The 55,349-nt window shown below is 42.2% G+C and overlaps 3 protein-coding genes across 5 annotated transcripts; 1 reads left to right on the forward strand and 2 right to left on the reverse strand.

Annotated features, from left to right (window-relative positions):
* Positions 1–3,327: 3,327 nt before the first annotated feature.
* PSMB1 (proteasome subunit beta 1) lies at positions 3,328–21,064 on the reverse strand. 2 transcript variants are annotated; one of them, XM_027552122.1, is made up of 6 exons: positions 20,895–21,064; positions 17,988–18,095; positions 14,032–14,113; positions 10,139–10,268; positions 4,281–4,387; positions 3,328–3,615 (listed from the first exon to the last, which is right to left on the reverse strand). In XM_027552122.1, exons 1-6 carry the CDS (start codon positions 21,005–21,007, stop codon positions 3,430–3,432), a joined length of 726 nt encoding a protein of 241 aa, XP_027407923.1. In that variant the 5' UTR covers positions 21,008–21,064; the 3' UTR covers positions 3,328–3,429. The 2 variants fall into 2 exon arrangements, with proteins under 2 accessions (XP_027407923.1, XP_027407924.1); XM_027552123.1 differs by lacking the exon at positions 17,988–18,095 and having other exon boundaries at positions 20,895–21,059.
* A 5,004-nt stretch (positions 21,065–26,068) lies between these two features.
* Positions 26,069–39,206, forward strand: TBP (TATA-box binding protein). 2 transcript variants are annotated; one of them, XM_027552126.1, is made up of 8 exons: positions 26,069–26,359; positions 29,485–29,688; positions 31,456–31,835; positions 33,855–33,942; positions 35,320–35,411; positions 36,088–36,255; positions 37,755–37,849; positions 38,528–39,200. In XM_027552126.1, exons 2-8 carry the CDS (start codon positions 29,635–29,637, stop codon positions 38,605–38,607), a joined length of 957 nt encoding a protein of 318 aa, XP_027407927.1. In that variant the 5' UTR covers positions 26,069–26,359; positions 29,485–29,634; the 3' UTR covers positions 38,608–39,200. The 2 variants fall into 2 exon arrangements, with proteins under 2 accessions (XP_027407927.1, XP_027407926.1); XM_027552125.1 differs by having other exon boundaries at positions 26,173–26,359; positions 29,488–29,688; positions 38,528–39,206.
* Positions 39,207–41,565: 2,359 nt separating this feature from the next.
* PDCD2 (programmed cell death 2) lies at positions 41,566–49,740 on the reverse strand. The gene is made up of 6 exons (XM_027552124.1): positions 49,379–49,740; positions 48,596–48,838; positions 48,102–48,233; positions 46,707–46,810; positions 45,245–45,358; positions 41,566–44,051 (listed from the first exon to the last, which is right to left on the reverse strand). Exons 1-6 carry the CDS (start codon positions 49,659–49,661, stop codon positions 43,893–43,895), a joined length of 1,035 nt encoding a protein of 344 aa, XP_027407925.1. The 5' UTR covers positions 49,662–49,740; the 3' UTR covers positions 41,566–43,892.
* Positions 49,741–55,349: the final 5,609 nt, after the last annotated feature.

Genomic DNA, 55,349 nt, shown 5'->3' on the forward strand with positions numbered 1-55,349 from the left:
GGCAGTGCTGTCTTCCTTCTGTGCCCCTTTGATGGACGTGGTGGTGCCTTCAGCTCTGCCAGACCCTCTCCAGCTGCTCCTAGCTGCTGTGCTGGGTGTAGGGAACTCAGCCCCTTGCAGCCATCACTTAAGAGAGATCTGGAGGTGGTGAGGCTGGTAGGAATGCCCTCACAGCCGTTTGTAGCTTCCAATCTGGCTGAGTTCCCTTTACACCCATTGTTACTTCCCAGGAGCATTTGCTGCACTCGGACTTCAGGCTCCAGCACCAAACACTCACGGGTCATCTAACTAGCCCCTCTTAACTGCACAAGGTCAAACCTCTAGACAGTCCCTCATTAAAAGTCTCCTAGGGCTTCCCTTGTAGCTCAGTTGGTAAAAAATCTGCCTGCAATGCAGGAGACCCAGGTTCAATTCCTGGGTTTTCAAACTGTGTTATGTGTCACCTGGGTAAGTTTTCTAACGCATATTTTCACGTCCCAGTCCAAAAACTAGGCCAGTATGTCTAGGGTGGGCTCAGGAATTAATTATTAACAAGTGCTCTATGTAATTCTAATATGTTGTTGTTGATCAGTTGCTGAGTCACATCCAACTCTTTGGGATCCCATGGACTACAGCACACCAGGCTTCCCTGTCCTTCACTATCTGAGTTTGCTCAAACTCATGCAGTGAGTCGAAGATTCCATCCAACCATCTCGTTGCCCCTTTCTCCTCCTGCCCTCAATCTTTCCCAGCATCAAGGTCTTTTCCAGTGAGTCAGCTCCAATATATGGAAGCATTAGCCACATCTTGAAACTCACAGAGGGAATGGGGAATCCTGGAGTCAGAAGAGTTCTCCTAAATAACAGGTACAGAAAAACAGCTGGAAAACCCTTCAGGGAAATGACGGAGACATTTTAGAAATAAAGACCATTTTCCTCCAAGTAATTCATATTCCTCACACGTAGGCTTGCATGGTCACTGTCTCAGCCTGCTGCCTTCACAATTACAGCAGGAAATGTGGCCCCTGCTCGTCACAGGTTCAGCTTAGTCAGCGTCACCCCACTGGGCAACCCCGTTGAGCAGACTGCAAAAAAGCATCTCTGCTCTGACAATCAAAGAAAAAATAAACGTGTACGCAACATTCCAATTCAGTGTATGTAAATCAAGCCATGGCCGATGCCTCCAGAGTAAGTGCTGTTTCCCCCCAACAATTTCTAATATTATCAGATTCTTTCAATTCTGTGCTGCAGGCAGGAATGTAACTCATCGATAAAGTCAAGTCTCAACATAACTGAGCTTTCTCACTGGAATCTTGCATGCATGCTAAATTACTGTTGTGTCTGACTCTTTGCAACCCCATGGACTGTAGCCCACCAGGCTCCTCTGTCCATGGGATTCTCCAGCCAAGAATACTGGAGTGGGTTGCTGTTTCCTCCTCCAGGGATCTTCCCGACCCAGGGGTTGAATCCGCACCACTTATGTCTCCGGCACTGGCAGGTGTGTTCTTTACTAGGGTCACCTGGCACTGGAATCTTAAGAGTCTGGCTAACTGTAAAAGCAAGTTACTCCTCCAATCTTTTAAAGGCTAAAAGGCTGCCTTTTTCAGGTGAGCACGTGTAACTGAATAAAATATAAAAGCCACTCAAACAACTGGAGTCAGAGGTAGCTCTAGGTTTCACATCTAGCACATTCTGGACAAGGCCTTCAGGGAAACCACGTTTAGTCTAGAGGAATATTAGGCTAAAAGACTTTGCACCTGATGGTTGGGGGAAAATGGTCCTAGAAACCTTGGGAGGTTTTCTATTAGAAAAGTTTAGGCACAAATTTATGTAAGTAGTGAAAAATTACATCTCAAATCAACAGAAAATCCTTTGAAACAAAAAATAAAATATACCTATAGCTGACAATTTTAATGGCTAATTTTATGTCAACTTGGCTGATGACAGGAGTCCCAGATATCTTGCTAAGTATTATTTCTGGGTGTCTGTGAGGGTTTCTGGATGAGATTAGCATTTGAATTGGATGAGTAAAAGGTTGCCATCCCCAATTTGGGTGGGCATCACCCACTAGTTTTCTCTTCATGTTGAGCTGGGACCACAGTCTTCTCTTGTCCTTGGGGACAGGGTCTCACACCCATCAATTCTCCTGGTCTCAGGCCTTTAGACTTGGACTGGAATTCATACCCACATCCCCTGGGTCTTGAGGCTGCAGACAATGGGTAATGGGAACTTCTCAGCCTCCAGTACCATGTGAGCCAGTTACTAATAATAAATCCATATTCTAATTCTTCTGCTTCTCTGAATAACTGATATAATAAAGATGACAAATACATTTTGAATGGGAGCGTCTGGTTTTCAGTTGTGATGTGAGAGAAACGAATGAGATGGCACCAATGCACTCTGCTGCTGAGGATGAGATTCAACAAGTGTTTCTTGAACAAAATTTCAAATATGCATCCACTAGGGGTTTTCGATCATTTAAATTAACGGAAAGTCAACAGTAAAATTCCATTTTTCTTAGCCCAGAAAGCAAATCACACCCTCTACCATAATAAATAATTTGTTTAACATCAAAAAAATTACTCCAACATTATATGTAATAGAGTTAAAATGTACTTAATAGTTCTAAAGCAAAACCTTTAGCTCTATCCAAGTTTAGCTCTCAATTTTAACATTTCTTAATTGTTTATAACAATTATTACAGATTGCTGGCGAAAGTCCATATAAAGGGCTATTTGCTTTTACAATTTTCTTCTGTTTTGGTTGACTTGAAGATTTTCCTCCAAAACAGCCATTCCAGGGATGATAGATCTTAGCATACTCTACTTATATTAACTAACATCTCAATGAAACTGAGACAGTTAAAGGTAATCTGTCCATCAAGGCAAGCTAGGCTGCTGCTGCGTCACTTCAGTCTTTCCGACTCTGTGCGACCCCACAGACGGCAGCCTACCAGCCTCCCCCATCCCTGGGATTCTCCAGGCAAGAACACTGGAGTGGGTTGCCATTTCCTTCTCCAATTCATGAAAGAGAAAAGTGAAGGTGAAGCCGCTGTCGTGTCTGACTCTAAGCGACCCCATGGACTGTAGCCCACCAGGCTCCTCCCATGGGATTCTCCAGGCAAGGGTACTGGAGTGGGTTGCCATTGCTTTCTAGTGGCAAGCTAGGTGGACTAAACACATTCTAAACATGTTTTTTGTAAGACGGGCTGACTATCGTAAGATGATAAACTGACCAAAAGAGTCCGCTTAGCTTTGGATGACAAAAAAATACAAGAATGAAGAAAATGAAAGGAAAAAGAAATTCTATGTTCTAGTTCTGTCCTGGAAGAAGACAAGTTATAACAAAATAAGTGCTTGGGGTTTTATTTTTTAATAAAACAAGTTACTTCAACAGTTTCAAGGTACAAACTTGGCCAGTTTTGAGCTGATCGGTGACAAGCGCGCAGAAGTCAGTCCTTCCGCAGAGGAACAGTCTCCTCCCTGATGCCCTCCTTGGTCACGATGCAGACCTTGAGTGCATCCCCGGTGTACACATCTCTCTCAGCAGCAGAAATGAAGACATCTTTCACAAGCCGCATGGCCCTGTCCAAGGACAGTGGGACATGCTCCACATTCTGCATGTTCTTAAAACCAACCTAGTGGGACAGGAGACTTGGATGAGGCATCTTGTGATCATGCAAAGGAGGTCCAGTCTCCCCCAAAGCTTTCACAGGTCTCAGGAGTCAAAATGAATACATCACACAAACTTAAAATGTCCCCCAAGTGAAATGTTTCTAGACCTGGCCGAATTACCCACCTGACACCTGACAAGCATCCACTAAGACAACGTCCCCACTCCTGAGAAGCGCACAGTAGAGGGCTAGACACATGAAAGCCAAGCATGGTTACAGAATGTGCTGAAACTGAATGCAGCCAGCAGTAACCGAAAAGGGGAACAATTAAAAATATACATGGAAGTTAGAATACAAAATGAGGTGACAGAAATGGAGAGACTGGGGGAGAAATGCATTTTCATGATCTCCACATAAAAATGGCAAAAGGAGAAGTGAAAACATGGGCTAACCACTATAGACACAAGCACCCCGAAGTCACGAGAACAAGGAAGAAGCTGGAGCCGTGGAAGTGAGTGGCCACAGGGGAACCAGCAGAACAGACAAGAAGGTGGGCGAGGCCAATCAGCCAAGAGAGCTCAGCAGTAAATTACAAAAGCCTTGATTTCTCGGCTCCCCTAGCTAACGAAGAGAAGGCAAAGGAAGGCACTTTGGGTTCACCTATCACCTCCTGGATGCAGTCTCCTTACCTGGTTGTCAAGCAGGGGCTGCAGCATGGCACTGGCTGAGCCTCCAGCCTTGAACGAGTCTCTCTGGTAGGACCCTACCGGGTCAAAGCTGTACACGGCTCCCTTTCCTTAGAGAAGAAAAGTCTCCGTAAAAGTGAGTCCTGACAACATTCCCAAATTATGGTAAAATAAACCCAATCAAAGTATGACACAATATGGACTATCAACTTGGCTAAAATTTAAGAAGTGCGGTCTGCTCCTCCCCTCCCCTCAGAACACAACTGGAGGCCCTCCTGCCCACTCCTGTCCACAACAGCATTTGCCACAAGGAGCTTCATACTCTTCAAGCTGCTGTCACCGACTACCGCAATGGGGCTCCCTGTGCCCAAGGCGTGCTAGCAGTCACAGCTGCTCTAAGTTCTGCACCAAACTCCTCACAACATTCCTAGAAAACTAACTGGTGCAACTGCAGTGAGGAAACGCATTTAAAATTTCTCCTAGTGCTAAATATAAGCAGAAGCACAAAAAACTTATTATGTGTTTTTAGATTAATGGTAAGCACACTCTTTACCATCAGTACCATTAAAAAAATCAATTTAATAAAGAAGAAATTCCAGAACAACACAAGTGTCACATGTAAAAGGCTAGATTTGCCTAAAATGTAATCACTTGCCTTATACTAGCAGTATGAAACACTAGTATTTTTGGGGGGATAAGAAAAACCAGAATCTGAGTACAGAGATTCTTATCATGACAGTTACAGAGACCTGTCGGGGGGTAGGTAAATGGGTTCTCAGGCTCTCCTGAAGTAAGTATAAACTGTCATGCCACTGGAGTCAGAATCCACTGAACTATAAAAGTACATACCCTATGATCCAGCAATAATTTCACTTACAGAATTAAAATTTACCTACAAATAATGCTTATATAAACACACAAAGCAGTATGTACAGGATCATTTATTTATCTCTGAAAGAGCAAAAACTTACAAGCAACCTAAAATCCATTAGCAGAAACTGTTATGTCCACACAGCAACGTCAGCCTAGGAAGAAGCTGGGACATATCCACAGGACGTGTCACAGAGGAGCTCTGCAGTGTGTGTGGCACAGTTTCATTTTCATTTAAAGGCATTAAGTAAACAGCACACACATTTATACAGGCACACAGAAATGTACAGAAAGATTAATGAACTGTACTTATTCATCTTTGTGGGATTACAGATGAGGAAAGGGAATCACTTTATAAGCTTTGGTATTGACTTTATTACAAAGAACATGTGTCACTGTAATTTTTAAAAGAACTTTTAAAAACAACTGTGTTCTGAGTGTGAGAACTCATGAGTCATTTATAAAGCATGACTTAAAAACTAATAGATTCATGCAGAATTCTGCAGAATTACACAGACATACCCCTAAGCCTAACAACCCCACCAAGAAGGCAGCATCTGAGAAAAGAAGTGTTTTGCTAGACGTAAGCTTGGAACAAGAACCCAGATTGCAGCAAGCAAGCTCACCAACTTCGACACATAAGCAAAGGGCTATGAAGGACAAAATCAAAGGATAAAGGATAAAAAGACAAAGGATAAAACCAAACCTCGTGTTATCTTTCATGAGGCCAACAGGCCACAAGTAAAACAAGGCCCCAGAAATTTACCCAAGGGTAGGGGGCTTCCTAGGTGGCTCAGTGTAAAGAATCCACCTGCCAATGAAGGAGACACAGGTTTGACCTCTGGGCCGGGAGGATCCCATATGCTGTGGAGCAACCAGGCCCGAGGGCCACAACTACTGAACCTGTGCCATAGAGCCCAGGAGCCCATGTACCCCGGGGCCTGTGCTCCACGCAAGAGAAGCCACCGCAATGAGAAGGCTGAGCACCGCAACAAAGGGCAGCCTGCACTCGCCACAACCAGAGACGAGCCCACACAGCAGCAAGGACCCAGCAGAGCCGAAACTACATATAAACATAAATAAAATTATATATATGTAAAAAGATTTACCCAAGGGAAGCCAACCTCAGAAAACCACACACAACAGCTTTGAGGAAAACGAAAAGAGTAGAATATGTCCAAGACCACGGCTTCCAAGACCCCTTAGAAGAAGCAAGAAACATTTGTGACGTAAGCTGAAAACAGCCGTGACAAATCAGCAAGAAAAAGACTCACCTGTGCATAAAGAACAAGCAATGACTAGCACATGGGTCAGTCTCCAAACGAGAAATGAAAAGGGCAATAAACATGAAGACACCCAAACTCAATAAAAACAAAGCATATGTATAAATTATAACAACATATTTACTAGGCAAGGCCTTCAAAATGTGTTAAAATTCTGATACTGGTTAGAACGTCAAAGCAAAACAACAAAACCCCAAAACAAAAAGATAAAAATGGTACTCTCACCGCTGCTGGTGAGTGCAGGACCCTTTCTGATGGGCAAGCATGTGGTATCAGCAGAACGGAAAACACAGATATTCTCTGACCTAGAAACTCAACTTCCAAGAATATTTTCCAGGGAGATAAGAATAGGAGAAGTACACAAAAGTTCAGGTAAGGGGAGGCATAGTATTGTTTCTATTAAGGAAACTGGAAACAATGTAAATGACTCTCAGAGGATTAGCGGGGAAATTCTGATGCAGCTCTACCCCACGGGTTGGCCATAAAATCATCACCCACGTCTTTATCCACCAGCACAAATCTACCCCATGATAATACATCCACGGTACAGTCAAGGAGAAACATGCGAACTGCAGCCTACGTACACAGTGCACAGGCATACATGCATACCAAGACGTTTAACAGTGATTACCTCTAGGCGCAGGCTTTGGGGATTCCCACTTTTATCTTTGTATCTTCCAATACTATTTGACTACTTCTATAAGCATTATTGTTTTCATTATAGAAAAACCAAAGTCTTCGTTAACTTGGGGGAAGATTCTTTTAAAGGGGTCATGATCGCAACTGGAGAAGTGAAGGCGCAGAAGTCAAGCAGCAGCTGCCGGCTGTGCTCAGTCAGCTGTCGCCCAGCGTCCTGAGGGTCTCCATCAGGAACACAGCCCACCTCCAACACAAAAGACAGGAAACAATCTCAAGACTCAACAGAGGCTCTGGACTTGGGAGCACAAGGCTTAGGCACAGACAGAGTAAATTCAAGAACAGAAGTGTTAAATGGAGAGCTGATGAGCCACTCCACCAAATGCTTTTATGACCAAATTTTGATTATCACTCTTCATTACAAATGGACAGCCAAAATCAAAAGAAATTTGAAGGAAGCCTCCAACATAGAAGACCACAGCCAAAATAAACAAGACCAAAAAAGCAATCTGATAAAATGCAGAGAACCTTTCAAAGGAAGTACCCCCAAAATCTAGCAGTAACAGCATACTCAAAAAAAATAAAGGAGCTAGAAAGTAAGAAAAAGCTCTTGGAAATTAATGATGGAGGAAACAGAGAGAGTTCAGTGAAGAATGAGGCACTGAAGTTGAGAAAATCTTCAGAGCAGAACAAAAAAAACCCCTAACAGCTAGACAACCCTAACCCTAATAGCAAAAAACAGTAGGATGGAGAAAAGACTCTAAAAGCAGAGACTCAAAAAGGTCTCCTGATACCTTTCTTCAGAAATTTCTCTATCAACGCACTCCACTAAACAAGGAAATAAACCAAGAAAGAGGAAAGGATGGGAGTGAAAGCGCTCAAGACTGTCCTGGGAAACAGGAAAAGAAGGCAAAGGACTATTTCACTACACATAGAAATTCCTCTTAGGAATAAAGATCAAATTAAACCAGACAAGACTAGGAGAAAGAAAAAGGTTAGAAAAGCCTGAGAATACCACCAAAGCAAGCTAGAATGTTGGCACGTGGAAATCAAAGCCTAGGGCTCTGAAGTCAAACAGATCCAAACCTGAGCTCTGCCAGTCAGTATACACGAGGTTTCTCAAATCAGTGACACTGAAAACTTCCAAGACACTGTCTGGCCTGCTGAAATTCAATAGCAGCTATTATTCATGTTGGTAAAATCTGAATTTATTAGCCTGACATTCAAGTCAGACATAACTGAAGTTAAAAAAGGCTCCAGAGGAGATCGTGCATGTTCAGGGAGAGTAACAGAAACACACATTACCATACGTAAAATAGACAGCTAATGGGAATTTGCTGTATGACGCAGGGAACTCAAACCCAGGCTCAGCAACAGCCTAGAAGGGTGGGAGGGATGTTCAAATGGGAGGGTAATGGGTAAATGTTGATGTTTGGTAGAAACCAATGCAATGCTGTAAAGCAATTATCCTTTGACTAAAAATCAGTCAAAAAAAAAAAAAAGGCACCAGAAGCATGCTGGGTGTTAGGCAAGCTAACCTGCGGCTAGAATCACTCAGGTTAAGGGTAACTAATTTCTATTCACCATTTCTATGCTTTATATTTTCTCTGTTTTTACGTATGAAAGCCTAAAAACGCTGTGTCAACCTAAAGTGATCCTAACACTCTCATATGTCACATAAGGGGTGGGGTTGAGAGAGAAAGGGAGAACAAAGAAAAACACCTGTGAACGGGGATGGACAGGAGTAAAAACTAGAGAGAGAACATGAAAAGAACCTGACTCCTTCTGACCCAGAAACCTTCCCTCTAAGAAAGACAGACTTGGGTTTCCCTGGTGGCTCAATGGTAAAGAATCCGCCTGCCAACGCGTGGGTTCAACCCCTGATCCGGGAAGATTCCACACATCCCAGAGTAACTAAGCTCACGTGCCCAAAGCTACTGAGCCTGTGCTTCAGAGCCTGGGAGCCGCAACTCCCGAAGCCCGCACACCCTAGAGCCGGCGCTCCGCAATAAGAGAACCCACTGCGATGAGAAGCCTGTGCACCACAGCGCAGAGCAGGCTCCACTCACTGCAACTACAGAAAAGCCTGCACAGCAAAAAGGGCCTGGCACAACCAAATACAAATAAAATTTTTTTATAAAAAGAAAGACATAGATATTTCAACCATACTCTCCACAGACATTTCTGTCCCTTCTTTTCACAATCTCTGTGCTTGTGCTTAGTCTTTCAGTCGTGTCTGACTCTTTGCAACCCTGTGGACTGTGGCCCACCAGGCTCCTCTGTCCATGGGACTCTCCAGGCAAGAACACTGGAGTGGGTTGCCATGCCCTCCTCCAGGGGATCTTCCCAACCCAGGGATCGAATCTAGGTCTCCCACATAGTAGGCGGATTCTTTACCATCTGAGCCACCAGGAAAGCCCTTTTCACAATGGACTACTCTAAACTACTCCCAGGACACAGATCTGTCCTGGGAGACTGTATTTGATTTTTAGAAGCAACTAAAAGTTCACTCAAATCAGATCTGGTGAAAAACACTGTTGCCTTTTCTGGGTAACACAGCTTTAGATCAAAATGAGCATGAAAATGGCAAGTAACAACGCTGATTTTCCCTGGCCCTCCTGGTCCAACTCTGACAGAAATTTAAAGAGGTGTTTCAAAAATGATCCAAGAACACTGGTGGAAAAGCATTTCTTTTACAAATTACTTTCAAAACAATGTTTTGAAATCAAATATGCTTGTTACTGAAGTGTCATTTCTTAAAATTATATTTAGGTCAAGCTTCTCCAAGTTTCTTTCTGAGATTAAAATGCTAAATATCTACTACTGAACTCATGCAAGGTCTTGAGAAAATACCTGTAAAAGAACTGAATGCCCAACATTTATTTAACACACGACTTGCTGTGTCTCGCTGGATAATCCTTTACTTTCCTTTTTAGCTTCCATTTCTTCACTGCCTTAATTACGAGAAAATAAAGTTGCTGGGCAAGATGGTATCCAGATTTTATCAGCTCTGGATGGAAACACACGTAAGAAATGCTACCCACTCCATCACCCACAAAGGGAACACCCTACCTTCTTCATCAAGCCCCCCGATGATGTTGTACACATAGTAGGGGAAGAAGCGCCTGGAGTACAGGATTGTGGACAGCATCGCAGCGATTGCCCCAGTGGTCATGGCCTTATTGTTGGAATGCTTGTACATCTGCAATTATTAACAAAACCAACAGGCATGTAGAGGCAGAATATACTAAAGACTAGAACAATGAACAGCAAATGGAAAAGAATGAAAGCATTTCCTGGTGAAATGGGAAAGGACGCCTGTTCCTTTCATGATTAAACACCACAGTAATACAAAACAAAATAGTATTTTATTATGTCCTATCGTTGTGGGGGCTACAGACATTTCTCAGGGAGAGAACGCCAAGTTGCCCTCAGCTCTCCAGTTTGGAGGCTCCTTTCCATGCCAGCCTCATCTCAGGCCCTCTTAACTCAAGAGCAAATACACACAAACAGATCACATGAGGCAACCTGGAGAGGATATTCCAAACTCAGCTCTCCACTCTGCAAACTGATAGTGGTCAGGGAAATAAAGCCCATGGGCCAAATCCAGCCCACCACTTGTTTCAGTCAAGTTTCAAGGGAACACAGTCTTGTTCATTCATGAGATATTGTTAGTGTCTGTTTTTGCACAGTTCAGTCCAGTCGCTCAGTTGTGTCCGACTCTTTGTAACCCCATAAACTGCAGCACGCCAGGCCTCCCTGTCCATCACCAATTCCCGGAATCCACCCAAACCCATGTTCACTGAGTCGGTGATGCCATGCAACCATCTCATCCTCTGTTGTCCCCTTTTCCTCCTGCCCTCAATCTTTCCCAGCATGAAGGTCTTTTCAAATGAGTCAGCTCTTTGCATCAGGTGGCCAATGTATTGGAGTTTCAGCTTCAACATCAGTCCTTCCAATGAACACCTAGGACTGATCTTTAGGATAGACTGGTTGGATCTCCTTGCAGTCGAAGGGACTCTCAAGAGTCTTCTCCAATACCACAGTTCAAAAGCATCAATCCTTCGGTGCTCACCTTTCTTTATAGTCCAACTCTCACATCCACACGACTATTGGAAAAACCATAGCCTTGACTAGACAGATCTTTGTTGACAAAGTAATGTCTCTGCTTTTTAATATGCTGTCTAGGTTGGTCATAACTTTCCTACCAAGGAGTAAGCGTCTTTTAATCTAATGGCTGCAATCACCATCTGCAGTGATTTTGGAGTTCAAAAAAATAAGTCAGCCACTATTTCCCCATCTATCTGCCATGAAGTGATGGGATTGGATGCCATGATCTTAGTTTTCTGAATATTGAGCTTTAAGCCAACTTTTTCACTCTCCTCTTTCACTTTCATCAAGAGGCTGTTTAGTTCTTCACTTTCTGCCATAAGGGTGGTGTCATCTGCGTATCTGAGGTTATTGATATTTCTCCCAGCAATCTTGACTCCAGCTTGTGCTTCTTCCAGCCCAGCGTTTCTCATGATGTACTCTGCATATAAGTTAAATAAGCAGGGTGACAATATACAGCCTTGACGTACTCCTTTTCCTATTTGGAACCAGTCTGTTGTTCCATGTCCAGTTCTAACTGTTACTTCCTGACCTGCATACAGGTTTCTCAAGAGGCAGGTCAGGTGGTCTGGTATTCCCATCTCCTTCAGAATTTTCCACCGTTTATTGCTATCCACACAGTCAAAGGCTTTGGCATAGTCAATAAAGCAGAAATAGATGCTTTTCTGGAACTCTCTTGCTTTTTCGATGATCATGTAGATGTTGGCAATTTGATCTCTGGTTCCTCTGCCTTTTCTAAAATCAGCTTGAACATCTGGAAGTTTACCGTTCACATATCACTGAAGCCTGGCTTGGAGAATTTTGAGCATGACTTTACTAGCGTGTGAGATGAGTGCAATTGTGCGGTAGTTTGAGCATTCTTTGGCATTGCCTTTCTTTGGGATTGGAAAGAAAACTGACCTTTTCCAGTCCTGGTTTAGGGCAGATTAAACAGTTGCCACAGAAACCAAATGGCTGACTCCTGATTAGACTCAGACAAGCCTCTCTCTTTTCAGAGAGGGTATCTGTGAGAGACGGGGGCAGCTCTACTTTGTATGAACCCAGCAGAGGGCAGGGTCTTAATCCTTAGAGCATCTACCACGAAGAACGGAGTATCCAAAACGGCACCTGACACGGTGATTTCTGATCCAAGATTTACTACGTCCTGACAATTCTAAATTATCCAATAAAGTAAATGTAAGTTAACCGATTTGTCAGCCACAGCCAATATCTCTAAAGAGAAACCTAAGAACTGCTATAAAATCTAACAATGACAAGAGTATAAAGAAAATTCTTCATTTCACTTCAAAACCAAGCGCCAATATTTATTCACCTCACCATTTACATAACAGTATGTGAAAGAATTTTCAAGTACTGTGCACTGAGTTGAACTCACTGTACCTTTTTGCAATTTTATTAACAAAATACTACTTTCCATGTCAGGTTTATTTTTGTCCTCTAAATGCCTTTTACAAACTGCATTCGGAATCATATAAATGTCAATATATGTCACTACAGCTTTCAATATCAATAGATTTTAAACAAATGTTAACAACTGGTAAATACTCAATGAAATCATTCCTGCACATTTAAAAAGGTAAGTGTCAGTTAAATTCATTACATGACTCCAGTAACCTTACTCGTAATCTTAAGGGCTATCCACAAGCAGGCAAAACAGAACATCAACCCTGCTAACCTTTTCATGTACCAGCTACACTTACCAACTACTATACTAAATATTACAATATATAGCCTAGAAAATTAAATATTAAAACTAAGAAGATATAATACTGATACTGTTAATATGATCAATAGGAATTTAAAAACGTCACCAAGCTATATAACTAAGAAACAGAGCTACACTTCTGAGTATTGACATACGGTGACTGAGAATCCTACCCTAAGCCTGTACTTTACGAACTAAGAAGAGAGTCGTTACTAAAAAATCTATATGAGTGCAGCCCAAATTACTCCTATCCTATTTTCCCTGAAATGATCTGAAGCAAACGCTGCTAATACACACAGGGCAGAATCAACATCTAGACCTGCCTCTGCTTCTGTCAAGTCAGCTCCCTTGCTTCAACACCCCTGCTGCCAGAGACACGCAGGTGGGGCAGCGTCAGCCCCTCTAAGACTGCACTGCAGGTCAGTTATCTTATTCTCTTCCTCCTCCCTCACCCCACCCGCTCTCTTCCACTCCCACCCACCTTGTGTCAGATCTCCTTCCTCAGCTGGCTGTCAACTAAAGACTGGTGGGGTCAGCTGAGAATGACTGTGCCTCTAGTCCAAACAGCTGGCTTGTCCTTCTGCTCATGCTAAGAGCACATGCTGTCAGGAGAGCGTGATGTGTTGGCTAATGGTGTTTCACACCAAGCTCCGGTCTAAAAGCCCGCCTCCTCTGCAGAAACTGATCTGTTTCATTTCTGAGAAAACTATCTTCAGAAGAAACCCCTTCCAGTCTACCTTAAAAAGGAGAGATAATCCTTCGCTTCATATTGTACGTGTATTTTAACAGAAAGGAACTTGCCGTCATTTACATTATGCTCCTCTGATGATGGCTGTATTAACAAGAGCGTGTCATTTGTAGTGTGGGTTAAAGTTTCACCTGCTAAACTAGTTCTTCTCCAGCTAGCAGTAGCCATGGTGGATGCTTAGTATTAGTATTAGTCGCTCAGTCGTGCCTGACTCTCTGCGACCCCATGGGCTGCAGCCCACCAGGCTAAACTGTCATGAGATTTTCCAGGCAAGGATACGGGAGTGGGTTGCCATTTCCTTCTCCAGGGGATCTTCCCAACCCAGGGTATGTATGCTTAAAATAATCTAAAGAACTTTTGTTATTAGCTTTCAACAGTGTAAACATGTACAAAAGCATCTACCTTTAGTCTTGCTTCAATAATTTTGGTCAGGGTAAGACAATCTCCATGAAAACCGCTACATCCAATGACTGTTTTGTCTGTTCTGTTAAAAAAAAAACACACCACATTTCAGGAAACAGTTGGTTTAACAGTAAGGCAAAACATGTCTTGATTAATTTTAAATTTAAAACTCAAATATGATTGAATTTTTTAAATAAGGTTAGGTTGAGGGCAGCCAATTTACATATAATACAACCCAATGCCCACACAGAAAGTTTCATAGATTTGACTGCATAAAAAAATGAAAACTTCTATAAAAATATGATGAATTAAAAAATATATATACACGACCAAAGTCTACTTTTAATTTCCTTATTCTACAAACAGTTCCTAAAAATACAAAATGCATTAATAGCATAATAGCTCTTGGGGATAATGTGCATAGTTAATAACATCATACTGTATATTTCAGTTGCTAAGAGTAGAGCCTGTAAGTCCTCATCACAAGAAAAAAAATGTTATAACTTGTGTGGTGACAGATATTAACCAGACTAATTGTGATCATTCTGTAATATACACAAATATGGGATCATTATGCTATATACCTGAAAGTATTAAAATGTTATATGTCGATTATGTATGCGTGTGCTCAGTTGCTTAGTCATGTCCAACTCTTTGCAACCCCATGGACTGTAGCCTGCCAGGTTCCTCGGTCCATGAAATTTTCCAAGCAAGAATACTGAAGCAGGTTGCCATTTCCTACTGTAGGGGATTTTCCTGACCCAGGGATCAAACCTGCATCTCTTGCACCCCCTGCACTGGCAAGTGTGTTCTTTACCGCTGCACCACCTGGGAAGCCCCCAAATGCCAATTCTACCTCAACACAAAAGACACCCTGTGATGGGAAGGTAGGTGACTTACACCAAAGTGAAACTTTCAGTGCTCAGTTGTGTTCAACTCTTTGCGAACCCATAGACTGTCGCCCACCAGGCTCCTCTGTCCATAGAATTCTCCGGGCAAGAATACTAGAGTGGGTGGCCATTCCCTTCTCCAGAGGATCTTCCTGATCCTGGGATCAAACCCAGTCTCCTGAAGATTCTTTACTGTCTGAGCCTCTAGCTGCTGCTGCTGCTAAATCACTTCAGTTGTGTCCGACTCTTTGTGACCCCAGAGACGGCAGTCCACCGTCTCTGGGATTCTCCAGGCAAGAACACTGGAGTGGGTTGCCATTTCCTTCTCCAGTGCATGAAAGTAAAAAGTGAAAGTGAAGTTGCTCAGTCGTGTCTGACTCCTAGCGACCCCATGGACTGCAGCCCACCAGGCTCCTCTGTCCATGGGATTTGCCAGGCAAGAATACTGGAGTGGGTTGCATTTGAGCCACTAGGGAAGCCCCTAAATTATATGAAAGTCATATAAAAAGAAACACAAGTCACCATAAACATATAAAAGAGTCTCCATGCCACTCATAAATTAAAATCTTAAAAAGAGACCATTTCAGCCTAGTAGAATAATAATGCTTAATGCTAGTGAGGTTGTGAAAATCAGGTACTCTCAGAAACTGGGAAGGAGTGTACACCGATCCAGCTCTTTAGAAAGGTTGTTTGACAGCATCTACTAAAAACTTAAATGCACATTACTTTCACTCAAAAATTCCACTGCTACAAATATACTCATGCAAGTTTGCAAAGATAAGCTCTAGGTTCACGTGTAAGTATACATATTATTTTAATGACTCTCCAAAACAAAACAAATACAACCCAAATGCCCACCAGAGAGTACTTAATAAAATTTTTGTGTATCTTTGCCGACAAAGGTCCGTCTAGTCAAAGCTATGGTTTTTCCAGTAGTCACGTACAGATGTGAGTTGGACTGTAAAGAAAGCTGAACGCCAAAGAACTGATACTTTTGAACTGTGGTGTTGGATAAGACTCTGAGAGTCCCTTGGACTGCAAGGAGATCCAACCAGTCAGTCCTAAAGAAAATCAGTCCTGAATATTCACTGGAAGGACTGATGCTGAAGCTGAAGCTCCATTACTTTGGTCACCTGATGTGAAGAAGAACTGACTCAGTGAAAAATATCCTGATGCTGGGAAAGACTGAAGGCAGGAAGAGAAGGGGACGACAAGATGAGATGGTTGGATGGCATCACCGACTCAATGGACATTAGTTTGGGCAAGCTCTGGGAGTTGGTGATGGACAGAGAGACCTGACATGTTGCAGTCCATGGGGTCGCAAAGAGTTGGACACAACTGAGCAACTAAACTGAACTGACGCCTCAAAAGTTAATTCCTAAGTCTTGATACTTATAAGGAAACCTAAACCCATCTCATCAAGAAATGATCAGCAGAGGCCCTTTCTTTCAGAAATAAAACATACTTGTCCAGCTGGGGAGACCACTGACACTTCTAGGGTCATCACCAGCATTTCTTGATCTCTCTATAACCAACCTCACTGCTCTGAGCCAAACCCCAATATACCTTAAGGCTTCACTGCCTGTACTACCAAGAATGGCTGATAGTATCAGGAAGGTAAGACAAAATCTGAGCTTCAGAATGCTTTTGCCAAATATCCAGGTACCTAAATGAAGAAGAGTTTTTCTGCAAAGAATAAAGAGTAAATATAAGTTTCAAACAAGTGGGGGAAGAGATAGGTTAGACTCTAGGTCAGCCCCAAAGGGCATGGGATCAGGAGCATGCAAGCAATTCATGTGTGACCCAGTGCCTGTAATGCATGACAGCAACACAGAAGTAACACTGTTCTCTCTATATATACCTGAAGTATTTCATTAAAAAAAAAAGAGAGAGAGTATTCACTCAGGAGGCATACAAGCTAAAACAGAACGTTACAAAGATGAGCAGAATCTCGTACAAGGACAGTATCTATAGCATTATTTAAGTTTTATTCATGATATTTACTACTTTCACTTTATAAAAGTTACATCTTAAAAGACAAAAATTGTTGCATGGGTATGCTACAAGGGCTTCCTTGATAGCTCAGTAGGTAAATCCTGCAGGAAACCTGCGTTTGATTCCTGGGTCAGGAAGACCCCCCTGGAGAAGGAAATGGCAACCCACTCCAGTATTCTTGCCTGGAGAATCCCACCGACAGAGGAGCCAGGCAGGCTACAGTCCATGGGGTCACAAGAGTCAGACATGACTTAACAACTAACTCACCACCATGCTACAAATCAGAGAAGAGAAAAGGGTATCAAAAGATGGACGTGGACAGAAAGGGAACTGGGAAGATGAAGACAAGCTTACTGCTCTTTAGGCTGCGGTGTAGGCTGGGCCACGCCCTGCAGCACAAGGCCCACCCAAAGGACGTGAGCCTCATCAGCCCACTCCTGACAGAATTCAGGATTAAGAAGTGTCTGTGTAGTAACCTAAGAGTAACCACCATTTCCAACTGTGTCCAAAAATGTTAAATACAAACCGCTGTTAACATGTAAGGTACATTTAGTTAGTAATTTATGCAGATTCCCCCCACCCCAGTACACATGACTTTATTTTCTTATGTTTTAGAAAAAACATAGCCACCCATTAAAACTGTGAGCCATGGATATAACTGCTTAAGATATGGGTAAATTGAATGTTTTAGGTTTTTTTTTAAAGGTGCAGATTAAAAAAGAATCCAAAGTACATATGATAAAGTAGTAACAATGCTGATAAGACCTAAATGATAGTATATGAGCACTGACTACAGAATTATCCTACCTTTGTTGTATATGTGATATTTTTTATAAGATGCTGAGTAAAGAATATTTAAGTTACCAAAAACACTGTTGGTACCTAAATATGACAAATATTATGAAGACTACATACTGAATTATTAGAAAATAATTTTCTAACAAAAATACAAGCTAAGCTCCAAACAGGCAATCTAAAAATTCATGAAACACATCATTTAAAACCTGAATCTCTCGCAGCATTAAATCATCACAAGGTACTGAAAACATGTCCTTAGAAATATTTACTTACAATTTGTAACATTTGGGGCTGTCCCGTGTGTGAATTGAAAACCCTTCACTTAATCTAGTGTCAGAAGCAACAATTGAAAAATCTTCTCCAGCAATTGCCAATACAGTACTGAGGGGGAAAGAAGGAAAAACAAAATTAATAAATTCTTCTGGACATTAATAACACCTTTCCCAATATGAGAATGCTCCACAGCACATACTGAGATAAAATCTACTAGATATAATCAAGTGCAGGATTCAGGTGGAAGAGGAAACGATCAGGGGAAAGGATCCCTGGCTACAAGTCATCTGGGAAAAAAAAAAAATTAAGAACTTCCTTAAAAACACAAGTCAAATCAGACCAAAGGTTCCTTAGCAGAAGACTACAGGAACATCTGGCTTCCCTTGTGGCTCAACTGGTAAAGAATCTGCCTGCAATGCGGGAGACCTAGGTTCCATCTCTGGGTTGGGAAGATCCCCTGGAGGGCATGGCAACCCAGTCCAGTATTCTTGCCTGGAGAATCCCCATGGTTAGAGCCTGATGGGCTACAGTCTAAGGGATTGCTAAAGAGTTGGACACAACTGAACGACTAAGCACAAACATCACTAAATTATCACCATCATCAAAAATTTAAACATTATTGATTAATATGTATCATTAAACAATTACTGATACTATAAAATGGCCAAAGGCCATGGCCTTGCCTGCTGGGGGAGGTGTAGACAGGGATACAACACAAGATATCTGAGCTCAAGAAAGAAGGGCTTAATGTGGTTTTATCATTTTTTATTTTTTGATCACGCCACACAGCATGTGAAATCTGTTTCCCCATCAGGGATCAAACCTGTGTCTCATGCTTTGCAAGGGCAGTCTTAACCACTGGACCACAAGGGGAGTCCCGGGGCTTAATGTTTTTAATTTCTTTATATCCAAGTCCTTATAAAATTGTCTTGCTCTCAGGAGACACCCAAGCATCTTTTGGAAAATGGACCAACAAAGAACAACCTTTTCCCTCTGTGGCTCTGTTCAGTGGAGGCGGAGAGGATGAGCTCTAAAAGCAGACTGTGTGGGTTCAAAGTCTGGTTCTCCTGCTTAGAAGATACGAGATAGTCAACTGCTTAACTTCTCAAGGCCTCAATGTCCTCAAACACGTATCAGGGATGACAACAGTAGCTACTTTATTTGGGTGTTACAAGCATTAAACGGACTAAATTGTTAAGCCTTATTCCTGTGCCTGAAACATAACTGGTCCTCCAGTTAAGTGTTAGCTATGATCCCCCTGGCGTAAGTATGATCACCGAGAACTTGGACTCTGAAGTTACCCGAAACCTGTCCATGCCATAACAGCTCTGTGACCTTGGACAAATTATCAAGTTGATATTAGCAGTTCCTGTGTTAAAGGTTGACTGAGTTAAACTGCATAATCTTAAAGTACTCAGTGACAAATGCACAGGCTAATCACTTGGGAGTTTAACCACATTCAGTCAGACTAGAAAGACACAGGACTAAGTCTTATTTTGTAGAAGCAAAGGCTGCCCAAGAGCCAGCAATAAATGTTAAAGGAAAAGAACACAGATTAAGAAAAGGTAATTTAATATCAGAAAGCCATAAGCACTAACTTTAGAGCAGTAATTGGATTACAAAGGTTAGAAGGTAAACACCGAATACCTTACAAGTCTCAAGCAGAATCTGCAACTGTCTCATGAAATAGGTCTAATAACTCATTTTGTGATCCCACCACTTCATTAGTTGTCACAGGAAATATTTAAAAGTGCAATGATAAAAGCATTCATAAACTTCATAGCAACACAGATATGGATTCAAGTCCTGGGGTTCAACTTCACACCAGCGCTATGACTAACAAAATTTAACTTCTAAGAGCCCAAGTTCATTTGTAAAACTGAGGTATATATCATCTAACAGTCAGTCATCATGAGGATAAAAAAGATACCTGCTTTCAATCTACAAAATGCTTCTCTTTTGATTCTTCTCTCAAACTATGACTAGCTAAGGAAGATAAGGAAATCTGGGTTCAAGAAGCTGAGAGGTAGGTACCAAAGACCACACTCCTCTTTAGTGTGAGACAAGGCTAAAATCACAGACTTCCAATCTCTTTGCAAATACCCTGAAAATCTACACTAAAATTTCAAACCCATAAGGACCTGAGTAATTAATCTGGTCACTGGATGGTCCTTAAAGATTACCAGATTAATAAATTGGGTGTGTACGTTTCAAAGTACAAAATTTGGCCCGCAAACTATAAACGATGCTTAAATACACAGCTCTTCGCAGTTAGGAGTCCTAAAGAGAGTGTCTTTCCACAACCCTAGTTCTTTTAGTGCGCTATCAAGGAAAAGTATTAAGACAAAGCTGGTAAGTTAAAAAAAAAAAAAGAAAAGCATAAAACATGCAAGAATCACATATTCAAAGGCCCCCCTTCTGAGTATTTTTTTCCCTGAACTTATGCCAACCCTTAAAAATAAACACTGATCAATGAAACTAAGTCTGCGCAAGTAATCCTACCTGCTATTTAAAACAACTCAAAATGGTGATTTGATTAGATCTTTTAGCTAGACAACTACATCTAATCACATGGCCAATCAACCATCAACTTTAAAATCAGATGCTCAACCTGCCCCGTGCCTGCTGGCTCGAGAAACACGTTCAGACAGACAGGAAACGTTAGGTCCATTTGTAAAGCTCTTCCAGAGCGGAGGTCAGGTGTCAATTTCTATCTGCTGTCTACGTAAAGCTGGCCGTCCACATCGAGATCCAGTAACCGGCCTATAACGTGAAGCCCTGAAGAACAAGACCTAGCCGAGCACCCTCGGAGAGGGAGGCCTGAGACTGGAGGGGCAGCGCCGGGCACACAGGCTTAAGCAGGGATATGGAGGAAGAAAGAGAAGGCGGCGGCTCTGCGGGTTTTACCCTCCGTTGAAAGCGTAGGGCGAAAAGCGCAGCTGCAAAGGGCCCACGGAGCTGTGAGGTTCCATGGCCAGGTCTCGGCCGGCGCCTGAGTACGCAGCAACGGAGGACAACATTCCGTGGCTCCGCTCCTGCTGTCTCACGGCAAGATGGCTGCCTCGACCGGAAATTGTGCCGCTTCCGGTTTCCGCGGCGCTGCCTCCGGCCGCTCTATCTCACGCCAGTCGTTGCTCCTGGAGGCCAGAGCCGTCGCCTTCCAGTCGGTAGCCATTGCCGGTTCCTCGTAGAGACCTGGCAGTGAGGTACAGGCTTTCTTTTCCAGGCAAACATTCGAAATCACTCGTGATGGATAGAAATTTTAAAGTCTGAGTTTACAAAGACATTGGAAAAACTATGGAGCAACGGAAACTCGAAGACTCTCTTGGAGTGTAAATTGCTACTGCTGCTAAGTCGCTTCAGTCGTGTCCAACTCTGTGCGACCCCATAAACGGCAGCGCACCAGGCTCCCCGTCTCTGGGATTCTCCAGGCAAGAACACTAGAGTGGGTTGCCATTTCCTTCTCCAATGCACGAATTAGAAAAGTGAAAGTGAAGTACCTCAGTCGTGTCCGACTCTTAGCGACCCCATGGACTGCAGCCTACCAGGCTCCTCTGTCCGTGGGATTTTCCAGGCAAGAGTACTGGAGTGGGCTGCCATTGCCTTCTCCGGAGTGTAAATTAGTACAGCCGTTTTTCGAAAAGGGACTGGCATTACTTGACATAGTTGAAATACACACACATCATGACCCAGCAGTTTCATGCCGAGGTATGTACCCTGGCCAGAAGACATGCAAGAATATTCATAAAAATGTTCTTAATGGCCCCAAACTGGAAATGAGCTAAATGTCCATAAACTGCAGAATGGATAAAGCAACTGAGGGATGTGCCAAAGCAAGAAAATTAACTGACTTTGGCTAGAGGGAAAGGTCCTGCTTGGCTAGGGATGGGTTGGAGGTTGTAGTGCTAGCAATACTGGGTTTCTTTACGTGATTTAATGCTTGCCTGCTCAGTCGATCAGGCGTGTCCGACTCTCTGCGACCACATGGACTATAGCCCACCAGGCTCCTCTGTCCATGGGGTATTTACACGCAAGAATACTGGAGTAGGTTGACATTTCCTCCTCCAAGGGATCTTCCTCACCCAGGGATCGAACAGCCATCTCCTGTGTCTCTTGTATTGGTCGGCAGATTCTTTACCAATGAGCCACCAAGGGAACCCTTTGTTGCTGTTGTTCGGTTGCTAAGTCGTGTCCAACTCTTTGCAACCCCATGAACTGCAGCCCGATAGGTTTCCCTGTCCTTCACTATCTCCCAGAATTTGCTCAAACCCATGTCCATTGTGTTGATCACATCCAACCATCCCATCTTCGGTTGCCGCCCCCTTCCTTCTCCTCCTGCCCTCATTCTTTCCCAGCATCAGGGTCTTTTCTAATGAATCAGCTCTTTGCATCAAGTGGCCAAAGTATTGGAGCTTCAGCTTCAGTCTTTCCAATTAATATTTATGGTTGATTTCCTTTAGGATTGTCTGGTTTTATCTCCTTGCTGTCCAAGGGACTCTCAAGAGTTCAAAAGCATCAATTCTTTGGCACTCAGCCTTCTTTATGGTCCAACTCTCACATCTGTACATGACTGCTGGAAAAATCACAGCTTTGCCTATACAGACTTTACTAGCAAAGTGATGTCTCTGCTTTTTAATACACTGCCTAGGTTAATCATAGCTTTTCTTCCAAGGAGCGAGTGTCTTTGAATTTCATGGCTGCAGTCACTGCAGTGATTTAGGAGCCCAAGATCAAATCTGTCACTGTCTCTACTTTTCCCCCATCTATTTCCCATGAAGTGATGGGACCAGATGCCATGATCTTCATTTTCTGAATGTTGAATTTTAAGCCAGCTTTTTCACTCTCCTCTTTCATCCTCATCAAGAGGCTCTTAGTTCCTTTTCACTTTCTGGCATTAGAGTGGTATCATCTGCATATATGAGGTTGTTGATATTTCTCCAGGAAATCTTGATTCCAGCTTGAGGTTCATCCAGCCACACATTTTGGATGATGTACTCTGCATATAAGTTAAATAAGCAGGGTGATAGTGTATGGCCTTGATGTACTCCTTTCCCAGTTTTGAACCCGTGCATTGTTCTATGTCTGGTTCTGTTGCTTCTTGACCTGCATACAAATTTCTCAGGTGATAGATAAGCTGGTCTGATATTCCCATTTCTTTAAGAATTTTCCATTGTTTGTTGTGATCCACACAGTCAAAGGCTTTAGTGAAGTCAATGAAGCAGAAGTAGATGTTTTCCTGGAATTCCCTTGCTTTCTCTATGATTCAATGGATTTGGGCAATTTGATCTCTGGTACTGCTGCCTTTTCTAAATCCAACTTGTACATCTGGAAGTTCTTGGTTCATGTACTGCCCTTATTTGATTTAATACCGTCTATTAATCTGTACACATGTTTACATACTTCTTTATATGAATATCATATTTTACAATTTAAAAATGTTAATAAAAAAAGCAAGCAAGCCTTTAACTAATATAGAATGGACTGTTTGATATATACATGCAATTCTGGAAGCAGAAAAAGATATTTGAAAAGTACTTTTTAAATTAAAACTTTTCCTATACTTTACTGTAAAAGGTAAAAGGGTTTTCTTTGATGGTTATGGACAGAGAAGTATTGTATTTATTTGGGTACTGTCCTGGATACAAAAATTCTGTAAAATCTTCCCTATCCTTAAGGAGGACCCAACCTCATTGATTATGTGCAGCACAAAGGAAGCAAGCTAACAAGCATTACAACCTGCAATTATGCCTAAATGAACCACAGGATATTAGAGATACCAAAGGAACATTTCATGCAAAGATGGGCATAATAAAGGACAGAAATGCCATGGTCCTAACAGAAGCAGAAGATATTAAGAAAAGGTGGCAAGAATACACATAAGAACTATACAAAAAAGATCTTTATGGCTCAGATAACCACAATCGTGTGATCACTCACCTAGAGCCAGACATCTTGGAAGGTGAAGTCAACTGGGTCTTAGGAAGCGTCACTACGGACAAAGCTAGTGGAGGTGATGGAATTCCAGTTGAGCTATTTCAAGTCCTAAAAGATGCTGCTGTGAAAGTGATGCACTCAATATGCCAGCAAATTAGGAAAACTCGGCAGTGGCCACAGGACTGGAAAAGGTCAGTTTTCATTCCAATCGCAAAGAAAAGCAATGCCAAAGAGTGTTCAAACTACTGCACAATTGCACTCTTCTCACATGCTAGCAAAGTAATGCTCAAAATTCTCCAAGCCAGGCTTCAACAGTACGTGAACTGAGAACTTCCAGATGTTCAAGCTAGATTTAGAAAAGGGAAAGGAACCAGAGATCAAATTCCCAACATCCATTGGATCATTGAAAAAGCAAGAAAGTTCCAGAAAAACATCTATTTCTACTTTATTGACTAGGCCAAAGCCTTTGACTGTGTGGATCACAACAAACTGTGGAAAATTCTTAAAGAGATAGGAATAGCAGACCAACTTACCTGCCTCCTGAGAAATCTGTATGCAGGCCAAGAAGCAACAGTTAGAACTGGACATGGAACAATGAACTGGTTCCAAATAGGGAAAGGAGTATGTCAGGACTGTATGTTGTCACCCTGCTTATTTAACTTATGTGGAGAGTACATCACATGAAATGCCGGGCTGGATGAAGCACAAGCTGGAATCAAGATTGCTGGGAGAAATATCAATAGCCTCAGATATACAGATAACACCACCCTTATGGCAGAAAGTGCAGAGGGACTGAAGAGCCTCTTGATGAAAGTGAAAGAGGAGAGTGAAAAAGCTGGCTTAAAACTCAACATTCAAAAAACGTTAGATAATGGCATCTGGTCCCATCACTTCACGGCAAATAGATGGGGAAACAATGGAAACAGTGACAGACTTTATTTTCGTGGGCTCCAAAATCACTGCAGATGGTGACTGCAGCCATGAAATTAAAAGACGTTTGCTCCTTGGAAGAAAAGCTATGATTAACCTAGGCAGTGTATTAAAAAGCAGAGACATTACTTTGCCAACAAAGGTCTGTCTAGTCAAAGCTATGGTTTTTCCAGTAGTCATGTATGGAGAAGGCAGTGGCAACCCACTCCAGTACTCTTGCCTGGAAAATCTCATGGACGGAGGAGCCTGGTAGGCTGCAGTCCATGGGGTCGCTAAGAGTCGGACACGACTGAGAGACTTCACTTTCACTTTTCACTTTCATGCACTGGAGAAGGAAATGGCAACCCACTCCAGTGTTCTTGCTGGGAGAATCCCAGGGACGGGGGAGCCTCGTGGGCTGCCGTCTATGGGGTCGCACAAAGTCAGACACGACTGAAGTGACTTAGCAGCAGCAGCAGCATGTATGGATGTGAGAACTGGACTATAAAGAAAGCTGAGCGCCGAAGAATTGATGCTTTTGAACTGTGGTGTTGGAGAAGACTCTTGAGAGTCCCTTGGAGTGCAAGGAGATCAAACCAGTCCATCCTAAAGGAGATCAGTCCTGAATAGTCATTGGAAGGACTGATGCTCTAGCTCCAATCCTTTGGCCACCTGATGGGAAGAACTGACTCATTGGAAAAGACCCTGATGCTGGGAAAGACTGAAGGCAGGAGTACTGGAAGATAGAGGATTAGACGGTTGAATGGCATCACCGACTTGATGGACATGAGTTTGAGCAAGCTCTGGGAGTTGGTGATGGACAGGAAAGCCTGGCGTGCTGCAGTCCATGGAGTCACAAAGAGTCTAACACGACTGAACTGAACCATAGGAGAGGTCCTCTGGGGTCCAACTTTACCTATAGTTCTTGTGACAAATGTGAAAAGACTTCATAAGATGGCAGCAGGTATCTGTTTTTTTTGTTTTTTTTTTTAATCATTCCACATGTTTGAGAATAGCTAACACCGCTTACCGCGCGCCAGGCACTGTTCATGCATTTCCTTAATTCTTCTCACATTGTTCTTAGAGGACAAGCGGTATTCCCATTCCATCCTATACATGAAGAAACTGAGGTGGAGCGGTCTGGTAACTTGCTCAATATCACACCGCTAGTTGGTTTAAACAGTCAATATTTAAAAATCAATATCTTGTCTACATCCAGCAGCGACCAATCAACATATTTTGGTAGGGTGGCTTCTCCCGGAAGCCAGAAGCGCTCCGCCCCGCCTCTTGTTTCTCTAAAGTCGAGTATCCAAGGGAGTCAGAGGAAGTCACACGGCGCTCACACTTACCACGGCCGGCGCCCCTCGCGGGCAGCTAGCTAAAGCCGAGGTGGAACTGGCGGAAGTGACGTTATCAACGCGCGCCCGGAGTCCTGTGGGATCGGGAAGGGTCGCCGTGGCGGGCGCCTGGGCCGCTGGGTGCTGAACTTCGTTTTCTCCGACCGGTAGTCGTCTCTGCAGTGACTCCAGGTAACCACCCTGTTAGCTTCTCTCTGAGAATTACTGCAGAGCGGTCACTGCAACGACTCCCTAGGGATGGTGGAGCGGAGGGGCGCGGAATGGATCCGGAGACCGCGGGGGCCGTTCCTCTGGCTCGCGCTGCCGCCCCTTCGGCCAGTCCCGGCCGGGGCTCCCGCCCGGCGCCCTCTGCGGTGTTTCGAGAGCAGCTTCCCTGTACGAGCGCTGGCGCCGGGAGCTGGTGGGGCCTGAGGCAGCACAGTCCCGCTCATCCGGAACTCTGCCATCCCTTAATTCTCTTTATTGAAAGGCCTGTGCCCACCTGTCTTGCTACCAACAGGGGTAGTTTTATAATAAAGTTGCGCTTGAGACTTTTTAACGTTTTGTCAGAGGCCGGAGACTTCAGGCACGTTGGGGCATAATACACAAATACAAAGGTGTCCTTGTCTAGGCCCTGGACAGTGTGGTTTTTGCATGTAATATTCTAGGTAGGCGTCTCTGAAAAGATTATTCTTGATTGAGGTACGCAGACACGAGGAGACTATGCAGAATTTATTGATTCTTTTCCCTTATCAGTGATTATCTCCCCAAAATATCAAATTTGATGCGTCAGTTACCAAAAGATGAGGAGATGCTGCAAACAACTCTTTTCTGAGGATAAGTTAGTGCAGTAATAACTGTGCGGCTTTAAGGACACGGGAGGAAAGATGGTCAGTACCATCACTTCGAATTAGAGATGAGCTCTAAACAGTGATAACATTAGGCCTCAACTACTTCCTCAGATTTTTTCTCTAGACTTAGTTTGCAGAACGGGGTCAGGAGCCACCAGTTTCTGGATCAATGTGTTCGTATAAATGAGTGGTTTCAATCCTGCCCTCATTGTCTCTTGCCTCAACCATAGCAGTGACTCTTAAACCGAACTTCCAGCCTCCAGTTTTGTCTCTTAGAGTTCATTCATACTCTTGCTACAGTAGATCTACTCATGGTGCACTTCAAAACCTTGTCACTGCTTGTATTGCTTATCTAATATACATTTGCTGTCTCATCCCCTGTAGGAACAGTCCATGCAGTCATGCTTGGTTTGTTGCTTGCATGCTCTTTCACTTTTTGTCTCTTTGTGCTTAACCTTTCTTCTGCCTGAAATGCTGAGTGTAAATTCCTACTCACCTTGCTAGAACCAAGTTAGATGGTCCTTGCTTTATAAACACACTCTTCTGAACACTTGACAGTTCACACTGCCTTCTTTTCTCCAGCATGTATGCATGCATTTGGGGCCTCCCGGGTGGCTCAGTAGTAAGGAATCCACCTGCAGTTGCAGGAGACACCAATTCGATCCCTGGGTTGGGAAGATCCTCTGGAGAAGGAAGTGGCCACCCAGTCCAGTATTCTTGCCTGGAAGATCCCACGGGCAGAGAAGCTTGGTGGACTATATAGTCCATGTGGTTGCAAAAGAGTCAGACATGACCTAGCTACTAAACAAAAGCATACATTCATTCATCATCAACATATTATATGTCAGACACTGTACTAAGTGTAGAGATTACAAGGACATATATTCATGGTTTCTTCACTCAAAGGGCTTAGCATAGTGTGTGTCTGCTGTTATAGCACTGAGGTTTTGCAGTGATTATTTGCATATCCTATACAAATTGAACTCTTTGATGCCAGGGACTATATATATATATATATCCTCTTAATTTTTATATTTGCAGCACTCTTTTGTTGTAATAGATTAACAGTGTCCAAAAGAGCATAATTTTCTTACATGTCTGTTTTCGGAAGCAGCTTTCTCTGTGTTTGGTCTGCTTTCCCCTGATGGGTATGTAGGATATATAGTCTTCGGAGTCCTTTGTCCTTTCAGAATCACTGCCAGGTTCTGAGTGCTTTTTTATACAAGTACGAGCTTGAGGTACATGCGCATCTTTGACATATAATTTGTAACTTTAAGATCTATATGTTCTGTGTGAGAAAACTTTAATAGATTGGTAACATTTAAACTGAAATCTAATAGTAATAGCTGACATTTATCCTGTGCTTACTGTGTTATAACTGGATGCTGTTCTTAAGGTATTAATCAGTCCTGTTTGAATCAGTTGGTTCTCACAGCAACCTTGAGCACAGGAGTCCATATGAACTAAACTGAATAAAAGGTCTTTAATTAGTCACTCAGTTCTTTAACCTAAAAGTAATTTCAAATGTGTAGCCAGTAAAGAGATGATTTAAGGAAAGCCAGGTACGGGCATCGGAGAAGGCAATGGCACCCCACTCCAGTACCCTTGCCTGGAAAATCCCATGGATGGAGGAGGATGGTAGGCTGCAGTCCATGGGGTTGCTAAGAGCTGGACATGACTGAGCGACTTCACTTTCACTTTTCACTTTCATGCATTGGAGAAGGAAATGGCAACCTACTCCAGTGTTCTTGCCTGGAGAATCCCAGGGACCGGGGAGCCTGGTGGGCTGCCGTCTCTGGGGTCGCACAGAGTCGGACATGACTGAAGCGACTTAGCAGCAGCAGCAGCAGCGGCAGCAGCAGCAGGTACAGGCACATTGGTATTTATGTGCTCTGAAGAGGTAAAGTGTTACATATATAAAAATATAATGTCTTATTTTTATGTCTGTACAGCTTCAATCACAGTATGTTATTTATTTAAGGTAGTTTCTCAATAAATGATCATGCCAAAGTGTATTGGATACAATTCAAAATTTATTAAACTTAATGCCCAGGACATTATAGAGGATAGAAAACTGAATGACATATTTAAAAACTTTAGTACCGTGTATACAGTGCATAATAAATATTTCTACTCAGATATGACAGTTTGCTTAGGAATTCATTTTCCTTGGATATTTTTTCCCAAAAGTTTTGAATGCTGTAAACATTCAAAACTTAACATTTAACATTATAAGACTATAAATTGAACACATAAAAAAACAATTTTTGTCCTGTTGACTCTTTTGCACGCAGTCATGAAAAACTTGGAAGGAGTAAGAGTTCAGCTTTGTAAGGTGAAAAGGAAATGGATTCCAGAGTAGCTTGATTGGGTTTTTACATTTGTTTTTTGTATAACCGTGAAACTGATTTATAAGGCTGCATAGCTTACCTGTGTTCTTACATTAAACTTTAAATCTTTTCAAAGCAGCACCGCTGTTTCTTGGTGTGCACGAAGATAACCCACAGAGCCGAGCAAGTCGCCAAGAATAGTGTGCTGGGGATGCTCTAGGAAAAGACTGAATGCTGAGGCAATTTCCAGTCCAGAGGTTTTTGATTTGCCAAGAAGGTGAACGTCATGGATCAGAACAACAGCCTCCCACCCTATGCCCAGGGCCTGGCCTCCCCTCAGGTAATGCAGCTGGAGGGAGGGTGCATATAGGACAGGACCTGCATTGTTAGAGACACTGTAAAAGGGAAGGAAGGGAATTAAGCCTCTGTTGTTGAAAATGGACTTATGGTTTTTTAAGTCTTCTGTATTTCATTGATAATTTCCTTCAGATTTTTAATAGGCGTGATAATGTTTAATTTGGGAAGTTTGGAAGCTAAAATATATATTTGTCTATAAGACTTAATCTTTTGATAAACACTTATGAAAGTGGTCTGAGTGATTATAGAGTGTTTGATTTCATAAGTAACCTAAATATTTTCTAGCTTTATCTTTTCCTTTTTATGTTTAAAGTTCCAAATAACATACCTGCTTTTAAAATTTTTAAATACTTCTGTTTAAAAATACCCATTTTAAGTGTGTGTTTTGACAAGTGTATGCACCTTTGAAAGTTCTGAAACATTTCAGTTAGCCTAAAAATCCCTCTCTGCCCCTTAACAGTTACTCCCCTAGGCCCAGGCAAAGGCTGATCCACTTTCCAGACATAGAGATAGTTTTGTCTGTGCTAGAATATCGTGCAGGTGGCATCATACCAGTCAGTATGTGCTTTTTGTGTGTCTGTCATCTTAACCCAGCGTAATGTTTGCATATATCAGCAAATTCCTTTTTATTGCCAAGTGGCCCTCTTGTGTGGATGTACCACAGTTTGCTTTCCAGTTGCTGACATTAGGGCCGTTTCTAGGTTGAAACAATTATGAATAAAGGTGCCAGTACTCTTGCCTGGAAACTTCCATGGATGGAGGAGCCTGGTGGGCTGCAGTCCATGGGATCACTAAGAGTCGGACACGACTGAGCGACTTCACTTTCACTTTTCACTTTCATGCACTGGAGAAGGAAATGGCAACCCACTCCAGTGTTCTTGCCTGGAGAATCCCAGGGACAGGGGAGCCTGGTGGGCTGCTGTCTTTGGGGTCGCACAAAGTCAGACACGACTGAAACGACTTAGCAGCAGCAGCAGCTGTATGTGTATATTCTTCATGTCTGCTATGTTTTTATTTCTCTTGGGTAGATACTTAGGAATGGGATTGCTGGGTCATTGTGTAAGTGTGTGTTTAACTTTATAAGAAAGTGCCCTGCATGTTCTCAAGTCCTACCAGCAGCATGTGAGAGTTCTCGTTGCTCCACACCCTCACCAGCACGTTTTCACTTGAGTCTAAATGTAAAAGCGTTTTCCTGTTGACTTACGATCTTGAGCATTTTGTCAACTGCTAATTAACTGTTTATGTATCTTCATTTGTAAAATGTCCTTCACATCTTTTGCCCATTTTTTTATTGGTCTGTTTGTTCATCATTTATTGCATTTTGATTGGTCTTTATTCTGCATACAAGTTCTTTCTCAGATGTATGTATGGTAGATGTTTTCTCCTAATCTGTGGCTTAATTTTTAATTTTCTTAATGATATCTTTCAAAGAATGGAAATTCTCAATTTTTTCAAAGTCTTAAACCATTGTTATCCTCTAGAGCCTGAAGGGTTAAGCATCTTCCTAAATTCTCCCGTGTTGTTTATTGAATTTCACACCTAGGTCTACTTCCACATCCTAAGCTCTTACCTACTATGCTGCTGTGCTGCAGTGAAGAAAAAAGTGATGTGTGTGAGATGACGGCTTAATAGCCCCATTTGTTCTCGGATGGTGCCTGTCTTTGCACATCTCACCTGCAGTTCTACCAGCCAAGTTCTGCAGACACTTGACACCAGCCAATCTAACCGATTGTTCTCTAACTGTCCACAGGGTGCCATGACTCCTGGAATCCCTATCTTTAGTCCAATGATGCCTTACGGCACAGGACTGACTCCACAGCCTATTCAGAACACCAACAGTCTGTCTATTCTGGAGGAGCAGCAACGGCAGCAGCAGCAGCAGCAACAGCAGCAGCAGCAGCAGCAGCAGCAGCAGCAGCAGGCGGCAGTGGCAGCCGTCCAGCAGTCGACGTCCCAGCAGGCAACCCAGGGGCCCTCGGGCCAGACACCACAGCTCTTCCACTCACAGACTCTTACGACTGCACCCTTGCCGGGCACCACTCCCTTGTATCCCTCCCCCATGACCCCCATGACCCCCATCACCCCTGCCACGCCAGCCTCAGAGAGCTCCGGGATCGTGCCGCAGCTGCAGTGAGTTCTCCTTGTGTGTCCTGTCCCTGCCCTGGAGGGACCCCCCTGCAACTGCGCTGCTGTTCTTTGTTCTCAGATGGATTGATTTATTTGTGTGGTATTAATGGTGATCATGCATCAAAACTTGCTTTATCTTATTTGAGAAAGGGAAGGAAAGCTGTCTTAGTGAGTCAGTGACCCCAGTAAAGGTCTCTCATAACATCTTCAGAAATTTGGTAGCTGTGCTTATATGCTTGGGCCAGTGAAGTCCAGTTTGGATTGCATTATTGTTGTCGACGTTTCGCTGTAGCTGATTAACCAGATCAAGCCTTATATAGTCTCCCTTCCTTGTGGTATTATAAGTCTTTGGAAAGATTAATTGCAAAGTCACAGAATCATTATTGTTCATAGTGGTCCTTGTTTTTCTTCATTGTTTATTATTATAAGGGCTGCATATAAATCTTTGAAGAGTTGTGTCCTTCCCACAAGCTGAGGATGGCTGTTCTTGCCCTAAATGGATTTTTCTACCTATGTGAAGTGGGTCCTGTATATAATAGAAAAGGGGTAGGGGGACAGGTAGGGAAAATTTCTCCTCCCTGAAAAACAGATATCCTCATATCTGTCAGTAAGAATTATATAGCTTTTGCCATTAGGAAGCTTATAACCACATGAAGGGTTATTTGTAATAAATACATCACCCAGTTTTCATGCAAGTCATTCCTAATCATTTTTAGAACTAAGTAATGTTTAATCATGGATCATGACTGTTACACAGAGACCTAAATCTTGCCCTGGGTGTTTGTTTGATCTGAAACAATTAAAGAAAACAAAATAGTTTTAATGATTTTAGAAAGATAAGCACTTATTAGTTCATTTTTGTAAATACCATATGCTGTTGTCTTGCACAGTTACCTGGCCCCTATGCCCATTTAAGTTTGCACCTTTGGTTTAAATTGTAATTTATACCCAGTTCAGATGGGTGTTTATTTCTTGCCAGCACCTTAATATTTCTGGTATTCCACAAAGCATCCCAAAAAATTCACAGAACTGTGGAAATTAAATAACATACTTTTAAACAGCCAATGGATCAGAGATCACAGGGGCAGTTAGAAAATAGTTAAGACAAATGAAAATGAAAATACTGTATAGGGCTTCCCAAGTGGTGCTAGTAGTACAAAGAATTGCCTGCCAATGCAAGAGGCACAAGAGATGTGGTTGGATCCCTGGGTCGGGAAGATCCTCTGGAGTAAGTAATGTAACCCACTTCAGTATTCTTGGTTGGAAAATTCCATGGGCAGAGAAGCCTGATAGACTTAACGGAAGCCTAATGGAGCACAAAACATATTTGGGATGCAGCAAATGTGGTACTAAGGGTGAAATTTATAGCTGTAAATGATCACATTAAAAAATAAGGAATCTTTCAAAGCAATAACATTACAACTAGAAAAAGAGCAAACTAAACCAAAGCTGTAAAAGGGAGTTTTTGTCTTCTGCCTGCCATGCTGTGGGGCGCAGGCGCCTCAGCACAGTTATGGAGGTGCTGCTCCAGAATACCAGTTGCCCCCTGACATCAGGGGGAGCAGAGGGCAGGGTGGGGGGGGCCCTCAAAGAGAGGAGAAGAGAAAGAAAGTTAAAAGTGTTCATTGGACCTACATAATAAATATTGATGTTTGGTTTTCTTGATCTACTGAGAGTTAATTGGAGGAAAAAGGTTTCCTTCCTTTGTCAGAGATGATTGAATTTTTGTTTGTCCAAGATACTTAATTTGAAAGAAGTGAGAAAGTCATACCTCAGTTAGGAGCCATGCATATACAGAGCAGTGTCTTCATCTGAAGATGCAATACTAATAGTTATTACTTCATAGTGTATTGTAAGTACTAAGTGAGGTTATCTATGTATGTTGGCGTGGTGTTTGGTACTTGTTTAAACACTTAATGTCAGCAATTTAAAAATTTGTTTAATTAAAAAAAATTAGGAAAGATTATGTTTTTTAGATAATTAACAGTAAATAATCGTGTTTTCTTTTCAAATTTCTTACAGAAATATTGTATCCACAGTGAATCTTGGTTGTAAACTTGACCTAAAGACCATTGCACTTCGTGCCCGAAATGCTGAATATAATCCCAAGGTCAGAACAACTGTATCAAATAATAGTGATAACAGAATTTTCTTCCAAAGGTCTTTAGATTAAAAAGAATAAGTTGTGTTTAAGTTTGTCGACACCAACAAAAGAAGAATTTAAGGCAAAATATGTAGCGTTTTTGTTAAATAACTGCCAAGTAAGAGATTGCAAGAATATAGCAGTCCACAGGATAAAGTTTAATATACTTATTGTAAGGGGATCATGTAAAGTTACTGAACAAAATATGTAGTGTGATCCCATTTATGTTTTGAAAACTATAGAATAGAATGCCAGGCTACTTGGAATTTACTTCAAAATAATACAATTGGAGAATTGGGAAAGGGGCATATGAATGAGACAAGATTAGCCAAAAACTAGTAATTGTTAAAGTTGGATAATAAGTACAAGGAAGTTTAATATATTTTTCTACCTTTGTATAACTGCCAAGTTTTTTTTTTTATATAATAAAAAGATTAAGAAGAAAATACCTACAAATTTTCAGATTTTAAGATAACAACCTAATGCACAGGGCAAATCCGTATGAGTGTAGCATTATAAGAATTAACGTTTTGTCTATCATAATTTTTTTAAGTTGAATACATAATTTTACATATTTTTTTTCCTAATGAAATGATAGTAGTTATCCAACCAGTAAAACTGGTTAAAGGAATTTAGGAAATGTAAAAAACTATAGAAGGAATTTAGAAAATGCAAAATAATTAGACATTTCCTGGGACTTGTATAAACTAGAATATAATGCTAGTGTTTTTACATGGTGGTAAAGTTAGAAGGAAGACAGACTGTAGTTTTTAAATTAAAATTGTTAAAGCTATCTAACTTGTCAGAGTCATCCTCATTAGAAATATGTGAAGTTTTTGCGTGTAATCAGGTAGCAGATACTACATTTTTAGAGAGGCCATTGCATTTATATAAATGCCAATATATCAGTGCAGTTTCAAAAAGTCTACAGGATCAGGGAGGTCACTTCACTGTGTGTTGATATGCTTGTAATGTGATATAGTCCTTCTGGAGGTGGAACGGTTTGTAAGTTGATTTGCCTAAAAGATCATTAATAGAACAGAAAATGTACAGTTAAAGGTTTGCAGATGTCACTTATCTTCAGCTGTTGGGATGTGCGTGGCAGAACACACACGTCTCGGTCCAGCTGCCTCTGTCGTCACAGTTTACATGTTTGTTTCCTGTGCAAAAGCTTGTGTGCCACGTGGTGATGGAAGGGAGTCCTGTAAGGAAACGCACGACAGGGGTCGTGACTGTCTCAGTACCAGGTCCTTCTCGTTATTTGGGATGTTCTTGTTGTTGTGTCGTTCTCCTGATGGAAGTCAGCAGTCTGACCTCATTAACTGTTGTCTCTGGCTGTTGTAGCGTTTTGCTGCTGTAATCATGAGAATAAGAGAGCCCCGCACCACTGCACTGATATTCAGTTCTGGGAAGATGGTGTGCACAGGAGCCAAGAGGTGGGTTTAAAGGAGTTCATTGTCCTGGTCTGCATGTTACAGAGAGATGGCTGTGTCATGGTATCCAGATGTTAGGCTACTACTTAAATACAATCACAGTGTTATTGTTGCTTTCGTATTAAAGTAGTTGATTGTCATCACCTTAGACAGTGGTGGCTTCGTTTTCTTAAAAATAGGCGTTAGTTTAGGATGTGTGTTCCAACCTGATTTCTGTATAACTCAGCATGTGTGCGTGCCAGACTTCTGTCATTCGTGACCCTGCACTTGAGAGCCTTTTGTCAACAGTGATGTTACTGCTTTTGTTACATAAGCCCTGCACTGCTAAGTCATATTTTATCCAACAAGTAAGTTCTAGGAATGGATAAAGAAAGACATGACATAAAAGAGGAATTAGTGTATGCATTCTTTGAGTATAAATCTCATCAGTATATTCCTATCAAAATGACGCTTGTTGGTTTTTATCTCAGTAGCAATTTGTGGGCTTAAATACAGCAATATTAATGATAATGGTGATGCTGATAGCCCCATGAAATCTGGGGCTATCAATACTTTGGTGAATTGAAAGGTATTCATTTGGTAGGCCTACAGTTTTCTGTCAAGGATGTGGGGAAGTTTCTCATCTAAATAATTGTGTTAGCTGACTTTGAGTATGAATAGCTCACTTTTTCTTTCCTAGTGAAGAACAGTCTAGACTAGCAGCAAGAAAATACGCCAGAGTTGTACAGAAACTGGGTTTTCCAGCTAAGTTCTTGGACTTCAAGATTCAGAACATGGTGGGGAGCTGTGATGTGAAGTTCCCTATAAGGTTAGAAGGCCTTGTGCTTACCCACCAACAGTTCAGTAGGTAAGTCTAAAGTACATGGTGGTTGCTTTTGTCAACAATTTTAATTTATAATCTATTTAAACATTGTTCATGATAAGCAGAATAATTAGTTCAGTTCAGTTCAGTCGCTCAGTCGTGTCCGACTCTTTGCGACCCCATGAATCGCAGCACGCCAGGCCTCCCTGTCCATCACCAACTCCCGGAGTTCACTCAGACTCACGTCCATCGAGTCGGTGATGCCATCCAGCCATCTCATCCTCTGTCGTCCCCTTTTCCTCCTGCCCCCAATCCCTCCCAGTATCAGAGTCTTTCCCAATGAATAATTAGTATGTAAGAACAAATGATATACTGATAGGTATATTTATTGTTGAAGTGTCTTCCTGATTTCTTTGGTAATACCTACTGTTCTCACCAGCCTCCTACCTCTCTATCTTCTAACTCAGTGACACCCAGAACTCCCCTTTACTGGCATGAAATTGATTCCCTTCTGTATGTTTCATCATCTTATTGCTCAATAAATACATTTTAAATGAATAAATAAAACCCACAACCTCTTGTATCAATTTTTCCCCCAGTTGTTTGAGTCTTTTGTTCTCCTTCCTGAAGAAGACTTCAAAGGCAGGTGGTCCCTGATCACCTCTCACAGCTTTTCTGCTCACAGCAGCCCCATGGCTTATCATGCCCCTCTTGCACCAGGACCCTTGCACATCCCACTTTTATCCCTGGCACACTCTTTTGTCACTTTTTACCTAAGAAACTCCCACTGGCATTTCATGTATCCATCCCAGCATCTCCCTTCCCCAGAGAAGCCTGCCTTGAATTTTCCAGTAACTTAAACGCTGTCATACATCCTATTTTCAATCTGACAAAGTGAGATTACTAGAACAAAACCACACCAGTAGTGCATTTAGTCAGATAACTGGCACCCACTCCAGCACTCTTGCCTGGAAAATCCTGTGGACGGAGGAGCCTGGTGGGCTGCAGTCCATGGGGTCGCACAGAGTCGGACACCACTGAGCAACTTAGCAGCAGCAGCAGCATACCAATAGTGCATTTAGTCAGATAACACGGGGCAAGGTTCAGTCTCCAACCAGTCTCTCTGCTGTCACTTTGGTTAAATTGCCTGAGCAAACGTAGCAGCTAGAAGATATTTCACTTTAAGGAGATGAGATCTGAATGATTAGAGAATAAACTGTGTGACTGGCAGATCTTATAGATGGATGATTACTGGGCTCTTTTAAGTTGATATAAACTTGTCCAGAATGAAACTTGATAAAGATCAGAGACTACAGAACATACTTATAAAACTCTTGTTCTTATGTCAGGAAATTCAGATTCATTAGAAACAGAGTTAGTTGGTCTTCAAGTGCTGGTGACAGGTCAGCCTCACTGGCCGCAGAACTGGGCTTCACCCTCATTAGTCTGTGGCTGCCCCAGTGCTGTCCCTTGTTCAGGTCCTCATTTTTTCTAAAGGCATGAGCAGCTGTTAATTTAAACTGTTTTTGCTATTTTCCTTCTAGTTATGAGCCAGAGTTATTTCCTGGTTTAATCTACAGAATGATCAAACCGAGAATTGTTCTCCTTATTTTTGTTTCTGGAAAAGTTGTATTAACAGGTAAGTTGTAACAGAAAGTAGTGGTTGAAGTTTTGAAAGGGTCGAGAATGGCATTTTCTCAGTACTTAGAAGAAATATCACAGTGTTGGGACAGTTAACTAGTGACTTGCAGAGAAGCTTTGCCCCTTTTCTCTCTTCCCCAACACTGATGGGAAACATCCACCAGAGGCGGTGAGCTGAGGAAACTCAGATCACAGACTTGCTGATTGAAGCATCACCTTGGCGGGGAGGGGTGGAGGTGAGCATTACATTGCATAATAGATGGTGTTTTAAGTTGGGTACCATTGTCTAAAACCTTGGTTTTCCTCGGCATTATCATTCTGCCTCAACAAAGGAAGATTCAAAAGAGCTTGGTTAAAAGCGGCAGTTGAGAGTAAGACTCCATCTCTCTCAGCTGCTGCCCTGCTGGGCTCTGCCCTGGTGCCGAGACCAGCGCTGTCACATGGGCAGACTGCAGGCGTGGAAGGTGGGGTCATCTGTGTTGTTGCTTTGGTAATTTTTTTTTTAAACGCCAAATTAAGAAAATACCACTTTAAAAACAAAAATATGATTTTGACAAGGGATTCCATTGTTAATGTTTTAATGCCTGCATCTGTCTTACTGGATATGGAGAGAATTGTGCTTTTGTGGTTAAGAAATGCCATTTCAGACTCTTTTCTACTCCACTTGTCTTCGTAGGTGCTAAAGTCAGAGCAGAAATTTATGAAGCCTTTGAGAACATCTACCCTATTCTGAAGGGTTTCAGGAAGACAACGTAATGGCTGCTGTGTTCTCCTGCCTCCCCCACCCCCTTTTTTTTTTTTTAAAACCAATCAGTTTTGGTACACTCAGTGGTGTTGTGGACGGCCCCACGGGGTAGAGGATGGGCGTCTGGTTGTAGGGTGCGGCACCAGGTGAAGCTCTCTTCCACGCACACCCCCGTGGGGTGCCGGAAGGGGTGTTGTTTCTGCACAGAGAACACCAGAGCGTCACTGTAAGTGGCTCAAACTGTGCTGCTATACGGGCAGTGCTGCCTGTTATTTATATTTAGATTTTAAACACTTACTGCTGTTGACAAGTTGGTTTAAGGGACAAAACTAAGTGTTAAAGCCACCTCAACAATTGATTGGACTTTATTTTGTTTAATTTCTTCCCCATAAACCACAGTTTTTATATTTCTACCAGAAAAGTAAAACTGTTTTTTAAAAAGTGTTGTTTTCTAATTTGTAACTCCTGAGGGTTATTTTTGTGCCAGACACATTCCGCCTTTTCAGTATTGCAGGACAGAATAGAAATGTATTAATGAAAACAAATGGCTGTACATATTTTTCTTCCTTCAGAGTACTCTGTACAATAAATGCTGTTTATAAAAGTGTTAGATTGATGTTGTAAATGAAACTTTGTAAGATTCATGTGATCATACTGTTAAAAAATTGTATTTTAGATATAATGCCTGAAACCATTTTAGTGTGTTTGCTTGCTTGCTTCAATCAGCATTTCATTGTTGCCATGAAAATGGCAGAACTGTGAAAATGTACAGTTGCTCACAAAACGTGTTTATTACATCCCATATATTGAGCACCTTCTATTTCCCACAGCCCTTAATTCTCACAAAACCTGTAATCAGGTTTTGTTGCTCTTACACGAGGCAGGCAAGCTAGGTCCCACCCCAGGTTACAGAGCAGGTAAGTGGCAAACATGGCTTCTAAGCCAAAGGCCTTCATGGTTAGAACTGGGGTAGTCCAACAGACTAACAGATGGGTGTCTTGTGCTCGTGAATATCAGGTTAACATGTATAAGTTTTGGGGTTTCATCATATGTGATGTGTGTGATTTTCTTTTTAATTGTAAAAATTGTTTTTCAGACAGCTCAGAGGTATATAATCAGAAAGGTAAGTTTCTTTCTTCCTCTTCTGTTTTCCCTGGTGTTTCCTCAGCTCTCTTCTGTTCAGATTCTTTCCCTTGGGGTGCTTTTCTCCATATTTGGAGAATACAGTAAAGCATATGTTGATTTTATGGCTCCATTTTGTAGTCAGTGTATCATACACATATTTGCATGACAGACATACTTCCATGACATGGAACTCAGTGGTGTCATATCATCCTTTGAATACCTTAATACATTTAACCGTCTCCTGAATTACGTTATCATTTACGCTATCTGCGGTGTTTCACTATTATAAACAGTGCAGCAGGGAACGTCCTTTTGTGTTCTTGTGAGGAGTACAGGTGTTTCTGTAACAACACTCCTAGGAGTCACTGTATTAAAGAAGTTATACATCCTAGGTTTTAGTAGATCCATACCAGATTATAGTCCAGAAGAAGTCATTAGTGATGTCAGTAATGCAGGAATTCATCCAAAAGACATCATTCCAGTAGTATCTCCTTCTATCCAAGAAAGAATTGTCTCCTCACGTGTAGGTCTTCTCTTAGGTGCTTCAGTAAAGTTTCATAATTTTTTTTATTTAGGGCTTTTACATTTCATAGAAGTTAATTCCTAAGTATTTTATAGTTTATTAATGGTATTTTTCAGAATACTTTAAAATTATTGTTGATATATTTATCTATTTCCAATCACTTGACTGAACGTACATTACAACTTACAGTTGTAAAATGCAGCACACACAGGAAACCCAACACACGTTTCACATTTATTCAGAGGCAGACACCCCAGCAGCCACCAGCCAGAACCTTGCGAGCCATCCCAGAAGCTCCTTATGGTCCAGTCCAGACACACACCCCATAACTATTATCCTTTTACAGTAATTACCAAACACCAATATCGATTAGTCTTCCATTTTAATAAATTGGTATGTTTTTATGTCTGTTTTATTCCGGAAGTTCCCCATCTCACTTAAGGAAATTTACAGGCTTGTTTGGCTAGTGGTTTCTTGGTCTATTTTGCTGTTGGCAAACTCCAGACGGTGCAGTCAGCACACCCTCTTCTGTTTCCTGTGGCTGCATCTGAAGGCTTGATCCCTTTATAGAGACTGTAAATAGTGGTTTTAGGAGTTGAATGTCTGATTGTCTCCTTCTCATTGATCCATTAATTCCTTAGGTTGTATAAGATGAAATTTTAATCACTTTTTCATTATTTGTTGGAAAACTTTTTTTAATAGTGATATACTTCACATAGCAGGATAAATGCTTACTTTCCCTTTAAAATTTCTCAAGACAAAATGCCTCATTAAGTTCATATTAATACATCCAATCCAGACTGCAGGGCTTTTAAGTCAGCTCTGTATTTTTTAATTTATTATAATTGGAGGATAACTTTACAATGTTATAATGGTTTTTGCCAAACATCAACATGGATCAGCCACAGGTATACGTGTGTCCCCATCAGCTCTGAATTAATGTATTTTATGCTTAGAACCCTTAATTTTTAAAGACACATGGGATGATGAGTTAGAATAACAGAGTACTGCCACCGATATGATTATCAAAAGCACTGGAACGTTTCTTCTTCACTATAATCTGAATTGTTGAAGGACGAGACCGGCACTCAGTACCTGAAATGAGGAGGTGGATGCACTGCTCTCTACAGCGGGGTTAGCTGCCTGGTCAGGCGGTGTCCAGGCCAAGCCCAGGGTTGGGGGGATGGTGGAGTACATGGTTTGGCAGTTTGATATCCTCTGCAGGAGCAGTTGCTGGGTCTTGCATCAATCATTTCATGGTCATCATTAAGGTTTTTAAATGTGTCTTCACATTTCTAGAAACAACTGAGTTACCTTTTTTATCTAAGTTTTAAAATTGTTTAGTTATTTCAACTAGTTGCTTTTTTTGGACATGGCTGCCAAGTCAGTGCTGTGATTTGGATGTCTGTGTCCAAGTGGAAATGCCCTGTGAACTCCCTGTCATCTCCAGACCACGGCAGGAATATACACGTAAAGTAGCTTGGCCGATTACCACACGCCTGCATGTCTATACAAACATCCAGGGATGTCTCCAAGTAGAACATAGTGAATTCACTTAAAAAGTCCTTAGCAGTCAGGGTGCTGTCCTATTTTGGCAAACTTACATCTGAGTTACAGTTTGGACTATGAAGGTCCCAGGAGATCAGTTCTCCACTGAGCTTCCTGCCAAGTGTGTGACTCTTGCCATATTGTCTCTCAGTAGCCACAGGCTATGTCCCCTTAATGATGGGTGATTCTCGCTGACTTAGCACTCCTAGCTTCAGGACTGTAATGCCATTCTCTCCCTCTGAAAGTTGTATTTAAGTCTCTCCATGGGATTCCATACTGCAGTTTCACATTTAGTGCTACGTGTAACTATTTTATATACACATCTTTGTATGAATTACATACACACCTGGTGGCTCAAGATGGTATGGAATCCGCCAGCAATGCAGGAGACCTGGGTCTGATCCTAGGGTTGGGAAGATCCCCTGGAGAAGGGGATGGCTACCCACTCGAATATTCTTACCTGGAGAATTTCATGGACAGAGGAGCCTGGCGGGCTACAGTACATGGGGTTGCAGGGTCGGACACGACTGAGCGACGACTACTACAGTAGTAACACTACTATACACACACCACCGAGTAAAAGGCTAGGACTTCCTGATATAAAAGTATAATGAAGTAATCAAGTCGGTGGCATTAGCAAGTGATGTTACGCCGTTCTAGGTTGTGTTTATGGCAGCAGTGCATTTCAGGGTTAGCAGGGCTGTTAACCAGAACTAGCTGTCGGTCTTGAAGCAGTGATGAACAGCAATGTCTCCAGGTTTGCCTTAGTGCTGGGCAGGCTTCACTGCTGCTGAGAGAACTGGGAATTATCACAATGTAAGTGTGTATTGCTTGGGGTGGGAAGGAGCCTTAGCACTGATTTAGGAACCACTTGTGTAAACAGAGTATCCCTCATTTGAAAGCCTCTTCAGGGCCTCCCTTAGGCCCAACAGTCCCTGGGGCCCAACCCAGAGAAATTCCAGTGGCTGATTCCAAATCATTCCTCGGGTCTACCTGCTACCTGGGCAGTGCTGAGACAGGCAGATGGAAAGAGACCATCGCTCTTGCCTTTCAGTCTGTGGTCTGTAAGCAGTGCCACTGGCTGACTAAGGTCAGTTTTGAGGTAGAGCTTTTCCAAGTCAGCTCTTCTGATCACAAATCTACTCATTTTTCTGATCCTGCTAACTGTTGCTTTCAGAATTAGTGGGTATCGCATTCATTGTACTAATTAGTCAATGATTAGTGATTAGTGAATGATTTTCCAGGCAAGAGTACTGGAGTGGATTGCCATTTCCTTCTCCAGGGGATCTTCCAACCCAGGGATAGAACCCAGGTCTCCCACATTGTAGGCAGACACTTTACCGTCTGAGCCACCAGGGAAGTCCAATTAGTGAGTGGGGTTCAGAATTTTCTCACATTCTGGGCTTCCATGTAAACTGGAGCCTGTGACAATCACCTGATTATTATACATGTCTCTTGGGATTTTACCCAACTATTTTTCTCTTGAATTTTGCAAATTTTAGGGGGAAAATGCTCTGAGTGATAGTTTGACTTAATTAGGCACATAATCCATTTTTATTATAAAAAGAAATATAAGTAAAAAGATCTTAGTTCTTTTTAAATATAACTTAAAAGTAAAAAATTCATTTTAAACATAAGTAAAAAGTTCTTGGTTCCACTGTTGAGTTCACATCTACTATCTCTGATTTTTTGATACACATACACATGTATATTTTTACAAAACCTTCAAAGTATGAATACCATCTATAATGGTATTATAGATGAGATGGTATTATAGATGGGGTGGTATTATAGATGGGGTGGTACTATAGATGAGGTGGTTTATAGATGAGATGGTATACAGATGGTATTGTCTATTTTACTTGATCTGCATATAGGTCTGTATCATTAAGATGGTAGCCTCCTGCTAGATAGATATACCAGAATTTATTGAATTCCCTGCCACTGGACATTTTTGTCTAACATTCAGACAATGTAAACAACACCTAAACATCATCTTTGTGTATCTCTGGTACAACTGTTTCCTTAGGATAAAGTTCTAGAAATGGAACTGCAAGGTAGAAGAGATTATGAATATTTTAAGACTTTACACCATTGTCTTTAGGCTGCATCTGTTATATCTTGCTTCCAAACAAATTCCTCTGTGTAGCCAATGCCCAGTTTACAGCTTTCAGCACAGGTGAAGATGGCCAGGACTCCCCAGTCGACACTCCTGCCCAGTCTGTCGGCCTTCAGGTAGTTGAGCAGCTGAGGCATGACCTGAGAAAAGGATGGCACAATCAGAGCTCTCCTTGGAGGTGAGGAGCACACACAGTTTTCAACAGACCAGATCTTCCCTGCCAGGGCTACTGTAGGGATCCCGATCTCTCAGTCTCCACATTTTACAGCAAGGTTGCAGACATTACACTGGTAACTTACTAACGATCTAAAAATACTTTACAGCTCTGTGTGTCTTTAAAGCCCCTCTTTATATTTAGTGTCCTTTTATCTGAGAAAGAAGTTCCCAAGTATAAGATTGGCTGATCTGTTTAACCTGGCTGTTAATTATTTTTTATTAATAATAATGCCACAAAAATAGGGCAGAGGCTTCTATTTGGGCAACTTTATTTTGTGTTATTTACAACCTGAATAGCAGATGCCGTTACTATGACTCTGAAGAAACACTACCGTGGAATACTAAAAGACAACCTACTGACGTATTTGTTTAGACCAGAAAGGGGTCTGAGGAGTCCGTGGTCTGGGAGTGAGTGGAGGCAGCACTGCCACCACTGCTATCAGACTGCTGTACGTGGGTGTCAGGCACCAAGAACCAGTCCGTTTTGGGTCAGTCCTCAAATTACCCTTTCAACCGTTACAAAACAACTATGACTTTATAATGTTAGTGAATCGACAGTTCAAGAGTAGTTTCCACCCAACCCAAATGGATCCTGACACGAATAATCTCTTTTCGGCAAGACAAATCTTATCTTAATCATTACATTCATTTGTTCTAACAAATCCACAAACCAAGACTAAACAGAGCAAGGGTTCTAAAATACTCCTCTCACGAAGACTGAAGCTATATTATTTTAAATTATAAAGATAACAACAGAGGCACTAAAAATAACGCTATAACCACACTGGGAAGCAGGGGGTGGTCCAGGTGGCATAAGTGACGTTTAAACCCTCACTACTGCGGAAGCCAGTCAATAGCGTCTATAAACTAGTAAACTGATAAATCTCAGAAAAAGCAAGCAAATTGGAGGCAGAAGTAACTTCCAGATTAACCAGTAGAGGATAATTCCCTCCTTGGAACATACTGTAAGGTGGGGCAGAAACTACTAATTGTCCTTAAAGGCCACCTTCCACACACAGCACCCACAGGAACTCCTGCAAATAGATTACTTTGGCAAAGTTTTTTTAATATTTAATAGGGTAAATATATACTAAAATATTCCTTTTCAAGATCCTACCTGGAATTCAAATAATCTCTTAGCACCACAGGGGCAATCTGGAATATCCTTTTCTTTAGGGGTATTTTCACCGGAGATCCAGAGCGGGGCAATCCCTCTGCCGTATCTGAGAATCTAAAATCAGTTAGGATCAGTTTAAATCACCAACATCTCATGTTACCTGAGGATCATCTCAAGAAACTTTGTACATACTCTGACAATTGATGAAACGCTCATCTGAAAACCGGTTTCCTGCCTGCCTCTCCCCAACTCCCTGGCACATACACATGGCACCCTTAATGCCTGCCTCAGTATCGTCAAAGTGACACTTTCCGCTCATCTGATGCAGGTCATCACAAGTATTTTTCTTAGATGACAATACGGTTAAATTCTGAATTCTATGGCTGTTTTGTGAAGAGACTAACAATAATTCTATTTCCCCATTACCAGATTTTGAATATAAAATGCAGCCCAGTGTCTCTGCGGACCTTCACACAGATAAGGAGCCTTAGTTGCCAATTTTGAAACAAACAAATACCAAGTGAGACACACTGTTTTAAATACAACAGAAGTAAATTTCACTATAATAAAATGTTACGTAACAACCGAGTGATTTTCCTAGATGTTTTACACATTGCTAAAAACCACCTTCTCAGTATTTAGGACCTAGACCTATTCTTCCTATAAGCCCCTAAGTATTTATTTGCTCTAGTGACTGACTTATGGGAATTTTGCAAAGTCTTTACTGGTTTATATTTATGGTGAAGGAAATTAAGGGAATAAAGTTAATGGAAGAAAACAGGCAAAGTGAAACAGTTGCTGAACACTTACTGTAAGTCTATAATCTACCTTGATCCTCAAAACCACTTTTTTCTTCTCCCTATACTGTAGATACAACTACATCAGAAGGCCAAAATATAACTCAAGGAGCCAGAAATCCTCACACCACGAAAACCCATTATTCTTTTCACAAAGTCAGTGATTTCTCTACGAATGTGTCAGGTTACTTTTTTAAGTCAAAGGTCCCTGTTGGAAAAATGGGCCAAAATTTCCTCTCTGTCTTGCCATTAGTGTCTAAACTCCATGTGTTACAGGCAACAAAAGATGTTTATCTCTGCTGATGGTTTTAGAAAATGACTATATGATACACAATGTAACCTTTAGTCTTTCCCTAACTATTAAAAGGATCAGCACTACAAACAGCTTTCCATATGGACCACTTGTGTGAAGGAATCCCACAGACAAGAGACTAACTGTATTAGAAAAAGTTACTTCTACACAGGTGTGTTTTTTTTTCCTGGCGTGGGGGCGGGGTGGGGTGGGGGTTTTTGGGATCTTAGTCCCCCCACCAGGGATCGAACCTGGGCCCCCAATAGTGGGAGTGCAAAGTCCTAACCACCGGACCACCAGGGAATTCCCAACTCAAGATTCATACCCCTACACCACTTGAACAGCAGAAGGAGCTATATGAGTTCCATTTTACCTGTTCTGGTTCAAGGGATATTTTAGTTTTAAACTTCTGGAAAATTCTATCTTCCTTAGATTCATGTTTTGCCATGGATTCCAATTCTTCCTCATGTGCTTCACCTGAAAAATCATCAACATTACTATTATGGCAACAGGAATAACCCACATGCAATCTTGACAATAAACACATGCAGAGGAAAGCCAGTTTTTAAACAACCAACTTAGTGTTAAATCAGACAGTGAAGGCCTGATGTTTTCACAGGTTTGCCCTGTTTTGGTTCATTAACATCTGTGCTTTAAGACTACCTGACTTTCCAGGTACTCCATGAAGCAGCATTATTCTGCTGTTTCTTTAAAGAGCTTCTCCTTAAACCTTCAAATTAAGAATAGACCCCAAGTCCCAGGCTCAGGACTGAAAAGGATACTCCCAAATCATGAGCCCTTCTAATTCCTATGTCCTTCACTTGTCTGAACTCTTATTTCCAGTTTCTTTCTGCCCCATCTCTCCTTTCCCAACTGGTACACTCATTCAGTCATCACAGGCTCACTGGACCTGTCAGCTCACACTTTCACTCTTACCTCTGGAATCCCAGCTAAATGAATCACCCTGTCCTGAACAGCCAAGAGTCTTTGTAACTCAGAGGGTATTTCTGATATCCTGAATGTGAACTATAAGCCAGTAAACTGACATTCTAATGTAAAATTTAATTTAGAATCTAAAAATCTACATTCTGTGGTGATTAAGAGATCAAGTTCTAAAGTCAGTAAGGTGTAAGCTCGAACTCCAGTTCTGAAACTTAACTTTGGTCAGTTATATGCCCAAACAAGTTATACCCAGAACCTCAAATTCCTCACTGCAAAATGAGGTACTGTTTTCAATGTATTGTTCTGATGTGAAAATCTCAGTGAGATCATGCACAGAAGGCCCATGCTACGTGCTGTACAACAGAGTATGTGTTGGAGAAATGCTGGCTCCTCCTGAGCACAGGCACTGCTCTAGCACGTGACCACCGGGAAGTAACTGACAGAATCATGGACCTGAAACTTGCTAGGTAAGAGGGCGCCTGCCACCCACCAAACACTGCAAGGCACTCTCATGTACACCATCTCAATTTGAGAAACAAATCTTGGAACCAGATAAACTTTCCAAGTTTCCAACATCTTGTGAAGCCCCACCCAACTGACCACCTGGATACACCCTGTGACACTTCACAGGAATCAAAATATACGTTGCATATGCCAATGAGAGGAGTACAGAAAGGATATCTTCAAATGAGACAGTATTTGAAAAGTACAGGTTGAAGCCTCCCAAGTGAGTCGCTCAGTGCTTCTCTTCTCAGCATATTGAGCCCTTTCTTTCAAGTATTATATTCACTCACTTAACAAATGAGTTTTGAAACAGATTCCTTACCCATGGTTCCTATAATCTCTGATTCATCATCTCTTTCCACAACTTCAGGCATAATCTCATCTTCTGTTTCTATTACAATTTCAAATTCTGGAAAAAGGAAGTTGTGATCTGGAACTATGTTGTCCAAATTATCTGAAACAAAAAGGTAACTAGCATCATTAGTGATCATTTAGTTTTAAGAATCAAATAATTTCCTTTTTCTGAAATGTATTCCATGTCATAAACAGTATTCCTTAGAAACTAACACATGTAGCTCCACCATTGTAGATTATGGTTCATACATTACATGACTACATTAAAGCATGGTTGGGATGTGAGTGGGTGAGAACTCACAGCTCCTTCTTCATAAAGGTGTTTATGTCACTAGTTAACCAAAACTCTGAAAATCATTACACCTTTTCTAATGTTAACCTTTATCCTCAAAATGAAAGATTTGGCCTACAGACACCAGGAAACTGAGCTGATATTTAAAAATTAAAAAAGAATTGACTGACCTGTCTGTGCACAAGCCTGCTTATGTCCTAATCTCCAGTCCAGACTCTGATGCTCCTTACTGCAGTAATGTGCCTTGTGACATCTGGAGCATCTTTTGGGGCCTGAACAGCCACAAACTCTGCAGAGATGTGCACCAGACTTGAGGTGGAGATACACAGACTCTCCTGTCTCTGACGGAGGATCCTCAGAAGGTGGCTCGTAGGAGTAGAAGTCATTTTGCCTGGGGAGCTGATTTCTGAAAACTAAGGGGAGAAAAGGAGAACTGTTAATGAATGATTTAAATAAAACAATATAGCAATTCAAGTATTTGAGCCTTCACACTGGATTGAAAAAAAACATTCATTTTTAAAAAAGAAAAACTGAAGACAGTTTTCACGTGCAAAGAGCTTATTTTTTGGAAACGGAGAAAAGAAGGAGAAACTTTTACAGTTCACACAACTAAATACGCCCTTACAGTTTATTCAAATTAACAAGAATAATAGGTAAAGTCAGACTACAGAAAAAAGTGACAATTTCTATTACCTGAAAGTAACCTACCATACCTATTACCTACTAACTAACCAGAAGGCTGGCGGCTAGGAGTGGGCGAGCACGCGGGACGCCCCGACCCCTGCAAGTGCTCGGGGGTTCCGGGGGGGAGAGGCCGGCGGGGTACGGGGGAGCCCGGGCGGTTTCCTGAGGTGAGAAGCCGGCAGGGTGCCGGGTGGGAGAGGCCAGCGGGGTACGGGGGAGGCCGGGCGGCTTCCGGGACCCAACCCGGAGCAGAGGCCGCAGCCGCTCACCGCGCAGGCCGCAGCAGCACGGCGGCGTCCGGCAGCAGAAGAGGAAGAGACAGCGGTGGAAGGCGTCGGCGCGGCCCGGCAGCGGCGCGTACACCTGCAGCAGGAAGGCCATCGGGCGGCCACACAGCGGGCAGGCCAGCTCTGGGGGCCCGGGCAGCCCGGCCGCACTCAGCCACGCCGGCCGGCCGCCCACCTTGCTTGGGAACTGCTCGCTGCGCAGCCGCCACGACGGCGCCGCCTCCACGAAGCCCAGCTCCGCCGGCCCAGCGCTTTCAGACGCCATGGCGTGCGGTGTAGGCTCCTCGGCCCACGGAACCGCCGCCACCGCCGCCGGAAGTCGGCGCCGGAAGTGCGGACGGCGGGCCAAATGTGATTGGACGACAGCGCAGAGGGGGCGGGGACACGGGGGGACCGGTCCTTGCCTGGGGCTGAACAGAAAATGTCGGGTCCCTTGTTAAGTTCGGTTCAGTGGCTCAGTCGGGTTCGACTCCTTGCGACCCCATGGACTGCAGCACGCCAGGCTTCCCTGTCCATCACCAATTCCCGGAGATTGCTCAAACTCATGTCCATCGAGTTGGTGATGCCATCCAATCATCTCATCCTCTGTCGTCCCCTTCTCCTCCTGCCTTTAATCTTTCCCAGCATCAGGGTCTTTTCCAGTGAGTCAGTTCTTCGCATCAGGTGGCCAGAGTATTGGAGCTTCACTTCAGCCTCAGTCCTGCCAATGAATATTCAGGACTGATTTCCTTTAGGATTGACTGGTTTGATCTTGCAGTCCAAGGGACCCTCAAGAGTCTTCTCCAACACCACAGTTCAAAAGCATCAATTCTTTGGCGCTCAGCTTTCTTTATAGTTCGACTCTCACTTCCATACATGACTACTGGAAAAACCGTATCTTTGACTAGATGGACCTTTGTTGGCAAAGTAATGTCTCTGCTTTTTAATATGCTGTCTAGGTTGGTCATAGCTTTTCTTCCAAGGAGCAAACGTCTTTTAATTTCATGGCTGCAGTCACCATCTGCAGTGATTTTAAAGCCCCGCTCCCCCCCCCCCCAAATGAAGTCTGTCACTGTTTCCACTGTTTCCCCATCTATTTGCCATGAAGTGATGGGACTGGATGCCATGATCTTAGTTTTCTGAATGTTGACTTTTAAGCCAACTTTTTCAATGTAGTCTTTCACTTTCACCAAGAAGCTCTGTAGTTCTTCTTACAGTGACAATATACAGCCTTGACATACTCCTTTCCCAATATTACCTAGGAACCTGGAATGTTAGGTCCATGAAAGACTAGAGAGCTCTTCAGGAAAATTAGAGATACCAAGGGAACATTTCATGCAAAGATGGGCACAACAGAAATGGTATGGATCTAACAGAAGCAGAAGATATTAAGAAGAGGTGGCAAGAATACACAGAAGAACTGTACAAAAAGGTCTTAATGACTGGGATGATCATGGTGGTGTAATCACTTGCCTACAGGCAGACATGCTGGAGTCTGAAGTCAAGTGGGCCTTAGGAAGCATCGTTATGAACAAAGCTAGTGGAGTTGATGGAATTCCAGCTGAGTTATTCCAAATCTTAAAAGATGATGCTGTTAAGTGCTGCACTCAATATGCCAGCAAATTTGGAAAACTCAGCAGTGGCCACAGGACTGGAAAAGGTCTGTTTTCATTCCAATCCCCAAAATGGGCAATGCCAAAGAACGTTCAAACTATGGGACTGAACTCCTTAATATCTCTATACATATTACTATAAATATGTCTATACATCTAGATACAAAAATCTGTAGACATATAATTAGGAAGGTCTCTATACATATAATTATAAATATCTATGTACATAATGATATGTTAACTGCTTCAAGACCTTAAGCCATCATTCATATGGTGGAGACCTGCTTACACAGTGAATAATGCAAGCAACAATCTTATTAAATAGACAAAACACGTCATATTGCTAGAGCATAATAAGATTATACTACAACAGAGAGAGATAGAAAGCATAAACAGTTTTAAATCAAAGAGAACACATCAAAGCAATGATTAGTATAATTACTTGAAATCTGGTCACAATAAACCATCCAGTCCACAGGGGAGCCAGCTGAAGAAGTTAAATTCTGGAAGATTCAGTTAAAGAGGAAAAGATAAATGTTTTATCTTTGATTACAAAGGTATACTTTATCAATGCATTGATACATACTTGTTGATACCTTGTATCAACCTACACATACTCCTTTGAACTCATGTAGCCTCTTTCATCTTCAGTCATTCCAAACATGAACCTCCAATCTGTTGCAACTTTGTCTGGTCATTTTTCTCAATTTTATAACAGAAGGATAGAAACTAAATGTATTTATACAGACCAGTAAAAGATACTAGGATGTCTTAGTCTAATGGGTTTCTTTGGGGGTGGGGCTTAGAAATCATTTAAAATCTCAAGTATTCTTCCTGATTCATCATTTTCAGATTCCTTTGAGATGCAAAAAGGTTTGGAAGCAGTGTTTAATATAATCTGAACTTGCCAGGTATTTCTTACTCTGTGTAAATGCAGATCTGAGAGGTAGAATTCGATGGGTACAAAAAGAAAAAAATCTTGAATGTAGGGACATTAGTAGAAATTGGGAAAGGCATGTGACCAGAGAGCAATCACAGTGGATCAATCCACCTCCATCACAAATGTGAACAAGCTTATCTTGATAATAACATTCACAACGGAGGAGTTAAAGTGTTACCGTGAAAAATTTCATACAAAAAGGATAGAGGAAAAGTTTTCATGGTAGAATACACCTTTCAAAGAGCCTGTAAATTCCAGATAAATGTTTCATTATTTGAAATTTAGAGTTTATTACTTAGAAGTTTTACCGACTGTTCGAAGAAATGTAGATCACCTTCTGATTCACAAATTTGATTCACACTCAACAGGACTTAGCTACAACCATTGTAGCTTATCCAAAAAATATTGAGCTACAGATCTGACAAGAAACATTCACTCTCACATGGAATACCACAATTGTCTTCACATATTGCCTACTATAGTCAGACCCTTAGTTCACAGTCCATGTAAACTCATACTGTGGTAATTGATTCAAATCTGAAACCAAGCTTTATTGGAAGGAGGTGGTTTGCCTACAGCAGTGTAGAAGGTTTGCCTTTTCTCCAGGCATTTTCTCCAGCATTTGTTGTCACCAATGCTCAACAGGAATGTAGTAGGCATTCCAATTTATTTGTAAAAATAATGGTTATTTTATTTGGAATATACTTCATTTCCAATGTTGTCTTTGTTGCAGGTATACAGCAACCAGATTAAGGTATACCTTTGTTCTTCAAAAAGTGAAAGTGTTAGTCATTTAGTCATGTCTGACCCTTTGTGACCCCATGGACTGCAAGACCCCAGGCTTCCCTGTCTTTCACTATCTCCTGGAGTTTGCTCAAACTCATGTCCATTGAGTCAATGATGCCATCCAACCATATCATCTTCTGTTACCCCCTTCTCCTCCTTCCCTCAGTCTTTCCCAGCATCAAGGTCTTTTCCAATGAGTCAGCTCTTCACATCAGGTGGCCAAAGTATTGGAGCTTCAGCATCAGTCATTCCAATGAATACTCAGGGTTTATTTCCTTTAGGACTGACTGGTTTGATCTCCTTGCTGTTGAATGTGGGTTCTTTATTGCTAGTACCACCTGGGAACCACTGTATGCCCTGCACGTGTCCCCACCAGGGATGAATCCCAGCAGGGCATCAGAGCTCAGAGACTTCAGGTCACCCCTGCCCTCAGGACTGGTCTTTTTTCCAACCAGCTGCTCGTCAGAGGCCCAGGCACCCCAATCCTGACTCCAACTTCCAAGACCAGGATTCTGGGACAACTTAGGGGTAACCAAAACCCTCACACCCCTGTTCCTGCCTGGGGGCTCAGTCAGTTCAGTTGCTCAGTTGTGTCTCTTTGTGACGACAGGGACTACAGCACCCCAGGCTTCACTGTCCATCACCAGCTCCTGGAGCCTACTGAAACTCATGTCAATTGAGTTGGTAGCACCATCCAACCATCTCATTGTCTGTTGTCCTCTTCTCCTCCTGTCTTCAATCTTTTCCATCAGGGAAAAGCATCAGTTCTTCGCATCAGCTGGCCTAAAACCTGCACCTGGCAGATCATTGAGAGCTTAGTGTTTCTAGTAGGTATGGGTGGAAAGATGAGGTGTGAAGTTCCCACATCCGCAGAGCCTTTGTGTTGCAAAGATCTGTGCATTTCGCCTGGCCAGTCAGCTCCCCATGTCATTTTCCCAGGAAGCTGAGATTGAGGATTACCAGGCAGAGGTCCTCCCCTTGTGTAACTCTCACTCCCACAGTGAGGAACCCGGCTCCCACCATCTGCCCTTCATCTGTGTGTTGCTCTTTTCCAGGTGACATGTGCAGAGGTTTCAGCTTTCTTAGCTACTACATCCTGGAAAGAACTCTGTAAAATCAAGCCAATTGTTTATGGAAGCTCTATTTTGCCTTTAGTCTACAGATTCTGTTATTTTCCAATGTTAACTTAGCACTTTTTGCCCCATCCCCTACAGTGAGGTTTTTCTATGTATTTCTATTAGAGTTAGATGCAATGTCACATTGTATATTCCACTGATACAGCCAAAATAATGAAATCAGAGTAGATTATGATTAACACCTTGGGCTACACAAATCTGTGGGCTTAGACAAATGCATAGCAACAGATATGCATCCTAAAGTATCACATGGAATCCTTCAAACTCCCCCACCCCATCTTCTGCTTATCATCTGTGTAGCTTTGCCTTTCCCAGAATGTCATAGATGGGCATCTCCCTCAGATTGGATACTTTCATTTAACTATAGAAATAGATTTAAGGGCCTAGATCTGATAGATAGAGTGCCCGATGAACTATGGAATGAGGTTCGTGACATTGTACAGGAGACAGGGATCAAGACCATCCCCATGGAAAAGAAATGCAAAAAAGCAAAATGGCTGTCTGGGGAGGCCTTACAAATAGCTGTGAAAAGAAGAGAAGCGAAAAGCAAAGGAGAAAAGGAAAGATATAAACATCTGAATGCAGAGTTCCAAAGAATAGCAAGAAGAGATAAGAAAGCCTTCCTCAGTGATCAATGCAAAGAAATAGAGGAAAACAACAGAATGGGAAAGACTAGGGATCTCTTCAAGAAAATCAGAGATACCAAAGGAACATTTCATGCAAAGATGGGCTAGATAAAGGACCGAAATGGTATGGACCTAACAGAAGCAGAAGATATTAAGAAGAGACGGCAAGAATACACAGAAGAACTGTACAAAAAAGATCTTCACGACCCAGATAATCACAATGGTGTGATCACTGACCTAGAGCCAGACATCCTGGAATGTAAAGTCAAGTGGGCCTTAGAAAGCATCACTATGAATAAAGCTGCTGCTGCTGCTAAGTCACCTCAGTCGTGTCCGACTCTGTGTGACTCCATAGACGGCAACCCACCAGGCTGCCCTGTCCCTGGGATTCTACAGGCAAGAACACTGGAGTGGGTTGCCATTTCCTTCTCCAGTGCATGAAAGTGAAAAGTGAAAGTGAAGTCGCTCAGTCGTGTCCGACTCTTCAAGGTCCCATGGACTGCAGCCTACCAGGCTCCTCCGTCCATGCGATTTTCCAGGCAAGAGTACTGGAGTGGGGTGCCATTGCGTTCTCCGTGAACAAAGCTAGTGGAGGTGATGGAATTCCAGTTGAGGTATTTCAAATCCTGAAAGATGATGCTGTGAAAGTGCTGCACTCAATATGCCAGCACATTTGGAAAACTCAGCAGTGGCCACAGGACTGGAAAAGGTCAGTTTTCATTCCAATCCCAAAGAAAGGCAATGCCAAAGAATGCTCAAACTACCACACAATTGCACTCATCTCACATGCTAGTAAAGTAATGCTCAAAATTCTCCAAGCCAGGCCTCAGCAATATGTGAACCTTGAACTTCCTGATGTTCAAGCTGGTTTTT

Source organism: Bos indicus x Bos taurus, chromosome 9, assembly GCF_003369695.1.
Source record: "Bos indicus x Bos taurus breed Angus x Brahman F1 hybrid chromosome 9, Bos_hybrid_MaternalHap_v2.0, whole genome shotgun sequence".
Taxonomy (NCBI): Eukaryota; Metazoa; Chordata; class Mammalia; order Artiodactyla; family Bovidae; genus Bos; species Bos indicus x Bos taurus.

Bases quoted from the DNA above. Each gene is read 5' to 3' on its own strand.
- PDCD2 (XM_027552124.1), bottom strand. From the start codon at position 49,661: ATGGCGTCTGAAAGCGCTGGGCCGGCGGAGCTGGGCTTCGTGGAGGCG. The intron at 46,811-48,101 runs GTAAGGAATCTG...ATGATTTTTCAG, and splicing joins AGAGATTATAGGAACCATGG to GTGAAGCACATGAGGAAGAA. The intron at 44,052-45,244 runs GTAGGATCTTGA...TCCTTTTCTCAG, and splicing joins AGAGATTATTTGAATTCCAG to GTCATGCCTCAGCTGCTCAA.
- PSMB1 (XM_027552122.1), bottom strand. From the start codon at position 21,007: ATGTTGTCCTCCGTTGCTGCGTACTCAGGCGCCGGCCGAGACCTGGCC. The intron at 10,269-14,031 runs GTAGATGCTTTT...TAATAATTGCAG, and splicing joins TTATTGAAGCAAGACTAAAG to ATGTACAAGCATTCCAACAA. The intron at 4,388-10,138 runs GTAGGGTGTTCC...TTCTTCTCTAAG, and splicing joins CGGGGGGCTTGATGAAGAAG to GAAAGGGAGCCGTGTACAGC.
- TBP (XM_027552126.1), top strand. From the start codon at position 29,635: ATGGATCAGAACAACAGCCTCCCACCCTATGCCCAGGGCCTGGCCTCC. The intron at 33,943-35,319 runs GTCAGAACAACT...TGGCTGTTGTAG, and splicing joins ATGCTGAATATAATCCCAAG to CGTTTTGCTGCTGTAATCAT. The intron at 35,412-36,087 runs GTGGGTTTAAAG...TTTCTTTCCTAG, and splicing joins GTGTGCACAGGAGCCAAGAG to TGAAGAACAGTCTAGACTAG.